General features: G+C 39.2%; 5 protein-coding genes across 7 annotated transcripts in view; 3 read left to right on the top strand and 2 right to left on the bottom strand.

Moving 5' to 3' along the window:
* Nucleotides 1–1,019, bottom strand: part of LOC122672899 (vignain-like) — a 1,443-nt gene extending 424 nt beyond the window's left edge. The window contains exons 1-3 of the mRNA XM_043870406.1: nt 551–1,019; nt 233–457; nt 3–154 (exon numbers count right to left, since the gene is read on the bottom strand). Of these exons, the coding sequence (XP_043726341.1) occupies nt 3–154; nt 233–457; nt 551–1,004 (831 nt within the window). The 5' untranslated portion in view covers nt 1,005–1,019. The remainder of the gene's footprint in view (nt 1–2; nt 155–232; nt 458–550) is intronic.
* Nucleotides 1,020–23,843: 22,824 nt separating this feature from the next.
* Nucleotides 23,844–56,836, top strand: LOC122671399 (alpha/beta hydrolase domain-containing protein 17B-like). Of its 3 annotated transcripts, XM_043868589.1 has the most exons (7): nt 25,753–25,759; nt 29,856–29,865; nt 46,640–46,943; nt 48,432–48,468; nt 48,563–48,799; nt 48,896–48,943; nt 56,200–56,836. In XM_043868589.1, exons 3-7 carry the CDS (start codon nt 46,642–46,644, stop codon nt 56,689–56,691), a joined length of 1,116 nt encoding a protein of 371 aa, XP_043724524.1. In that variant the 5' UTR covers nt 25,753–25,759; nt 29,856–29,865; nt 46,640–46,641; the 3' UTR covers nt 56,692–56,836. The 3 variants fall into 3 exon arrangements, with proteins under 3 accessions (XP_043724525.1, XP_043724524.1, XP_043724526.1); XM_043868590.1 differs by lacking the exons at nt 25,753–25,759; nt 29,856–29,865 and adding an exon at nt 23,844–23,862 and having other exon boundaries at nt 46,625–46,943; XM_043868591.1 differs by lacking the exons at nt 25,753–25,759; nt 29,856–29,865; nt 48,896–48,943 and having other exon boundaries at nt 46,509–46,943.
* On the top strand, nt 24,217–27,043 carry LOC122671401 (glycerol-3-phosphate dehydrogenase [NAD(+)]). The gene is made up of 11 exons (XM_043868592.1): nt 24,217–24,346; nt 24,664–24,740; nt 24,873–24,945; nt 25,084–25,301; nt 25,381–25,488; nt 25,760–25,823; nt 25,913–25,950; nt 26,035–26,155; nt 26,268–26,322; nt 26,420–26,468; nt 26,821–27,043. The coding sequence occupies exons 1-11, from the start codon at nt 24,247–24,249 to the stop codon at nt 26,971–26,973; spliced, it is 1,056 nt and encodes a 351-aa protein (XP_043724527.1). The 5' UTR covers nt 24,217–24,246; the 3' UTR covers nt 26,974–27,043.
* LOC122671402 lies at nt 31,833–39,005 on the bottom strand. Its single transcript, XM_043868593.1, has 2 exons — nt 38,860–39,005; nt 31,833–32,067 (listed from the first exon to the last, which is right to left on the bottom strand). Exons 1-2 carry the CDS (start codon nt 38,962–38,964, stop codon nt 31,981–31,983), a joined length of 192 nt encoding a protein of 63 aa, XP_043724528.1. The 5' UTR covers nt 38,965–39,005; the 3' UTR covers nt 31,833–31,980.
* A 5,628-nt stretch (nt 56,837–62,464) lies between the features above and the next one.
* Nucleotides 62,465–63,814, top strand: LOC122672061 (protein JINGUBANG-like). The gene has a single exon (XM_043869568.1). It carries the CDS (start codon nt 62,465–62,467, stop codon nt 63,812–63,814), a length of 1,350 nt encoding a protein of 449 aa, XP_043725503.1.
* Nucleotides 63,815–71,564: the final 7,750 nt, after the last annotated feature.

Below are 71,564 nucleotides of genomic sequence, written 5' to 3'. Positions count from 1 at the left end.
ACCTCCGAGTAGAACTGGAAAGCAAAACCACTTGCTTCAATGGCAACAGAAACAGGTTGGTTTGCGACGGCTTGCATCAAGGCATTCTCGTTGTTAGCAGGAACATCTTGATGTCCATTAATTGTCACCACAGGAGCACTGCTCTTCTGCAAATTCAGAACAATTCGATATTTTAATTTATATAATTCTGTGAAAAATGTTAGGGGTAGCTAGATTCAGATCAATAATCTTACACAAGTTCCATCTTGGGCTGTGTAGGGATAGCCTTGCTCTGTGGTAAGCCCTCCATTTGTCTTGACGTAATCGTATGCGTAATCCATGAGTCCTCCATTACAACCTTGATTCACAGTTGTGTCACAATCCACCAGTTGCTGTTCAGATAAGGAGACCAATTTCTTGGTTTTGATTTGGTTTATACCCTCAACCCCAACCACAGTCGAAAAAGCCCAACAACTACCTGCAACATACATAACATCAATTAATTGGATTTGCGAAAGCATTGATAACGTAACTTTTAAGGATGAGTTCTACCCAAGTTCCTAACACTTACCACATTGGCCTTGATCCTTGATAGGAGTGACGGCACCTTTAGTCCTCCAATCAATAGAAGTTGGGACGCTTTCGACGTTCTCGTACATGAAGCCACTAGTCCCACGTGAAGCACCTCGCATCATGCTGTGGTGCCTCACTTTAGAGCCTGCATAGGTACTCTTGAACTCATGGTTGGTCATGTCTCCAAACTTGTTAAGCTTCAACTTGTAGGGTTCGTCCTTTTTGTTGAACTCATGAATGTTCTTGACATTCTCTTTGAACACATTGAAACGCCTTTGTTTCTCCGAAAGATCTCGAGAAACCGTGTGATGACTTCTCCACCTTTCGTATAAGTCCCAGAGACTGTCTTCCGATTCCAGATCCTTTTCATGGATATCCAAGCTCTGGGCTACACCCAAAAATAGAGCAAAAGATAGAACAACAACAACAAAAACTTTCTTCTCCATCTCCATTGCTTTGATGCTTAATTTGATGGAATTGTTTTAATCTTGGGTTCTTGAAGCTGGTTTATATAGAAGAACAAGAAGAACGAGCTAGGGAGGGAAATTAAACTCGTCTTATCATCTTCATGTACCAATCACTATCAATAATTGGAGAGGAAAACAAGTAACAATAAATTAAGAAGTTGAAGGTCTCTTGTGGGTAACAAGAATCGATCGATATAATTATTATTAATGAAGAAGATTACCAAACATGGCTACTCTAATCTGGGAATGAATTAAGATACTAATGAAGATGTTTAATTGAAGTTTAAACAATTAATTAATTAATTTAATTGATCCATCCATCGATAGAGACTAGAGAGAGCTTTAATTACCCAGAAAATTAAAGTAAACAAAAAAAAAAAAGGGAAGGTTATGAGTTTGAGATGTTAGCATAAATGCATGCCATTTTGGATATAGACTGAGGTTTTGATCTTAACATGCCGAACACGCTAGACTTTTCAAATCTGTTCAGAAAGCTGACGGGTTTGTCACGTCCATGGAGACTTTAGGGACACGATTTCCTTCAAGTGGCCGGGAAGCAAAAACCTCTTGTAACCGTCCATGTCATCTATAGAACATGAAAGAATGGCTTTTGCCTTTTTTTAAAGGCCATTTATACTTTGATAAAATTTGTTTGGATCTATCCCTTAAGAAAGAACAGCTTAAGGTTAAGAATTACTAATTAGCCATGAAAGATTCTTTATTCTCTAGTCCTACAGGTTTCAGACTACTTCTGTTTTCATTATTCCTAGCTCTGTTCTTCCAAAAGTAGGAACATCTTTAGAATATAAGAGAGAATGTCATCATGGGTTCCATGGCCCATTATGTGGGACTGGGCTCTTGTGCAGCCGTGGCGGGAGCTGCACAGGTACAGCACGAAAACCACCCCAAATACAAGGGGAGGGGGTTGGTCATTTCATATGTGGGGCCCAGGTGGGACCCACCTGTAAAATGACTGCCTTACCCCTATTTTTGTTGTTGTTTAGCGATGCTACACCTATTCAGAATATGAGAGAGAATGTTAATATGAGTCCAATGACCCATTATGTGAGAGGACGTATATTGGAATTTGCACTATGACAAAGTATGCTTCTTTTTCTCTTATTTAATTAATTGTTTCTAGTGTAAAATAATGGCTTCCATGAAGTCTTTGGTGTCCAAGAGGAGCTTATCTAGATTCTAGAATCCATAAGAATTAGCTTATCAATGACATATTTTGATAAGAATCGGTAGTGAACACCCCTCCCGTAATACTTCAAGCTCCCATAGCAATGACATATTTTGGTTCAAGCATTTTGTCATATAATGTCACTAAAGAAGGGGGCCATTTTCATTGTTGTCGGTTGTTAAGATAAGATCTGCTTGTCTAGGATTCGATGTTGGTACCAGTCAATAACGATCAAAGTTGAATCGTGTAAATGAAAATTTTCTTCATGTTTTTAATTTTCACTCAATTTAGGGAGAAAGTTTACCTTCATCCTTCAGCTATGGTGAAGGAAATCAAAAGTCATAATTATCTCCTCCTATTATACAAAGTCATCCTTGCCCTTAGGAGTTACATCCAACAACAAAGAAATTGGGGAATCTCTTCATTGTGGGTGAAGAGAAACTAAATCCCTCATTTTATGTCAAAATAAATAAAACCCTACAGTTCTATGTGTTTCGAAGTAAAATTTTAACTGAAAACTTTTACTTGAAAATTTTCACTTCAAAAAAATTGAAATATAAATTTTACATGTTGAAGAGTGTTCCAATGTTTATTGTTTGTTAGAAAAAAACATTGAAAAAAATTTCAACGTATGAAATTTAACATTTACCAAGAAAATTTTACCAGGTAAAATTTTACACCAAAATAATCAGAGCCAAATGAAATTGAGGTCACGATCCAGTAATTGAGCTACATTTGGTTGCCTATGCACTGAAGCCATTTCATTATAGTATTCCAAAAACTTTAATAGGTGAGGATCCTCACCCAAAATAAAATTATCACTAGGATGTGACTAATTATAGAGTCAATGCCTAATTATACCTAATTTACATTAGTTTTAGTTAATAAACCATCCATTATAGAGCACATCTCATGCCTCGAAAGCAATTCAATTAATAATATTCCACAACATTAAGACCAACTCTTGTATTGGATAATCAATTAGCAATGAGGTATACAGTTTCCTAATTAGCAAGATAACCTTTTGAAGCAATCAAAGAAAAACAATTGAGATTGCAGATTATACTAAATCTACGTATCCATAACGAGTAGGATTTAAGATAATTAATCTTAGAGATTATTGTTTTATGTATGCACTAAGTATCTTTGTAAGAATTGGATAACGTGTTGTATACAATTTTTTTTAAAATATATGGAGAAGAACATGGCTTCCATCATTATCTTTTCCATCTCTTATGCACATTAAATCAAATTGATTAGTCAAAAATATCTAATTATTATATGTAGATATGTATATAAATAAAGAGAACAACTTGTTGTCACTAAAGCGGTGAACTAAGAAGTTAAAATATTTTTTTAATTGTCTTTTGTCTTATTCTTAAAATTTATTTAATATAATTTTTATGTGACATGACAGGATTTACCTTCATTGAAAAAAAAATGTGTTATACTAAAAGGATAGAAGAGTAAAGTTACAATTTTGTTGTAACCAACTTTGGTTACAACAAGATTTTTCCATAAATAAATGTATATATTGAAACAAAAATATGAAATTTTATGCATTTTAAAAAAGAAAGGTTCTTATATACCCCTTGTAGGAACTCATTCTCACATTTTCACTATTTTTATGTCTTTGTTTTTTTTTTTTGGTAAGTTCACTACTTTTATGTCACATGGACAAGATGATATAACATTTACTATTAGTTAGATAGAGAATTCCCTTAATAGGCCACAAGTCAGAATTTAGTGGGCACATGTTATAGCTCCCTCCCCCCCCCCCCCCTCTCTCCTTTTTAAAGATATTCCCTTTATAGCCCCCCCCCCTCTCTTTTTAAAGATATTCCCTTTCTTTTTGAGTAGTGTTACTATTCAAAAAGAATATATATATATTTTTGATCAATTTTGAAACCACCAAAACAAGAGCTATAAATATTAGATTAATTTAAAATGAATAAATTAAGAGGATCAGTCTTTTCTATGGAGTTGTACGCTATCTTTCGGGGTATAGTATGACTCTATGTATTAAAAAATGTTTCTATAAAGTGTTTATTCGGCCAGATTCCAAATTGATTGTGGACATGCTAACTGGAAAGATTAAAGGTCCTTGAGCACTACAGTGGTTGAAGAGCAAAATCTATCATTTGAGTCTCTTTTTTCGGTGGAATATAATCATGTGTGGAGGGAGGTGAATCAACCAGCAGATTACGCTGCCTCTTTAACTACGAGTGATGTGGAGACTATTCTCCAACTGATTGACTTTCCAGAGGAACTTTATAAATTGGTTAAAGGGGATGTTGATTTTGGTTCTACTATCGATTGTAATTTTCTTGTTTTTGGCACTTTTGTTGATGCGGGGATTGCCTCGATTTTGTTAGGGGTCTCCTATTTCCCTTTTTAAACCTGTTTTAAAGGGAGTTCTATGTAGCTACCTATTTTTTGTATATTAATTTTTTTAATTTTTTTTTAATATAATTTACTTATTAAAAATAAATAAATAAGAGGAGATGATGTGGGAAACATGTCCACTGAATTTGATCGTAGTGTGTAAGAACTTGTCCCAAAAAATTAATACTTTTTTTGATAATGCCCAAAATTTAATAAGTAAAACATGTAAGGAATGTTCTTACCTATGGACCATGATTGTTCAAAATGTTGTTAGATAATTTTTACATCCATGGTTCAAAATCATATTCTTAATTGGTCACATGTTTGAATTGAATAGATTTACTGTGATTGATTGCTTGTAAATTTCATTTAATTTTTTTAATTCCCAAAACTCCAATGTTAGAAAATGTGAACAATCTAGTGGCTAAAAAACCAGTTTCTTTGGAGTGGTTAGAATTTACGATAATCTTAGAGATTATTGTCTAAGGTATGCACTAGAACCATTGTAAGAATTGGATACCTTGTTGCATACTATAAAACGGACTTGGGCCTTGGGCCCGGTCCATGCACGCCCATAAGGGCTGACTCTCTCTCCCCCTCTTATGTTTGATTCCTAATGTGAGTTTAATGAAGGGAGGGGGCCTTAGAGTTTTGGTGATATATAGAGGACCTCTAACCCTAAGGGCAGAGACACTGAAAACCAAAATTTTCCTGTTTTTACTCTCCAAGTATTTGTATGTTCTTGGAATTCCATCTCTTCCCAAGGACTTGTGATGTGGGGTTCCTCTTCATGGAGAAACCTTTGAAGATATACGAAGATCGTAAAGAAAATCATTCGAATTCGTGAAACTAGTAACCACACCTATTCGAGATCCTCTTCTGCTACGTTCCCATCTCCGTTCCGGTAACATCCTAAATAGAAAGCATGCAGCTTCCATTTTTATCCTAGTCATCCTATGCACATTCTTGAATCAAATTGACTGGTAAAATATATCTAAATATCCATATATTGGGTTTCTGCCCCCCTTGTTTTTGAAACTGTTGTATTATTCACAAAAAAAATATACTCAACGACTAATCACAAAAGAATTGTGACATAAATATTGTAAAAGCATTACTTATATATATACTCAATGACTTATCACAAAAGAAGTGTGACATAATCGTTTTTCAATCTCTTATCTTAGTTGTGATGATGTGGGAAACATGTCTACTGAATTTGACCTCAAGAAGTTTCCAAGTGTTGGTTATTATCAATAATATTTGATCATGGCATGCATGAAAGGATTCCTAAAATAAATGTGTAAGAAATGGCCTCAAAAAATTAATAATTAAAAAAAATATAAAAGAAGAAGAAGGGGAGTAAATCTGCCACTTCAGCACTCTTTAAGGGTAGTTTAGGCATTACAAAAAATTAACCGATGACATCATCACTAAACTAACGAACATGACCTACTTGAAAGAAATAGTAAAATATAGGGGATATTCAAGTAATTGCTTGAAAAGTTGGGGATAGTAAAAAAATGGGCAATAGTCTAGGGGGTGTCCAAGTAATTTTCTCTTAAAAGAAGTATGAAATGTTTTTACGTATACATAGACTGTGGTTTATCAAATTATTGTTAGATAATATGTACAACCAATTGCTCATTGTAGATTGAGATATCGGTGTCGGAATCTGTAATTTTTTGGCTTGTTACTTCTCCTCTGGCCTGTTGATGGCAATATCGTAGGTGGGGGGCGGGTTTAAGCATTTTGTCTTTGAGTACTATTTGGATTGTAAATTTTTTTTGTTTTTTTTTTAATAAACATAACCTTTTAGTGGGAAAAAAAATGTGTATAACCAAATGACCAATTGCTCAAAAGAATTTTTAGATTCTTAATTCACAAGAACAAATGGGGAAAAAAAAAAAAAAACTGTTATTAGTTACTTATAAATTTCTTTTTATACATCTTTTGATTCCCAAAACTCCAATGTTTCTTTGGAGTGAGTAGAATCATACAATCTTCTCTAATTTATGAAGTATCATCCGAACGTGGAAACCTGTTTCTTTTAATCTATAAACAAATTCATAATCAATTACCAACAACTGCTTGGCTCAGTTGGTGAGCCGTGGTGTGCTTCATGCCCATGCTCATCAAGAGGTGTCAAGTTCGAGTCTCTTGGTATCTTATCCCCTCCCTGGTTCGTTCCCCCCCCTTCTATCAAACTATATATGCAAAGCTCCCAATTAACCAAAAAAAAAAAAAAATCATAATCAATTCTAAATATCTTAGATCTCAACCTATCATACTATCATAGAATCTATAAACAAAATTATAACAACTTTTAAATATCACATATATCTCAACCAAATAGTCTTTTTCATGGAATCAATTTTCTTTTTCAGTTGTTCGCATTCTTGTGTGTGGCCAGGACCTGATCTCACCGAGTGAAGGGTTCACCCACAAATCTTAAGTCACCATTAATTATTCCCTAGTTATATGTTGAAGGTCCAAAATGCCTTTCGCTGTTCCTTGATACTCATCCAATCAAGATGATGGCCGTTGGTGGAAGAATTCCTCCTTTCCGGCTGCCACCTTGTATGTGGGGTAAAGTTGGGCGCACGGAAGTACAGCCCGCCTTGGAAGTAGAGAAGTCTCTTCCTCATCATTACTTAAGGAGAACTCAATACGATCGAGTACCATGCTTCCCAATGAGGTATTTGGTAACAAATACGTATTAGTTTAACGATGCATGAGTAGAGATACATCCATCGTGAGACTTTATGCATATCATAGAACAACGTGATAAGACAATATTTCGCATTGGCTATGGGCCTTGATCTAATTTTGTTTTCTTTTTAGCAAAATGGATTTTTTGAATGGCAATAGTTAGTTCATCAATATTACTCTTCGATCATTACTCTCCCTATTTACAAATGTCTAAAAATACCATCAAACTCTGCGAATTGGAACCAAAATGATCCATAAAAAGAGTCACTAACATGGTCATGTCGACCAACGTACAATCCCTTGTACCCTCATCTTAATTTTATTATATGTTTTTTTTTCTTTCTTATCACTATGCCTGGTGAAGTATAATGTCTCACTATTTGCCATATAGCAGTACATGGGTTAGTCCATGTGATAGAGGACTAGACAAACACTTCATTGGTACAATTTCAACTTAAAATGAGTAGAGGAAGTAATTAAAATTACAAAAAAAAAATGTCATTTTGCATTTTATATTCATCTCGATTTGATGGTATTTTTGTAATTTTATTAAAACTTTAGATAAGAGTTTGAACAACTATCATTTTTTACTAAAATTTGGACATTGAAATGTATATGAGGTCCTTTCTATCATATGGAATAACGTACCCATGTACTACCAAATGACAAATAATAAAACGTTATATTTCACTAGGCATAGTGACACCTAGAAGGACCCTTTATTTTATGTTTTGTTTTACTTGAGAGGGTGGGGGTTGGATTGAGTTAGCTCGAAACATTAATTGCATCAAGGCAATAATCATGGCTAACATGACAAGTGATGAATCGTGAGATTATAATTTGACTTTAAACAATTAGTGAAGCTTTAAGGATCTTCCAATGACCAGTAACTAAAGGTTTACAGAAGTTCATGAGTAATTGCTGTGCTAACCACACCCTTTAAGTCCCTGTAACAATAATTAATTAACTAAATGAACATGGAGAGAAGTCACTTTTAATATTTTTAATAATTGGGTTAAGATTAATTAGTTTGGATTTATCACAAATAGTTGAGTTGATGAATCGTGCTTAGATTAGATCAGACCAGACTTTATTTTATCAAGTCTGATCGCTTTGAGGGCAAGTCAGAGAGTTGAGATTTGATTTAGATTTGTGTTTCTTTTCTTATAAAGGTAAACTCCTTTTAAATAAACATCAAATTATAAAAGACTAAGTTTCCTTCCACCATTGAGGGACGATGGTTTACTCATCATTTTAGGGTTCACAAACCCCTCTTAGGTTTTTGTATGTTTCAAAATACCCTCTCGATACCCTTTCCCGTCCCACGGTGAATGACATCCCATTCACCGTGGGTGGAGGAAACTCAATCTAATTGTAAAAGTGTATCTTATTCATTTTATTTTTATTTTTAAATTTTAATTTCCTTGGTGTTTTTTTAATAACACATCAAGGGGAGAAACTTCATCTCCAATGAAAAAAAATACAAAAGAGGGGGAGGGGTTGCTTATTAGTGTGTTGGAAAGACTATTTAACTGTTTTTTTCTTTTTCTTTTTTATAGAGGGACCGTCTAATTGATACATCTAAATTTTTTTGGTAAATTAAATGACACATTTATATATGTATATAGAACTTGACACTTTCATTTGCCCCTCGTCATATTTTAAAAAATTCTTTATGTTAGGTGTAAGTAAAGTTTTCAAAAGAAAAAATCGAAAGTGACTGTCATTGTCTTGCATTTTTTTTTAATAAACTTGTGAAATGACAGTATTTACCTTCATTGAAAAAAAAATTGTGTTACGTTAAAATGATAAAAAAAACAATATTACATATTATTTGATAATTCTAGAGGAGTCAATATGAAAATCCTTTAACAATTTTATTAAATATATGATTGCCTAATATTGCTGTCATTGTATATGTTTGAGTGGAGCAAATTAACAATACGAGTTTGGTTCTATTTATTACGAAAGGTTTTATGGATAGTCTTGTCCAGGTATCCATGGATGACCCACCTAATTGTGTCATATGGATTCTACCAAAAAAATTGTGTCATATGGATTGATATATGACAATTCTTACCATTGGATATCTAGAGGATGATTTGGATTTTGTCAAATATGCTACTTAAATTCAAGCATGTAACATTCATTTATTGTCATGTACCTTCTTAGTAGTCGAAACATTGTCATGCAACCAATTATTTTCTATTTTTTTTATAGTTAAATAACTTTTATTGCAAAGGACAAAAAATTGTATAAGAACAAGACTGAAATCCCACCAACCTCGATCAATAGGACAATCCCTAGAGGTGCAAGGGAAAATTAGTATCCAACACTATTGCCCCAAAGGCCCAAAAGCTCAACAAACAAAGCTAGACACTAACTCCCCAAAGCACCAACATCCCTACCCAGAGATGGAGTTAAGGACTACACCCTTAATAGTTAGGTGACCAAAAGGGTTGGATACCCCATTTCACAACGATATACAAATTCCTAGGAATATAGAACCCTTAAGAACTCCATGGCAATTGATATCTAGCTCACTGCAAATGTCTCTAATGATCATCGGAGTGGACTTTGTTATGCAACCATTTGATAGTTTTGAAAATATTTTTTTTTTTTGGGGTAGATAACAGGGCTATTCATTCACGCGTGCCCAACGCCAATAGAAAAAACACGATACATAAAAAGAAACGAAAAAAGGATAGGTAACATGACAAACAGGTAGTAAGGGTAGACAAAACCCAGAACCACAGAGCGGAAATCGACCGGTCTCGCATGCCAAAGACTGAGCCATCAAGAGAAGGGGATGGCTGAAAGTCATTTTCCCATGAATAGAGCTGTCGACACAGCAACCGATAAGCGCATGCACTTTCGTGCCAATCGAAAAGACCCCGCAAGTGTCGAAAAGATCAGTGCCATCATGCCCACACGAGCCAACACACTATAGCGCCGAAAGGAGCTTCAGTGAACGGTGACAATGCCACTAGATCTGCACGACGGAAGGGGCAACGGAGTCGGCCATATCCATGGCTACACTAACTCCAGAACCGGCGTGACCTGCAAAACAACAAACAAAAAAAAGAAAAAGAAAAGGGAAAGGGAGATGTGTTATACCCGCACCCCGGATCATAATTAATTTTTATTTTTCCCCGTGACGTGTGGTTATCACTACCACGTATGCTGGTGAGCTGTTCTCACTAGTGGTCAAACCCAGCTACAAAATTATTGACCACAGTGCGGGTTTACCTGTGGAGGAAACTATTCGGGGTCATGGGGGACAAACCATGACAAGGAAATAGTAAGTTCTAGCCCTTAAGTTTATTTATTTACCCTTTCCCTCGATGCCCTCGAAGTGCGGGTCAAGATTTGGACCGCCCGGGCTATTTTAGTTGAGTTGGAAATATTCTATTTGTGGGTCCCACTTGCCCTGTGGAAACGCGTGAAGAGCAATTATACCCATATCATGTGGGCTCATCTTTTAATTAGGTTCTTTCCAAATTATAACTAGTGGGCAGACCCATTAGCTTAAGAGGCCCATTGGGCTTAAGTGACAATTTAACCTGAGGGTCCATCTAACTCTATTTGACCCAAAGATGGGTTAACCCATTCCTTTACCCTAAATAAGACCATGGGTCAACCCATTAAGCCCTCTTGACCCATTTAACTTAAACTATCCATTTGGCCTAATGACCCATTTATCTTGGATCCACCCATTTAGCTATTTGACCCATTTAACTTAAAGACCATTTAGCTATTTGACCCATTTAACTTAAAGGACCCAAGCCCATCTTCTATAAATAAGACAAAGGGGGGGGGGAGAAGCATTCATTTTCATTTATTCTCCCATCTAACCTAAATCGTGGAAGAGAGAAAGAGGAGAGAAAGGAGAAAGAAGAAAGAAGAAAGAAGGAAAGAAGAAAGAAGGAAGGAGAAAAGGAGAAGGAGGAATGGAAAAGCTTGGTTGAAGGCTTGGAACCTCACCTTGTGGAGCCCTCTACGTGGAGTTTTTCTACATTGGGGAAGGTAAGCCATTGAAACCCACATCTCTTCATCTATTTTGAGTTTTGAGGTTTGGAAAATGGGAGAGATTCGACCTAGGGTTCTCTTGGAACCTCTAAACCTAGACTATAGTGGAGTTATTTCACTCCATTACAACCTCTAAGCCTAAGCAATCTCTTTCCATTTGAGAAATTTAAAGTTTCTACCCTATTATGTCATAAATTAGATTATCTTTGTTTTTCCTCTTAAATCCATGGGATTACATGGACCTAATGAGGTCTTAGAACCCTAATGGACCTCGGAGGAAGCTTTCTTGAAGCCTCCCTACCTTTAAACCCCTTGGAAAATGAACCCCTAGCAAGAAACCCTTTAATTTTCGATTCTGCAGGTATGTGGTTTTACATGTGGTTTCAGACCTGAGAAACCACACCTGCAACCACCCTTGGCAGAGACCTTCCTAAGCCCCTGGTTAGCTAGGATTTACATGTGGTTTCAGACCTGAGAAACCACACCTGCCACCACCCTTGGCAGAGACCTTCCTAAGCCCCTAGTTAGCTAGGATTTATATGTGGTTTCAGACCTGCAAGAAACCACCCTGAAATTACCTTCCCGAGAAGGCCCCTGTGAAGCTCGGATTTACACTCGGTTTCAGTTTTCTGAAACCACATCTGCAACCGACCTTGACTAAAACTGTCCTGAACCCCTGGTTTCCTAGGATTTACACTCGGTTTCGTTTTCAAAACCACATCCGCAACCGACCTTGGTAAACCGCCCGAGCCCCTGGTTTCCTAGGATTTACATGTGGTTGCAGAATTTGGGCATGAAACCACTCCTGCAACCACTCTACTTCTGAAACCTTATACTTAAATGATTTATGGGAGACCTTTTGGGGATCCGTCCCTTTACTTAATTAACCCTATTTTCACTCTTTATTTAGGTTTAAAGTTTTCATCTTGTGACGTGTTACTTGATTTCGGCGACAACTCATAACATCGGGGCATAACACATATTGTGAGTGGGTTTGGTTGTTTGGGTTTGATATTATTATTGCATTGTATATTATGCCATCATTATAAATTATTAAGCATGCTTGCGCATATTGCATATTTTTATATATGAATGTTATGAGGTTAATTGGAGATGCTTTACTTTGATGGGTCTCGGTGCCGGTGGGTGCTGGTGCCGAAACCCCGGATACTATATATATTTATGAAGAAATTATGTTGAATGTCATGTTGAACTGTATGCGCCGTGCCGTGCTGTGTAACCGGGCACTAAACCAGATGAAAAGTTGATGCGCCCGGATTACCTCTCGGGACGATAGGACTTGCATGTAGCTATGGCTAGGATTTTACACCCTTATGCTACGACCCTTACCAATAGGGGTTTAGGTGTTGGGTAATCAGTACACCGGATTCTGTGGAGGTGGGAGAGGCCAGTCATGGTAGTATTGGTTATCGTGGTCCGCCACCGAGTGGTCTTGGAGGCTTCGATCGGCGTAGGTCCCAGGTGACAATTGAGGTTTCATTGTGCCGATAAGTTAAGTGACCCACAGTGTCTCCCGAGTTGTCACAGTAGCATATACCTCTGACTTAGTTATGATGTTAGGTGGAAAATTTACTTAACATATGCATGCATCATTGGACTATGTGAATTGTGTGTTTGTGCATCCCCATCCCCTCACATGGCTCAGTGGAGAGCTAACCCCCTCGTGTACACAATTTTTAGATTATGATGCAGGTACGGAGGAGCCGGAAGCTGTGTTAGAGGAACATGGCAACGGGTGTCCTTGTGACGATTGCACCTACGGGCCGTGAGAATTCTAGGGACTTGTTCCCGTTTATTTATTTTAGGGCATAGGCCCATGTAAAAACATTTACTGTTATACCCTTGTTAATCATTATTAGATGGTAATGAAAAATGGATTAACTACAGTATTTATCATCTAGGCTTTGATCATCTTGTAACTATTGATTTTATATGCTTCCGCAAAACTACTGATCATTTGGAATGTAATATTTCCCTTTCCGCACTCTGATATTATATTGTTTTAATATTAGTTATGACTGTGCATTGGGACACTGTGTCAGTGATCCTGGCAGCTTAGTAGGATGACAAGCGTTGTCCTAGTCACCCCTTATAATGTATTTTATCCCTTGTTGGGATGGGGGCGTGACAAGATGGGCCGGAAAAAAGGGGAGGTAGAGTGAACATTGGCCTGAAAAAAGGGGAGGGGGAGGGGTTAGTGGCTATGAGAGAGGAGGGGGTAGTGGCGATGGGAGAGGAGGGGGTCGTGGCGGTGAAAAAGCGTGAAATGGGCATGGGTACATCTAGGGCTAAATCGTGGAGGATGTGAACAGTAATGGCAACGGCATGGAGGAAGGAGGCAGTGAGCAGGGGGCATCGTTGAGGGTGATGGAGGTGGCGATGGAGTGGGTAGGGGTGGTGGTAAGGGGGGTGTGGCAGATCGTCGTCGTCGTCGTCTGTTTCGGCATCGTCGTTGGCGACACCCGAAGTCATGGTTGGAGACACGCCACTAGGGTGGAGAAACTACACGCCACAAGGGCGGAGAGAGCAAACGGCATGGGTAGAGATTGTGCAAGAAAACTTTATTTTATCACTTAGCTAATTCTAATTCATGAATTGAAACTTGACAAATGTGTAGGGGATTTTGGGTCTATCTCTCTACAAAATTTCAGCTAGGTGGTACAAATAGGTGGGCCATCCTCTATGGACAAATCTGTCAAAAAAAAAAACCTGTTTCCTTATTTGTTTATTTTATTTTTCCCTCCTTATTAGAGTAAAGAGCTCCTAGATGAGCTGTAGTGAAAAAATATATAGACGAAAAGTTCTCTCACGGTAATTTCATAAAGAATTGTGTGTTAATAGGCACACCTGGTTTGGATTTTGATCATCTGTTGCCGCCTGCCTGTGTAGCCTCACACAAGTAGGGGCGAAATGATGCCCTACCCATTGCCCAAACACTCTATTTAGGTGGGGTCCACACTCTGCCTGTGAGAGGCTGAACACCCCCGCATGGACAGGCAACAGCTGAGGATCTAAATTCCACCTAGTTTTGCCAAGTCGAATAATAATGTGGCAAATAAAATTTGACCACTAATATTTAGGGAATGGTTAGACCACACTTCAAAATTCAGGTTTAAATTCAATGATGTACCTTTCCATCTAATTTCATAATCTCCCAAATTTTTCCATGCACCCCCACTGTAGGGAGTACACTCTTTTGGTAGTCCCAGATTTTTCAATTCTTTGTTTTGTTGTTTGAAAATTTTGTATTGAGATGAAATTTTTTTACATGTGAAGTGTATCTTCGGATCTATTTATCCATAAAATTTCATTCCATCTGACCTCCCAAGCAAAGATCTAGATGCTTGTTAAAGAGATTCTTTATCTTCCACATGTAATATTTCTTCTTATTTGATTAGGAACTTGTAAATGTCACTAATGCCATCTTGCTTCGACGTGTGCTTAAAAAAAATTTGCAAAGTTTTCCTTCACCAGTGGGGAAAAAAGTTAGAATCCCCAACCCACTGGTGATGATGATCATACGATGGGATTCTTGTTCCATCAACAAACTCCACCATTTATTGACAAATTCGAAAACATTCTTCCCTTTAGTCATTTGAAGGTATCGATGGTCATGAGCAAGAGATTCTTTCTTCACCATGGGTAAAGGAAAATTAGATCATTAAACATGTATTTGCATTGGGTGATTCATAGAAATAATAAGTCCAACATTCCCCACTTGTAAAATGGGGAGCCTCGGAATATTGGCTAAATAATGGCTCTCAAACAAGCGGTATCAAAATTCAATCCGAACTGGTTGAACAGATTGAAAGCGATCAGAAAATTCTAAACCGAATTGAACTGATTCCTTTATTTGTGTTCGGTTTAGGTTTTTTCTTTAGGCTCCGTTCGTTAGGGCATGGAAAATCTTACCTGAAAATTTTCACTTCAAAAAATTTTAGATGTAAAAATTTTAAATATTGAAAAGTGTTCCAATATTTATTTTTTGGGAAAATTTCACGAGCATCCCCTCTAAGTATTCAATATACCACGGATTTACCAAACTTTGGAAAAATATCACAGACTATCCTTACTTTATATTTTTATTTCAACTTAGTCCATTCTGTTAGGTCTATGCAGTTAAGTTGTTGTTAGTTCTTTTATAATGACAAAATTATCCTTATCACAGGGTGAACTTCCCATAATAACCTTAAGAGTAAAACCCAAATGCTCATGTTTTAATGATATTACCTTTGAGATTCCTTATTTTTTGTAAACCCAAATTTACCCCGCCCCATCCTTCCCTTCTCCCTCCCTGCAAACCCACCCTTGCCCAGCTCACCGTGCTCTGTTAGCAATTCCCCTCAAAATTTTAATATTTCCTTGGATTGATTCAAAGACCGCTAATATTTCCAATCAATTCTGCAAACATTTAAGCAACCAAACTGAATTTCGATCAAAATCTATTACTTCACAGAAACTAAGAAACCCTAAAACTGATAATCAAGAAAGTTAAAAGCTTTACTGAAAGAGAAGGTCTGGTTTTACAATTTACAGATCAAACGATACAAACAAGTACAAACCAATCTTCTTCCTCGTTTGACCACTCCTGCTGCACGCCTGCAACCCCACGACCCCACTGTCTCCTCTTCTCGCGCGACCACCCCCACACCCATCCCCCTCTGCAACCAACCCCGACCCCAGACCCTATCGTTGTAACCCTATCTACCCCCGCCGTTGCAAACCCCCTTCTGCAAGCTCTGTACCCAGCACCTTCTGCCCACCCCTAAGTCCCTGTAACCCTATCTACCCCCGTCGTTGCAAACCCCCATGGTTAAGTATGTTTATGTGATCAGGTATCCATTGATCCAAAACTGCATGTTATACGGTTACTAAGCGAAGAGACGAATGCCTCTGCATGTTATACGGTTCTGAACCCCCGAAATATCATCGTTTCTGTTACCGACCTCTTCAATTCCGTCCAGACATATTCATTCTCCTTCTTATTCTTCAGGTCGCCGCCTCTATTTATTTTTTTGATTATTCTCTTTGTTCACATTTCTCTGCTCCTTCCCTTTAACTCTTCACGCATGTAAGCTCTGCTCCTTCTCCCTCTGAAAATTTCTGATATTTGGGTGTCCTTTAATGTCTAAAAATTTCAAAAATGCTGCAAGATCAAATTGTTCACTCGCTTCTGCTTGAGTTTTTAACTTATAAAAATGTGATTCATGTTGCATTAGTGAAGATCTCCAAAGAAAAAAATTGAATATAAATCCATTTTGGGATTTTTCGATTTTTGATTTACCGAGTGCCTTGGCTTATCATTTTGGATCTGTGGTTCATCCTTGAATTAACAGCTTTGTTTAATTTTGGTACATGATGCATTCATTTGAAATCTTGTGAAATCTATGGCTACCCATTTTCTTCTTGAATTAATACTGGAAGATCTTGAATCTCTGAATCTCTGGTGGTCTACTTCTCTCTCTCTCTCTCTTTCTGCATTCGTTTCTGAATCCAAATATTTGCAATGTGCACAGGCATGGATGGGGTTTTAAGTGCTTATAAGAAAAACTATTAGCTCACATCCTCTGTGATACGTTTGCGGAACAGAGGGTATAGCGAGCGAGGGTTGCAGAACTGATGGCATGGATGGGGTGGGGTTGCAAGGGGTGTATGTCTGAGCGGCGATTGCAGCGGTAGATTATTGCGGAGGTTGGGGTTCGCAAAGGGGGCTGGTGGTTGTACAGGGGGTGGTGGTGGTGGTGGTGACGGATGAGAGTCTTGAAAACGAGAAGAAGAAGAAGAAGAAACACTAGGTGGGTCTCACTTATTTGATTAAAAAAACGTTAATAGGAAAGATGATGGAATTATAAGAAATTTTTTATTCAATTACTAAAGGGGTAAAATCGACCATTTTAACTTTTGGTGCTAACCCTGTTTAACGTCAGGGCAAAGGTTGCCATTTTGATCAAGTTTGGTAAGTCCTTGCTATTTTGAATACTTAGAGGGAATATCCGTGAAATTTTCCATTATTTTTTTATGAAAACAAATATTAGAAAAAATTTTTAACATATAAATTTTACATTTACAAAGTAAACGTAAATTTTTCGTTGAAACAAACGATACAAAATCGAAAATGACCATTAAAACTGATTAAAATATATTAAAAGATAAATGAACAACTGAAAAACCAAATAAAAATGTTTGTTTGCATTACTTTCTTTTTATATATATGGACAACTGAATCGATGCAGTAACAAAGCGATAACATTAATGATTCGACTTCTATTTAAACCCGAAACCGAATTGGACCAAAACTTAAAAACCCCAATCTCTCATTAATGATTCGACTTCTATTTAAGCCGGTACATGCATAAAACCGATTATGGTCGATCAAAACCAGTTGGAAACCGATTGTGTGACACCCTTATCCCAGACTCTCAGAATATGCCACTTCTCACACTTTTGAGGGAATTTAGCTCGTCTCCAGGGAGCCCAGCACGCCCAGGGTGCTGCCAACCGTTGGGTTGTGCTGCACACATCCCTAGGTGTGCATCGATATATGTGCGGTACAGCTCAACTATTGGATGCCCTTGGCAGCACCCTGGGCATTGAGCTTCCTGGAGGCGATCCTAATCCCTTTGAGGGAAGATACCACACAAACAAAACCAAAGAGAGGCGTATATCTCTATTATGGAAAAGGAAACCACACGACACCGTTGTGCATCTTCAACTCTTGCATCCCACCAGTAGACCTTACACACTCTTAGTAGACCCCACACACTCTTTCTCCTCATTAAATGCCCACCCCTATTAGACCCCCCCCCCCTTATTATGGATAAAAGAACTTAAACGTGGCTCTGCACCCAAATACAAATGGGTGTTAAATAACCACCTTTATCCTTATGAAAAGCAAAAATTTCACTCTTATTGATACTTCTGCACATGGTCTCATTGGCCGCTGCTGCTGCAAGGCCTATGCTGCCTTTCAGGAAACCCTCTCCCCTCTATTATACCCAAATAGAACTGGTCATCATATGCTTTGGAGAAGGCTATAAATTAACAATTTGAAGCGGAATACCAGTAATTTATTTAATATACCAGTAATGTTCCTTATTATATTAAAAAAGAGTGGCTTCTCGTGCAGCCTTACTTATCTTCAATTTGTTGGAAGTTCTCTCACTGTCATAGAGAAACTAATTCGATGGTAGACTTCTTAACTAAGAAAACTGTGAAAACAACTTTGTCTTCCTCTTCGTTGGACGTACTTTCAACTATTAGTGATGAACTGCGGATATGAATTTTTTTCCTCTCCTGTCTGCTGCCCGGACAGTACCGTGTTGTCCCCTCACATGGGGACGTGAAATGACGACTTAACCTCGCCCGAGCAGTGTGTTCGGGCAGGGGGTTAGGTCGTCATTTTGCACCCCCATGTGAGGGGACAACACGGTTCTTTCCGGGCAGCGGACAGGAGAGGATAACGATTCCTACAGATAGATGCAGAATGTAGACCTCAATTTCGTAAATTTTTTTGGTAATTTTTATCTTAAAAAATTAATATAAAGTGAATATAAAAATAAAATTTGGCATGTGAGGAGATTAAAAATATATTCTTCACAAATGTGTTGTTTGTTCTCAAACATCTGGAAATAGGCACTGGATCTCATTCACCGCGGGCCGGGAGAGTGCGGGAAAAGGTATCGGGAGGATATTTTAGAATATACTAAAACCTTAGGAGGGGTTTGTGAACCCTAGGATAGTGGGTGAACCATCTTCTTTGTGTGGAGGGAAACTTTGTCCTAATTTATATTGGGATCATTTTCAGGTTTGTCGATTTGACATGGAAATGGCCTTTTTTGTGTACCATTTTCATGTTGACCTGAACTTGAATACCACCAAACCTGAACATGGATTTTATAGAGCATATTTATTGTTGGGTTACTGCCATCCCATATCAAACAGAGTTGTATACTAACTGAGCTATCAATGCTTTGTCCTGAACCCCCAATTGTTTTGGCTGGGATTGCTTAGAGCTTAGGCTCAGGGGAACATTCCTGCTATAACGCTAGCAGCCAAGGAAATGTAATAATTCCCTTTGGGTTCATAAATACCCTTTTACGTTTTAGTATTTTCTAAAATACTCCTTAAGATCTCATTTCCTTGGTTGCAAGCCTTGTAGCAGGCGGCAGCAAAATTTCTTATCTTGGCCCTGGGCTGTATTACTGGGCTTCTACATTAAGTAAGCATATGTTTGGGAGTCCATGAAACATCGAACCACAGCCCATGACTTGAGACCACTGTTGAGGTTGAAGGAAATCCTCTAATCTGGCCTTCGGCTAATAGAGATGAGATGGTTTTTTAGCATAGTTATCAAGGTGGTTAGGCAGCCCAAGGCGATGGAGGGGGAAAGAATCAAAGCGACACAATAAGGTGGTGCTCAGGCGACGCCTTGACAACTATATTTTTGAGTTTGCATAGTGCTCTAGACGATAGTGAAACTGTTTTTCAAAGTTGAAGTAGAAATTGATAATCTCGAGCTGGTCAAGTTTATTAACAATGCTCATCTCTCCCTCCCCCCACCCCCTTGCAATTTCTAGCATTCTTTAGGATGTAAGGTTCCTAATCCCTCAAGTTCTTTTCACGGTAGGGTTTAGGAGAAAAAAGAGAGTTCTTGGCTGCCGCTTTGGAGCAGCCTGGCCATATGGCTGGGCTGCTCCCCCCACCTTCTCCTTCTCTCTTCCTCTCTCTCTTCTTCTTCTTATTCCTCCTCCCCCTTTCTCCACTTTTTCTTCCTATGTTCGGTTGTATCTGCGTAGGTTGATGCCTCTCGAACCGTAGTCACTGGTTGCTAGCTCTGTAGGGTCGCTACCTAGCAGGTTGCCTCTTCTGCTAGGCCTGTCGTTCCCTTGGTTGCCGGCCCTTCTTGGTTGACACCCCATCGAATCCCAGGCTCGATTTGGCAGCACTCGTTGGTAGCCGCTTCGCTTGGCAAGCTTCTCTGTCAACTGCTCGTTCGGCTCGGCTTCTCCTTCGTTCGTTAGCACCTCCGCCTTTGTCGTATGCATCGTCGATGCTCGCAACCTACTGCTTCTTAGTTGCCTACCTATTTGGCATACTGCCTTGCGTCCGCTAGCCTCGCTTGGCCTCCCTCTTGCCGGTTCTGCTTGACTCGCTCGGCCTTTTGCCGTTTCACTGCAAGTTGCAAGGCCACAACCCGCAAGTCTGCCTTCTTTGCTCGGCCGGCAGCCCCATCGTCGTTGCCCTCCGCAAGGCCAGCACCCTCCGTCATGGTGGTCTCCTTCACTAGGCCAGCTGCCCATTTGGCCGTGGCCCTTCGCAAGGCCAGCGCCCCTCCACCTTGGTTGCCTTCTTGCCAACTGTTCTCTGACTTCATCTTAGCGGCTAGGAAGTTGTAGTGTTGAAATTTGATGTCTAGGGTTATGGGGAACCCTACCTGGAATTGTCTTTGTTTCCCTTCTTCTTTCTTATGAGCAATAATTATGGGCTTTATTGCTCTTGTTTTAAGCCCATGTGGGCTTTTATCACCTTGTTTCTTGATGGCCTTATAGGCTTCTGTTGTAGTCGTTAATGGACTTTTGTTTCCCTTTTGGGGGCTTTAATACATTGTATAATCACCAAAAATAAAAGGTTCCTAATCCCTTTGTTAGAATCATGTAACTTTTCTCACATTCCCAAGGGAGACTAATAGCGTGGTTGACTCCCTAATTTGGAATGCCTTATCTTGTGCAAGAAAAATTGATTGGCCGATCTCTTCTCTTAGATGTCTGAATTATGTAAGTTAGACACCTTGCACTTAAAAAACACAATTATTTATTTTAATATTATAAAAACTTATGACCCACACATCAAATATTAATACTTAATTAATAAAACATGAATCGATTCCACAATTATGTGTGTACTATCTTTGTTATTATTATTATTATTATTTTACCCTTATTGAACATTTGGCTGAATTTTTTACCATTTCATTCAAATTCTGAACAATTTTAAACATGTTGTACTCAACCCCCAAAAAAGAAAATGTCGAAACGAAGTTTTTTAGTTTTCCATTATAGCTATGCTCCGGACAACTAAAAATCTTAAAATTAAATGAGCTAAAGGTATATTGAACTAAACTAAAGCCAACTTAGGAGACAAAGTTTGGGAATCACAATATTGAATCAGTCAAGCTGTCAAGGAATTTGGTATTGATGGTTGGGTAAATTACACATCACCTCCTCATTTTTTAACGAAACTCAAATCACCCTGTGATTTTTTAAAATACTCATCTGTGCCCCTCTACAGTAACGGTGTTAGTCCGCTGTTAATTATTAGTGTGAAAAAACTATTTTACCCTTGTAATAAAACATTAGAATTAAATTTACAATACTACCCTTCTTTCTTCTTCAACTCAAAATACCCCACCTCCTTTCCAGTAACTCTGCGGGCAGCACCGCCACCTAGAAGAACCAAAATTCACATTTCTCACACGACAAAGAACCAATCGCTGTTGTCAAGAACTCCATCGTCGTCCATGTATGCCGTTCGTTGCAGATGCAGACACTTAACTTCGACCAGTGGAAGCACAGATGTACTGAACCAAAACACCATTCACGGCATGAACAAGTAATACTTAAGTTCTCTTTCTCCACCAAACATTGGTGCCGTGCACTAAATGATCCTTTAGACTTCCACTCTTCTCTATTCTCTCTTTCTCTCTTTGTTTTCAACGGAGAGTGACCGACGGCGACTGCTGCGTCCGGTGGCGTGGTTCGGAAGCGGACACGATTGCTTCCTTGGATTGCACAGAAACCTAAACAGTGTCGCTTCCTGGCGTGTTTGTGTAGCCAAACAAAAATTATTTTGGACGGTTAAGATTTGTCACGGAGAAAGACAGGTGAGATGTCCGTTGAGATTCCGATCTAACAGTCAAAGAGCCAAGACATAGCAACTACTCGATCGTTATCCTTTTAATTATCTCATTAATTGAATAAAACGGTAACTAAATGTGGTTTTTAAAGTCTTTTCAAGTTACTCTTCTTCTCTTCAGGAAGTAAGGATAAAACTGGTCAATGGTAGTTTAGAAATTTAAATTTATTTAACTGATTGACATCATCACTTAACAGCATAAAATTGAGGATAGAAACTAATTTATCATATTAGAATGACGTGTAATTATCCTTGATGGTTTTATGGATTTCATGTTTGTCTTTGGGGTGTCGAGTACGTTATGTCCGAAGACACAGCAAGTTTCAAAATTGAGCGAGAGTTTCCTCTTTCAAACCACTGAAAAAACAGAATTTTTGAGTAAACTATTTAGACCTCCCCTGTATTATGCCTTAATCAGTTTGTATCGATTCTTACCAAAAAATTAGTTTGTATGGATTTTACCCTATTTCCTATCACCTCAACCAGCCGGTCTCTGTTGGGCCTAATCAGGCTTAACCAAGCGTGAAGCCTGCATTGTGACCAGCCATTTAGATAATTGAGTGGGGCTTGGTCAGATGTCAACAATACATGAATAAATACCGATACAAATAGATAACCTTGTCTACTGATCCATTGATACGGGATCGGTCAGGAATCGATATCGATTACCGATATCAATATGAATAGGCCAATGTAGCCGATCGGATACCAATTCCTCAGACCATAGTTGGACGTGTGCGCCTGTGCGGCTCCTTTTCTTCAAAATTTTGTCTTAATTTTAGGGATCGTGATCGCCTATGGCCTGCTGCCCGTAGCAGTCATAGCAGCACACTAATGAGGTGCGGCATAATGATCACCTTACCCCTGCCCGGACAAGACACCCGATCAGGAGTAAGGTGGTCATTGCGCCACGTCTCATTAGTGCGCTGCTATGGCTGGTACGGGCAGGCAGACCGTAGACGATCTGGATTCTAATTTTAGTGGTTTCTTGTCAACTGGAGAACACGCAGCAGAAGAAAATGGAGAAATGAAGAGAAAAATTTTCTTCTGAAGCTTGACAAGCTTACGATCTAATGGTGTATATGAACTTTTTTTTTTTTTGGGTACGAGTGGTCTATATGAACTTGAAAGAAACTAAACTTGGCAATTGATCCGACAGCTAAATGAGCCACTCGTCAATTCTTTATAGATGACAAGTCCAGTGGATGGTCGATCGCCATCCTCAATTCTTGTAACTTGTAAGCCACAAAGAATGGATCTTTGACCTTTTAAAAACCTGAAAAAAGGAGCTTTCAGGTTCTTCACTTGTCCTCCCCCACACACTAACAATATTCCCAATTATGAACATGGCTCACCACCCTGACCCTGCAACCTGTGCCAGAACGTGTTAACTGGCACAGATAATCTTCTTCTTCCTCCGCTCCTAGCCTCCTATAGTTTCGACTCCCGACCTCTTTCAAATTCCTAACGCGTGTTAGGAAGGGGTGTGTTTCATTCTCCACCAAGCAAAGAATGAAACACGCCCCTTTGGTACAGACAAGGAAACAGTGTTGACAAATACGAAGGTAGACAGGGAGAGAGAGAGAGAGAGAGAGAGAGATGATCCAGAAACACATGGTCTCATGATTCCAGGAAACGTGTTTGTCGAATCATCAAATTCTCCGTCTCAACTTTCATTGATTATATAAATAAATCACGTTTATTTTTTTTCTGGGTAAACTAAATAAATCACATTCAGATCTCTTTCGTGGTTTCCACTTCAGTCGCCGCCCAACCTTTCACAGGGAGAGATACCAACGGATCTGCTCTTTCCTTCCCTAAATTTGATAATTAAGACAATCTTCGAACCTCCCTCTCTCTACCCATCTATCTACTCTTATGGCTCCAACTATGGAAATTCCACAAAACAGACAATTAGAAGTGGAGGTCGCCACAACAGAGACAACAGGGGAGGCCATACATTCCAATCTCATCCATGAAGAGATGAAGAAATCCAAAGTCACAGTTGTCGGCAGCGGCAATTGGGGTAGCGTCGCTGCAAAACTCATTGCCTCCAATACAATCAAGATGAGCTCCTTCCATGGTTTGTAAATAAATCCATTACCATTTCCATTTCCTTTTCCCTCCATTAAAATTTCTTGTTATCATCATAATACACCAATTATATATATCACATATGTATCAATGTATAGAGGCCATTGTTCCACCTTCACATTCAGAGCTCATCGGTCCATGCCAGACAAATCAAACCATGAGCATCATAGCGCATAGGGAAATATTTCTCTACGAAATAACCACGAACACATGTCGTGCGTTTTTCTATTTGACCCTTTTTTTATAATCAAATGTCGAGTCTACTTACTGCAATTATGCTTCTTTGAAACAATACCTGTATTTCAGATGAAGTGAGGATGTGGGTATTCGAGGAGACCCTACCTACAGGCGAGAAACTCTCAGACGTCATAAACCGAACAAACGTAAAATCACTGTTCATCCTTCCCTGCTATAATACTTCAACATTAGACTTCATTTCTAGCTTTCTTCTTCTTTCCCTAATCTTTTTCTCTTCCCCAACCCCCCCCCCCCCTCTTTTTTTTTTCTTCTAACAGGAGAATGTAAAGTATCTCCCTGGAATAAAGCTTGGGAGCAATGTAGTAGCAGATCCCGATCTCGATCATGCAGGTATATTTTGTCTTCTAACTCTGGTTCCCTTTCTGCGAAATCGCCAGTGCATGGTGAAACAGTAGAAGGTGACCAAGTCTAATTTGATGATTTCAGTGACGAGCCCTTCATTTTTCTTTTTCTCTCGTTCCATTGCAGTGAAGGGCGCAAACATGTTGGTTTTTGTAACCCCGCATCAATTCATACAAGGAATATGCAATGAGCTTGTTGGGAAGATAAAAGGGGATGTTGAGGTCATATCACTCATCAAGGGAATGGAAGTCACGATGGAAGGCCCACGCATGGTCAGCACCCAAATCTCTCAACACCTTGGGATCAACTGTTGTGTTCTCATGGGCGCAAACATAGCTAACGAGGTAATAAAGCTGACATGATTTGATTACCCGCCACCCATTTCCTCATGTCGATTAACAAAGATGAGTTTTCAATTCACAGATTGCGATGGAGAAATTGAGCGAAGCAACAATAGGATACAAGGAGAATAAAGACATGGCTAACAGATGGGTTCAACTGTTCACCACTCCCTACTTCCTGGTCACAGCTGTGAGTGTGGTGTCTCTCCTCCTTTCTTTCTTTCAATCAAAATTGAAATTCATCAATTCATCAATCCACAACCCTTTACGTCAATAATCACAAAACCCATTCAATCACAAATGAATATCATCTATAGGTGTAACAGGACCAATTGGTAACCCAACAAATTTCAGCCAAAACACTGCAAATGTACCACTGCACTCCATTACTTCAAACACCAGTAACAGGTTTACTGTTTGTGTTTGTAATATATATATATCTATATAAAAAAAAAACACAGGTCCAAGACATAGAAGGAGTAGAACTATGTGGGACACTCAAGAATGTAGTCGCCGTAGCAGCAGGTTCAATGATCAGTTTTTTTCACTCCCTCCCTTGCATTTTTGTTTTGATCTCTCCAATAAAAACAAAAATCTAACTTCTGTTGGCCCAGGTTTTGTGGATGGCTTGGAGATGGGGACCAATACAAAGGTAGTAGATAATTATTTCCTGCTTCATTTACTTATATTTACTTACACAAGTTCTTGATTGAATGCTAAGATACATAATTAACAGGCTGCAATAATGAGAATTGGCCTGAGAGAGATGATGACCATCTCAAATCTGATGTTTTCATCCGTAAGAGATAGCACCTTCTTTGAGAGCTGTGGGGTAGCTGACCTGATCACAACATGCTGTAAGGAGCCAGAAAAAAATCTTTCCTTTCTTTGATTCCTATATTTTTATTTTTCAAATGCACACATACCTCATAGCATCAAGAAGTATTTTAAACCTTCTGTTAATGGCAGTAGGAGGAAGAAACAGGAAAGTTGCAGAGGCCTTTGCAAGGAATGGTGGACAAAGGTTTTTCTTTGGCTAGATCTTTTGGATGCAACCATTAGAAACTTCTTTTCTGATTCAGATCACCATACTAAGTAATTGCTTAAATTTTCATCACCAGGTCTTTCGATGAGCTTGAAGCAGAATTGTTACAAGGGCAGAAGCTACAGGTAAATGACAATAACAAACTGTGATTATCCCTTCTTTTCTCTCTCTAATATCCCTATAATACACTAACACAACTAGCAAAAACAAGAAAAGAAGCACCTGGGTTGGAGAGGGAGAAGGGGGAAGGCAACCATTGCCACACTAGGCCCTTCACTGTGTTCAAAATGTCCGCTGCCGCACTTTTCTCTGCATTTCTCCTCTCTTTTAGTGTTGGAGAATCAATCTCCTTTCTTCAGTCAACCACTGGTGCAAACTGCATTGTTTCTCATGGTGCTAAAGAATAAACAGAATGAGAGGCATTTCTCTTGCATATGACTTTCTCATCTGATCCTGTCTTCCATTTCTTTCATGAAGGGGGTTTCAACAGCAAGAGAGGTCTACGAGGTTTTAAGCAATCGCGGATGGCTAGAGTTAGTCCCGCTTTTCAAAACGGTGCATGAGATCTGCATCGGTCACCTTCCGCCCTCAGCCATACTTCGATATGGTGAAAAAAAAACCAAGCTCTAGCTGGTGGAAAACTCAGAGAAGCATTACCCACGGTTCACATGCCTCTTATACATAATTCAAAGGTCAAATTTCACAAAGCAGAACACAAGTCTGCCAGTTTCTTAGTGTTGGAATCCAAAACTTTGCCAAACCCACCCCATCCCATTTTTCCTGTTCTTAAATAAGAACCTTCCAAGTTATTCTATTCATAATGATATCAAACCCTTCAAATTTTCAAAATGCATTACACATTGATCAACTTACTCATGAGAGAAACCATGGATGATCATCATCAGTATTGAGTAAACTCCTTTCCCTCAACCATAAAACCTAGAAATAGAATAGCTACTACAGCTAAACGCAATCATCTACAGCTGTACTAAGGAAAGATTTAACACATTTCCCCCCTGTTACCATCCCACAGCTTGCTGTTTTAATCAGATAATTTACTATCACAAATATATATTATGGAATAAATTGGTCTCTTCTTAAATTAAAATCAGGTATATTTTAGCTCAAGCAGAGAGTGAAGTTAATGACCCTGATTGTTTGACGGAAAATAGTGGGGTGGGATAATTGTAGACTTTTTTCATAACATTCCAAGAAAGGCAAGTGTTTGGTTGCATGGGTGAAAAACTAAGCATACAACCATCCATGAATTAAGGAAACTTGTATACCTATATGGCAAGTCATTTATATCACATCCTCACATTTCTTTTTCTAAAGTTTCACCATTTTAGTTAAGATTTTAGATGGAAGGAAGGGATTCAGATGGTGAACAGAGGGTATTAGGGAAGAATAAGAGGGTATTATTGACCTCGTACTATAGAGGTAGAGCATTTATGATCTTAGATGGATGTATTTTTTCTACATTCGATTCAAGGTATGCAAAGAGTGTCAATGAACAATGGGAGGGTAAATTCGATCTTGTATTATAAGGGAGCAGAACATTAATGACAATGACCCTTATGGGTATAGTTTTCCTCCACCCACAGTGCTGGAAAACTTTCTCTTAATCAAAATATAAAAGGGAGGGGAGGGGAGGGGAGGGGAGGGGGGAGGGGGGAGGGGGGGGGGGACCTATTAACATGACTTCTTCTCATTACCAACTGGACCACATAAATAGCATCTATTATATTGAAGGACACGGCATGGTAAACAACAGTTTAAAGTTTTGTATAAAAAAAGGGAAAATTTCTGAGCCTAAGGCATTCCTTATACCTTCTCACATGAATTTATTATTATTATTTCTTTCTCCTAAAAAAAATAAATATAAAACTCTTTTGCAAGCAAGCGCAAGAAATGAAATAGGTTCAGCAAACCCTTGGGCTCCATTTGTTTCGATGTAAAATTTTTTACATGTTGAAAATTTGTTCAATGTTTGTTTACATCGAAAAACAAGCATTGGAAAACTTTTCAACATGTACAAATTTTAAGTAATTTTTAATGTCGAAACAAACGGAATCTTTGGAGAAAAAAAGGGAAAGAATTCTTTAAATCTACATCATTTTCTACACCTACTCACGAAGTGAATTTTTATTCATTTTTTCAAAAAAAAAAAATAGATCTTAGGAAAAGGAACGTTAACCGGTGCTACAGCTCAGTGTGTACCTGCGTGGCTACGCCCAGGCACAGTCGCACACAAAATGCCCGATTCACCTCTAGTCCTTTCCGTCTTTTCAAAGGGATGTGCCAGTCATTATACATGTAGGTACATGCCAAGGCAGATCACCGATAGCGTGCTTTCTCCCTAAATTCATTTATGAGGGTTTGTATTTATGTCACTACTTTTTAATGCTTTTTTTTTGGAGGGGGGGGGGGGGGTTGTTGTTAAGGCAATGCTTTATTTTGACACTTCGCTTAAACAGATTAACTCAAAATTCAACACAAAATAGAAGGTGAGGCCTACTTTTAACTACAATTTTGGCCCTACCTGACCTGTCATCTGGCAGATACTGCCCTCGCTCTACCTCAACCCGTTAACCCAAAATATATTGTACTCCATGTTTCTCTGATTTTTATTTCCAGTCACTCAAGCTGCACCTGATGTTAATCAGGGAGAGTGATCTCTGAGCCAGCAGGGTGGGGAGCCAGCCAATGAGACGGGTGTGAGATGATCATCCAAAGGGGTCGGAGAGGACAGAGAGAAAGTGAGTGTTGGCATAGCTTACACTCCCAACTCATAGACCTTTTTCCCTAATAATCATACGTTCCCCTCTTAAAACATACAAACCGTTACCTTCAGGCTAGGTTTTGAAAGGGAAAATGTTGTGGAGATTAGGAATTCCAACTCATTTAATGAAGTAAAACAAGTAACATTCTTCAATTTGCACCCGAGATGGGGAAAATGTGTCTCTGCAACACATGAATTGCCCATGAATTTAATTGGTAAAAAAGAAATTCCTCAATGTTAAATCCTATAGAAGTCTAATAAAGGAGTAACAACTTACAAATACCCCCAAAAAATTCTGAAATTTATCCAAACGGACATTGGAATTCATGTGTGAATATATTCTCTAGAGTGTTATTTCAACACAGTTTCCAACATATTTTTTTTATGGGTATATTCTATTCTAAGAGGGGGAGGGGGAGGGGGAGGCTCAAACCTGAGACCTCCTAGTAGGGAGGGCTTTTACACATGAGTCTATCAACTGCACTAGGCAGTTGTTCTCATCCAATACATTATGAATACCAAGAACATTCAAAAAAGCAAGTTCTACCAAAAACAAAACAAAAAAAAGCAAGTTCCAAATGCAACAATTATCGAAATGTAGTTTTCAGCAGATAATTTGTACAATATAGCCCCATGGACCCAAAGTAGTCTTCTTTTTTATTCCCTAATCTAAACTACAAAGGGAAGGCTAAGACAAGCCAGCAAAAACTTACAACTAACAAGGGGGTAGGAGGGAGGAGGTGTTTTTTTTGGCACAATATGCAAATCAGGAGAGTCAATCCCTTGACCTCCTGAGGGCAAGCACTCCAACCAGCAATCCACCAACCAACCGACCAAGCAGTTGTATGCGACCCACAGTTATCTTGTTTCTTCTATTAATTGCTTCATGTGTATTGCCAAATACAAACGCCACATTCAACCATTGAAACTCCTTGATTCAATCAATCCTTCATTGATAAACAAGAAATAACCTAACCACACAAGCATTCATCATTTACATCAAGAATTACCACCAAATCCTAGCCCTATCGCTAGCTGACAGCACTCTTCCTTTAAAATTCCTTATTCCCCTGCTCCACACCACTGCCTATCAACCCCATATAAAACCCAAGGGCTAAGACTCTAACAAATCAATCCTTTCAAGTTCCATAGCATATTTGCAATCCAACATCTAAACCTAGTCTCTAGCATCTCAACCCATCAATGCCTTTCAACAAACCAATTTTCTAAATGATAATTTGATCATCCCCCTCTAAAACCTTTTTTTTCCCCTTAAGAAAGATCCCTCCAAAACATTTTCTTTCTACCCAACCTGTTTCATGAGGTTGGAATCAATAATATACATAGATCCCTAATTGAGTTTGTAGGGTCCCAATCCTACTTCAGCATCCAGCAGACAAACAAAATGGCTAAGCCACAATGTACGCAGCCTTCGGCGAAGCTGTTTACAGACTCAAACCCACAACCACTAGGTCGCAATGTAACAACCTTACCGTTGCACTGATGTCCATCCTCTATACAGCAGACACCAGATCTCAAAAGATTGCAAGTGACAAAAATGGTCGGTGGCACTCAAAAATCCATTTCCATTTTAACTGCACAAGAAACCTTTCTATAAGACACAGTTTATAGAGACAAAAAAATAAAGATAACTAACACCAGAACTGCATGAAGCACCATGGGCCTATTGTTCTTTCTACAACAAAATCTCTAAAATGACTACACAACCCACTCTAAGTTTGTTGAGGTTTTCCACATGCATACAGTTGACTGAGAAGAACAGGCTTGGTTAAGAATCCAGAAAGGTTTAACATTATTTATTGGGTCCTTCTAGGCGTCACTATGCCTAGTGAAGTATAGCATTTCAAGTGAAGTATAGCATTTCACTATAACCACTTGGCAGTACTTGAGTTAGTCCATATGATAGCAGACCCCGGATACATCTCAATTGCCATATTTTAGTCCAAAGTAAGCAAGGGAAGTTGCTCAAACTCTGATTTAAAGTTTTAGTAAAATTGTCAGAATGCCATCAAATGGAGATGAACATAAAATACAAAATGGCATCTTTTGTAATTTTGGCTACTTCATCTACTCATTTTAAGCTGAAAATGTACCAATGAGATGTTTGCCCAGTCCTCAATCATATGGACTAATCCATATACTGCCATGGGGCAAATAGTGAAGTGTTATACTTCATTAGGCATAGGGACAGGAAGAAAACCCTTATTTTAATCTTTTACTTTTTATAAGAGAGCTGGTCCATGGTTTGCAGTTGTTCACAGTTAGGTTGAAGATAGGTTTTGAAACCAGGCCGATGGAACAAAGAGAAAGATCCCTGTTCTATCATTTCGTCAAACAGACTATAGTAGTTTTTCGACAACAGATTTGACAATCACACAAAACTGAAATCAGAAACACAAACTAATCAATTAATAATCTCAACAAATAAACTTGTCTCTCATCAGAGTCCAAAATGAACTGTTATAAGCACAAAACAATGCCAGATGATATTTGGCTTCCTCTATTACTGAAGGGTCAATGGATCCTGTGAAATAGATGACCATTTTTTATGTAGTGCCAAGGCACACAAAGCATGTTATTTGAATCCATGCATGATGCAGTCACCACATAAGACTGATTTCAATCCCTAGATACTCCAACAATTGACGATAAACAAAACATACCTAAGAGAAGAGAACAAGGTAACTTTCCACTGAGAATATACCATTCAGTTTGAAATTTTACTACGTTTTATGGGTGGAATCTGTTATTAAGAGAATAAGGAAAAAATAACATAACATAACAATACAAAATAGGAAGTTCACAGGTAGGGCCCCTGCTAACAACTGAGAAGCTTATGCCAGAGAATCCTTTTGCCTGGCTTGTTGCAGTAGCTCTTGTCGGACCCTCTTGATCTCCATTTCCTTTTCAATTCTCTCTTGCTAATGTAATGAGTAAACAAATACAACTAATAATCAAATGAAAGGACCTACTAGATTTTAGAATTTCAAAGAAAAAGATAATTGAAGAACAGCCTAGTATGAAATAGATACACTATATATTAGTTTGAAGAGCTACAAAGTCCAACCAATTCTATCCTGTGAATTAAATTAAGCCAATCACAGATGAAATCCCAAGATTAGCACTACTTCGATAAATCCCAATACAACTTGGATAAGTGGTGCTCCAAGAAATCCCTAGCCTAGTAAAGTTAGCCTGCCTAAACTAAGCACAAACTGAACTTTCTTTACATGTCCCCATACAAATCAAGAATCCTTCCCATGCTAAAACGTAAATACAAAATTAAAGTATTATAAGTGATGTAGATCAAGAGAGGTTCCAGCACAAGTATTCGGCCAGAACAAGCCCAAATCCAAGTCTATTCGGTTCATAGTTGTCAAGGCGGCAAGGCGAACCAAGGCGGTGAAAGGGTGCCTAAGCGCTTAGGTGACAAGATGCCCGCCTAGGCAACCAAGGAGCCCAAGTGTTATTTTATATTTTCCCTCTTTTCTAACATTATTTAGTATGCTACAATATATACCTTATATCATCAAAAAACAACATTAAGCCACATCAAGTCATCAAAAGTCAACATTAAGCCACATCCAGTCATAAAAAATCAATATTAAGCCACATCAAGTCATCAAAAATCAACATAGAACTAGAAGACAGTAGAACTGAAGAAGCAAACTATTGGAAGTTTAAAACAATCAAAACATATATCTGGTTCACCTAGTCTCACATTTGGTTTATACTGTTCTTAGTAAATATGATCTTATTCATAAATAATTAAACTACTCTCGATTTAGAGAAATGTTTGTATTCTCTAAGAAGTTTGACTGGCCATATGATTTTATTTTTACATGAGACTTTTTGTATTAAGTAAAACACAAAACCAGCTTTCCAACAAATCCAAGATTGCTTAAATCTGATTTATATTGAAGGAGTTATGTTCCGGTCAAACCTTATTTGATGTGCATGAATGCTGTCAAAATTGCTCTGAATGAAAATATTTTTTTATATATCAAAACAAATGAATATTTTACCGCACTTTTGGTTTTTAGCAATGTTTTACCATATTAAGATTTATGGAACTTTTAGATTAGAGAAAAAAGTCCAACATTAGAAAGTTGAAAATTTCACCTACCGCCAAAAATCCAGTTTTTGTTCTTGAACTAGTGGGTTGACTTTTTATCCTTTTGGATGATTTTTTTACTATTTTTATTGGGTTCAAATAGGGGGGTATTTGCTTAATTATGAATAATATCTTAAGTAAATAAAAACATTTACTTATATGATATTTGGCATAACTAAGGGTCGATAACACTAAAGCGGCAGTCACCTAGGCCATCAAAATTCTGCCTGGACGCCTAGGCGGCGCCTAGTCAACGCCTTGACAACTATGATTCGGTTAAATAAGTAGAGCATAATAGGTTATATGGATCATGGGCTGGGAATTTTTATCTTTTCTATTGTAACAGATCTATTTTGACAGCCCATATAAGAGGGATGACTGTCCCATACAAATTTAACTAATTAATTGTATCTAGTCCTCTAAAGTTGTGAGTCTTGGGGATGTCAATAGATTAGTTTCATTCTTATTGTGAAAGACCTTGAAAATGTAAAGTCATTAAATATTTAGAAAAAAAGCCCCAATGTAAGTCCTTGGAAATGTACAGGCAATTGAGTCTAGGGGAAAGTTCAGATGAGGATCCAAAACCCTTCTAATCTCTCTATAAAAAGAATTGTTTTACGCATTTGTAATCAGAGGACAGAGCTGCAGTGAGACGTTGTTCCTAATGAGATGCTAGGGTGGTTAGTGAGATTCTAGCCTAGGCTTGGGGTGAAACTCTTCAAGTCATATCTTCTTATCTATCTTATTTTTTACTTCGTTATTAAAATTGCTAAATTATGGTTGTGTTCTCACCTCCCTATGATCTTGTCTATTGAGGATTCTGATTTTATTGCAACGATTGAACGAGGATCCCACCATTTTGGTATCAGAGCCATGGTTGAAGGTAGTTTTAATAGTCCAATCAGACTTTCAAGTCCATTACACAAGTGATCAACATGCTGAAACAGTTGACTGATTGTATGAACATAATGGAACAACGCATTGATTCCATATCTCCACAAACTAATGGACAGCCAGTCCAATCCACAGCCAACAGCACCCATCAGACAATGAACCGACCAGCTTTTAGAAACACTCAAACTGATGGACAGCCAGTCCAATCCACAGCCAACAGCACCCATCAGACCATGAACCGACCAGCTTGTAGAAACACTCCTCCGCAGCCCACTTTTGAGGAGCAAGTGCCATCATATTTTGATCACGGCACACCGCAGCGACACCACAATGACAATCACAAAGTAAAATTAGAGTTGAAGGAACACAATGGTAAACATGACCCCCAGTTATTCTATGATTGGTTGTGTTGTCCAGATGATATTGGCCTGTTCCAAGCTTGTAGGAACAGCACAAGAATGGTGGCGAAACTTTGAGGTGAAACTGGAACGTCAAGGAAGGGAACCCACTATGTGGGAGGAGATGCATGAAGAACTAAAAAATATATATATCTTCCTCAAACCTTTCAATAGCGTCTACATGACAAGTTCAACACTCTATGTCAAGGCTCACTTTCAGTGGAGGAATACATGGACCAGTTCGACACTTTTGTTTCTCACACCGGCTTGGACGAAGAGGATGACCAGCTTGTCTCACGTTTCAGGTTAGGGCTGAAACCTGAATACGTGATAAGATAGGATTTACAAGCATTCGTGACTCGAAAGATTGTTTAGAGAAAGCCCTCCATGCAGAAGATTTAGTCAAGATTACTGTTTGGGTAATGTAGTCCTAGATTGGTAGGAATCCAATTAGAAGCCAATAACCAGGATCTGCTATGAACAGGGTAGTTCGAATAGGTCAAAATAGGTGTTTTTGGTTAAATTAGGGTTAGTTTAATGGCATCTAGGGTTTGATGGTAGGGCTAGGTCAAGTTGATGTTGGGAAATCTACCAGTGAAGGTTACATTACGTTTTAATGGATGGAAGTAGGTTAGAGTGATTCGGCAACAACATAGAGGTTAGGGTTTGGGGTTTCTCAAAGAGGAAAAGATGGATTTCTAGGGTTTAGGATGGTCAATTTGGGATGGGGCTTGAATCGAGTATTCCTTAGAATGAGAGGAGAACTCAATCAGGTTATGATGTGATTTGGATGGCTGGTTTGGTATGGGTAGAATTTAGATCTAGGAAAAATCGAAAACAAAAGGGGGAAGTTTAGGGTTTGGGCTGTGACAGAATTAGAAGAAGAATGGTAGGGGTTGGGGATGATTCAAACTTACTATGGTTGCAGAATTTCCTTGGCAGGAGCTTGTTTAATTGTAAAACTTGAATAAGAATCAAAACTTGAACTAAAACTTGAATGAGAGCTTCAAAGAACCATTCGGGCTTCACATCACAAGGTGTCGATTGGATCAAACACCAATCCCACCAGCCTTGATCAAACACAAGACAAAAATCTTCAGTAGAGAAGAAGAGCAGCAAAAAGTTTTTCATTAATCAAAATTCGTGTTCAATACTTGCCCCCTTACAGCCTTATATAAAAGACTCAAAAATAGACTCCTACACTAAAAAGGAAAAGCCTAATCCAATCCTTGACCTATTAGGTAACCTAAACTGACTAGGAAACTGAAATACTGAAAGACATGAACTCAAAACATGGTTGGACTTATAGAGTCCTAATCCAACCCAACTTGCATAACAATTAAATAGTCACATGACCACTTAACCAAATCACATGATCACTTAAGTGATCACATGACCACTAATTACATAAAAATAAAACTAGGTAAGGAATTACAACAACTAATCCCTTATGCAACCCTATTACCTATACTTTAGATCCATAAAAGTGACCTATTACATTTTTTTTTTTTGATAGTTAGGCCCCAAGGAGAGTTGAACTCATGACCTCTTATTTGTGAAGTGTTGGTCCTTGCCAACTGAGCAACCCCTTGGAGTTATTATTCAATTAGAAAAGGATACTTAAATCCTCATGCATTGGCAAGGTTCTACGGGAAAATTCGGCTTTAATTGCTTTCATCAAGAATAGATTGTTAGACCTATTCATAAGAATAGTCAAAGTAACAACCAATGGGCTATTACACTGGAAACCAATGGGATCAAAGGCCCAACATGTATATAACCCAACCCTAGACTTATTCCAATTAAAATAAGCCTTTGTCGGTGATGTATTTGCATCACCGGGGTTTAATCCTCAATCCAAAGATGGTAGCCGAAGCTCTCCAACCACCAAACCTGCTGGTTCTGCTGATCGAGCAACACCTCCAACCTTAGACAAAGGCAAGGCCCCTATGACCTGTAGAGGAGAGACAAAGTGCTATAATTGCAACGCCTACAGACATTGTGCCAAATTCTGTCTGCAGCTTCGCAAAGGTAACTCCATCATAGCTGTTATAGAGGCCAATGAGAAGGTTCAGTTTTGTGAACCTTAAGATGACAGGACCGCCAACAATGCAGCCATTGCAGAAGATGAGGAGACATTGCACTTTTCACACCTGCATGACTATGAACCATGTTTGGCACAAGTCATTGTGGAAAGTGGCAGCTGCGTAAAAGTTGTATCTCAAGCCTTTGTCATGGAGGCTAAGGTAAAAGACGGAAAAACCACCCTCAACCCTACAAGGTTTCCTTCTAGAATGGAAACATTCTTGAGGTAAACCAGTGGTGCTCCGTTCCATTGAAGATACCTGGTTACGAGAAAAATGTTTGGTGCGATGTCATACCTATGACATTGACTAATGTGTTGCTTGGAAAACCATGGATGCATGACAATGATGTGCTAATAGAAGGCATGAAGAATAAATGCTTCTTTGATTTCAATGGAAAACCCATGGTACTAAATCCCATCAATGTACCAGCAGAGAAAGCAAAGCTGCAATCTACCCAGGCGAAGAAAAAAAAATTCTACAATCTTTAAACAAGGACCAGCAATCAAAGAAGAGTGCCACCGGCAGCCTATTCGTGATTTAATTTCTGAATTTGCAGACCTAGTAACGGAGTACCATGCGGATGAGCTCTCACCTATGAGATACATTCAACATGCTATTGGCCTAATGCTAAGGTCAGTGTTGCCAAATCTGCCCACTGATCGTCTTAACCCTATCAAGCATGCCAAGCTCAAGAGACAAGTGGATGAGCTGTTGAAGAAAGGGTTCATCCAATAGAGCATGAGTCCATGCATTGTACCAGCCCTGCTCACACAAAAGGACGGACCATGTTGTACTAAATATATCACATGCAGTACAACACCAATGTTTGCAGTATGGATCAGACGTTCCATATATGATTTGAAACTGGGACTGATCCGTGGACTTATCAATGTGTTTTGTGCCAATAAGTTTGCCAATAAAAAGTAGAACGAATAGTGCCAAGGGAAAACACATGGATGTTGGCTATCACTATATACAAGATATAGTTAAAAGAAGGGAAGTGAAAGTCGACTACATACACTCAAGAGAGATGGTAGATCCTATGACCAAGGGATTAACTCTTGAAAAATTCAGAGAACATGTCGCAAGGATGGGACTAAGGGCTTAAAGGCCTAACAGAGTGCATTCAATTTTTTAAAGGATATCCAAGGTTTGCCATATGTTTTTTTTTTTTTTTTTTTCATATTCATGGAGTTTATTAGGGAAATTTGGGGATGCCTGAATTCTAATATAAATGAGTATGGCATCAAAAATCCACATAAACAAAACTTATGGATAAACGGCTAGTAAGCTTGGTAGGTTGGTCAATAAATGATGGAAGCAACTTTTCAAAGTTTTTATACTTGATTCAAGTGGGAGATATTGGAACCTGCAATAGAATAATACTGAATCAAATATTAAAAAAAAAAACAGAGTTTAAGAAGAACTCAAACACACACAAAGAACTTTTCTCAACGGATTACTATGTTTCAAAACCAATAGGTGTGTCTATATTGGCCACTGCTTAGAAGAGAGAGATAAAAAGAAGAAGGAGAGCCGTAGAGTGTAACCGACACATCTCTATTAGAAGGTTCTATACATTGGATACATTCTCAAAAGAAGAATCTTTTACAAGCACTTGTTCATAGAAGGAGGTGACTGCTCGCTTCCTATAAAATCATGGCAAGTAAATCACTCTACTTACTTCTAAATTTTGCTGTTTTTTTTTTGTTTTTTTTTTTTTTAATGTTGCAATCCTTTGGTGATTATATGGAGTATCACGACCACAAATCTTCCCTTTATTAGTTCAGTTTTGTTGAAACCTTTTTGTTCATCACTTATATTAGAAGAGAAACCACAAAAAAGAATGCAGAATACAATCACCTACGAATTTGGATCGATAAAATTTGTTGACCAGTCACACAACATGATGGATTTGGTTTTAATTATATATATATAACACGAAGAAGTTACGAATCTAGCTTTACTTGAAAGAAAGCAGAAATATCTTATCATCTAGGGTTATCAATTTAATCCCTCCCAACCTTATTCTGATCGGCGAGTCCTAAGATCGAGTGAAACAACAACAATTGTCAAATATGGAGAAATAGGACTGCAGCTGCTGATACTATGCATTGAATCTAAATTCTTTTTTGGGTAAAGCAATTGAAGAGGAAAGCGTTTTGCTGTAGAACTATTCAAAGAGGGAAAGAGAGAGAGATAGAGAAAGAGATAGAGAACCTTCTCGTCCTGATGGAGCGCAATCCAGACGTGGAGTTTGTCCATGGACTTCCAGAAAATGAAGGCACCGAATGACAAGGCGAAGTATGTAGTGACTTTCACCATCTTTCTCGTCTTCTGCTCTTCCAATGTCCTTCCCGTAGAGTCCTTAAGCGTTAGTGCCTGTGGGACGAAATTTTGCTACAAGAATGTTATCTGCTACAAGGCTGGCGGCCAGGGAAATGGATATTAAAGGGTATTTTGGAAAATATAAAAATCTAGGAGGGTATTTATGAATCCAAAGGGGGAAGTGAATTATTTCGTTTCCTTGGCTGCTGCTAGGGGTGTTAATACCCAACCCAAACCGATGAAATCAGCCCGAACCAGCCTGAACGAGCCCGGATCACATCGGACCGAACTCTTAATGGTTCGGTTTCGGTTTGTGGATCCAGAGAGGCAAACGGTTTGGTTTGGTTTGGGCTAGCCCGATGGTGCACCGTTAGCCCGAACCCAAACCGAACCGACCTAACCCGATAAATGAATAAATCAGTAAATGCCTAATGCCCCATTGCCCCCTAAATGTGTTGTGATAGTTTCTCACTTTATCTCATATCCTTTGTTAGTGATTACCCAACCAATTGTATCCATAGGTCATAGGACATAGGATACAAAGATGCATTGTATTTAAAATATTTTATGTACTTAAAAGAGAAAGAGAAGAAAAATTAACACTAACTGGACCTTACTAGTTATATAAAACTGGTAACAAACCGAATCCAAACCGATATCAACCCGTTATCATAAACCGAAACCGACACGAAACCAAACCGCACCGAAACCGAACATTTCTTAATGGTTTGGTTTCGGTTTCTATAAAAGTCACACCGAAATCGAAAAGCCCAAACCGAAACCAGCCTGTTGACACCCCTAGCTGTTGCTAGCCTTGTAACAGGAAGTGTAGCTAGGGGTGTCAATGGGTCGGGTTGGGCCAGGCCGGCCTTAACCTAAACCCTAACCCTAACCCAACCCTGGCAGGGCCAAAAAACCCTCAACCCTGACCCAATCCTGTCAAGGTTTTCACTAACCCGACCCGACCCGACCCTAATAGGGTCGGGCAGGGTCGGGTTGGCCCTGATTGACCCTGTTTTAGCAAGTGAAAGCAATAGGGAGTTGAGTTAAACGGCACAAACCCAATATTCAGAAAATGATTAAAATATTGTGATTATCATAGAAGTGGTTTCACTATGAATATGCCTAAGTCTGGACCAAAAGTCCAAGGGAATTTGTCAATAAAATTCTTGTCAATACGGGAGGCAATAGAATAGAATAAAGATATTTGAGAAAAAATTAATGGGTAATCACAGTACAAATTAAGGCTGGTTTCACAATTATCCATTAATAAGCACAAATTTGGTCCAGAATAGCAGCTTCCCAAAATAAAAAAAGAAAAATCAACAATGTTGCGACGAGAAAAATCAACAATGTTGATAAAAGAGACAGAAGACAATGAACTATGGCCTGTTCTAATTTAGTTCCTCTTATAACAACGAAGAACCAGGATCACTCAAAACAAACAAAACAAAAAAAAATTAATGTGATGAAAGATTATTTAAAAAAAAAACAATCAAAAGAGAGGAATCAGGCAGACGACTTCTCCGGCAACAAGGTCGTAAAAGATCTGAGAATTTGAGATGTGATTATGTGAAGTGCAGGAGTTACCTAGTAGTAGGGAAGGCAGACGACTTCTCCGGCAACGAATCGAGGTTAAGGCGAGTTTTGCAGGACATTTAATGGTGGAGACAGCGAAAGGTTACAGAGATTTCGCCAATTAAGGAAACTGGAAATAGCTTAAATTAGGGTTTTTGTTCTCTCTTTGCTTCTTCTACTACTATTCAGGAATTTGAAGAATGAAACGCGACTCAGAGATCTCGTTCTTTCTCTATTGTGGATCCAATGCTCTCTTGTGAGATGTTGGCCTGCATTTTGAGTGGGTGTACCTGATATAGGGGTTTATCCAGTAAGCGGGAGAAGAGCAGGTGAAGATCTTAACTTTGGAAAGTCGTAATCCTGTGAGAGCAAAAAAGATGAAGAGCTTAGAAAAAGAGAGTAGGGAGACGTCCTTAGATTTTAGAGCAGTTGTGGTTTCTAGGGTTGCCCTACTAGAACTTGGGCACAGAGCGTGGGTACACCTCCTTATCCTCTAGATTTTAGAGAGGTGGTCTTGCTTCTGGGTCCATCCAAAAACAGTGACTTGATGATTCTGTGAATCATTAAGGCATTAAGCCGATTACTCAGGGAAGGAGGAAGAGGAAAGCAAACGAGCGGCGCCCTAAGTCCCTTAAGCCATTAAGCGTTAGGATGCTTCAATAGAAAGTGAAATTGTAAAGAGATTTAGCCATTTAGGGTTTGCCCTTAGGATTTTTTCGTCTTTTCCTATTTAATTTGTCTCAGATATATATACTATTATATACTTATATTAATATAGGGTTGGGTCGGGCCGGGCCAGGCTACGCCCGAGGCCTTATCCCAGACCCGACCCGACCCTGCCAGGGTCAAGCTATTTCTAAACCCTAACCCGCCCTAAGGGCTGAAAAATCAGGATCGGGTCAGGGCCAGGCTTAGGGCGGGTTCGGGTCGAGCGGGCTTTTTAGTAGCAAAAATTTTTCCATGCCTGTGATTATTTAAGCAGTACGATAGGACCTTATGAACATTGAAGTGCATCTTAAATGAACGAATATCTACGGAATATCTATCACTTCCTGCAATCGGTCCTGCTCATCATCACCATCCATGTGGCCAACTTTTACTTCTTTTTTTTTTTTGAGGGGGGGGGGGGCGGGGAATTGCCTAGATCTACTAGATTATAAAAAGATTTACAAAAAAAAATGGGTATAAATTATGTTTTACCATCACATGTTATAACGTTGAAAAGATTTACTGAATCAGCCTATGAGTAAAAATGGCTAAAGGATATCTAAAATACCCCCAACTTCCTTCTCTCTCTCTCCTTTTTCTACATTCTTCTCCTTTTCTTCCTCCTCCGATTAAGGAACACCTCCGCACTCCCTCTTCGTCTTCCCTCCCCCTCCTTGCAGATCTGCCCAACACCACCACCTCCATTGCTACCGCCATCCACCCCCTCGCACCCCCTCTCTCCCTTTCCCGCTCTCCTCCCCATACCTCCTGAAGAATCACAGTGTTGTGATTAAGTTGTCGAAACTGATGGATTTCACAATCACAGCTTCAAAGTAATCATTCAAATCATCAGCAATAGATAACCCCCCTCCCCCAATTACAGAAAAAAAGAGGAATATCTTATCGAAATCCTTTCCAACAGAGGATGAGATCTTCCCTGTTTAGGCAAGAATATATAAGCACATCTTTAACAACTCTCTAATGCCTTAGAGCAATTAAGAGGAAGACCTATAAACACTAATCATCAAAATTTCATTATCATGGGCGAAATGTACGGAGGAAATGATTAATTTGAAGCATGGTGGGGCGGGTTTGCAGGGGAGGGAGGGGGTGGCAGTGGTGGTGGAGGTGGTGGTGCAGGGCAGATTTCAGAGAGGAAGGTGCGGTGGTGTTTCAAGGAGGAGGGAGTGCGGTGGTGTTCCTTTATTGGAGGGGGAAGAGGGGGAGAAGAAGAATGAAGGAGAGAGAAAGAAGAAGTTGGGGGTATTTTAGATTATTCTTTTAGCAATTTTTACTCATATGGGAATTTGGTAAATCTTTTCAAAATTGTAACTTGTGTTTGTGGAACATAATTTATAGCTACCATTTTTGTAAATCTTTTTTAAATTTAGTAGATCTAAGAAATTCCCCCTCCCCCCACCCCTTTTTTTTGGTAGAAGTGGCCAACTATTTTATATGCCACATTACATCTCTCTCTCTCTCTCTCTCTCTCTCTCTCTCTCTCTCTCTCTCTCTCTCTCTCTCTACACGCGCAGGTGAGTGCTACATAAAATCGGCTAGAGAATAGGGAAAATGAAGATATTTTTTTTTGGGTAAAAAAAAAATCATTTATTGTAGAAATGTGGGAGCTCATTGATGTGAATTACATAACTTAAGTAGCCATGGATTGGAACTAGGCCACATCGGATTTTAATCCTCTCCAATTCCTAAAAGTGTGCAGTGTGGCAGTGTTAGGTGGAGATGGCGACACCTGGCAGCTCAGACATCCAACGGTCCATATCAATGAGCTCGGACTGTTGGATGTCCGAGATGCCAGATGTCGACAACTCCACCTAGCACTGTCGCATTGCACACTTTTAGGAATTGGAGAGGATTACAATGCATGCCACATCATCATATACATTATCGATAGGGCCTTCCTTGTCAGGGATCAGCCACACAGTTGTACTCCCTTAAAATTAAAGTGAAATTACAATCTTCAAAAAAAGAAGAGATGAACAATATCATCCATGATAGATCTCAAAAGAATACAAAAGTACTAGTGTACATTGTCCCACTGGTTTAAATAACCTTTTCCCAAATAATATATTTTACTGAGTATTGACTCATATATATAGTCCATGTTTTTTTTTATGAAAAAATATATATGTATAGTCCATGTTAAAAATCTCCTAATTTACATTGATGTACTATAAAGAGGACATTATTTTGGCAGCTAGCTTTTTAAATATTGATTTATTACAAGTCATAACAAGGGAGGGAGGAGGGACTCATTAAGATCATTGAGATAATATGGGAAGGTGAAGGGACCACAGATTGAGCTCCTCTCCAGGGATCCTAGGGCCCAACACCTAGGGGTGCATTCAGCCATTGGGTTGTGCCACACATCCTGATGGTTGATTGGATGCGCCAAGATGTATGCGGTATAGTCCAGTCCTTGGATACCCCCTGAGCACTCCTTAGACGTTGGACTCCTTGCAAAGCAGCCGGATCCAAGGACCACAACCAGTGAAAAGCGTTAAGAATGAAGGAGACAATTTTCCTACACCTAAGGTACATCCATCAATGACCTAAACTATAAAAGACTCCATTTGTTGCTTGGACTTTGGAAGTTAAAAGGAAGTGGTGAAACAGTCATTTTATGTGAGGAAAATATAACATTATCGAATACATGAACCTCCCACCACTGTAGGGTCTAGAAAGTGTCATACCCGCGACCATAAGATCTTTCTGTTTAATTTTCTCCTCCCTCGTCCTTATGAATAAATGAATGGTCAAAAAAATGCTCTTTACCAAAAAAAAAAGGGGCAAAATGGGTCCCTAGCTTGGGGCTAGGGGGTAGAGGGGGGGGGGGGGGGAGGGACAAATGCCTTGGTACTCTGCCAGCATCCTTGTTCCTTCGCTTGTACGTTTGCTCGCATGTCTTCACTCTTACCCTCCAAAACACAGACACTCCTTGTGGGATTCGGTGACTTTGTTCTCCCTCTTTTGTTCTCTCTGAAATCTCAATGTCAATGGGATCCGATCCAGGTTTTAGGAACCAGCGCCTTTGAGCCGGCCCGGCTACTGCTAGCTGGAACAGGAGTAGCTAACCCGGTCTGGTTTTCTGGTCGAGGTCACGGGGGAAAGTATTGTTTTGGATGAGGTTGTCGTTGTTGTGGTGGTCGCCGTCTAGCTTCTATTGGTGCTTGTAGTAGGAGGACTAGCCTACATCATCCATAGTAAAATCTGAATCTTCCTTCAATTGTTAGCAGATTTTGATTACTTTTTGAATCAGCAAAGAAACAAAATTCAACATACGACGCGAAGAAAAGGCCAAAACATTCCCCAGTCCCACTAACTTTGACTTTTTCATTTGGATTTTACATCTCTCTCTATCTCTCATTCATATTAGGCTGTAACTTCAACAATACAGATATGCTGGTGTGAAATGGGACGGGAACTCTTGGGAGTTGGGAAGACTGTATTGGATTTCGAAGTTACCACGAATCACAAGCGTTTGATTACTTTGGTCTTCGTACACGAGATCCAATCGGTGCCTCTCTTTTGATTCAATTTAAGGGGGGCAAGCAGGTCATTTTATAAGAAGGAAAAAAGAGACAGACAATGCGGATGCAGATGTGGGTGTAGGAGCCACTCTCTCGGACATGAATCTTTCTTTCATTATCTTTAATTGAGATTCTAGGCAGGGTCATAATGTACGCAACCTTACTCTTGTTTTCACAAATAGGTTGTTTCCAAACTTGAACCCGTGACCTCTTGGTCACAATGGAGCAACCTTAATCGTTGCATCAAAACTGATGCTCACAAATATATCCTAGTTTAAAGTTGCACCATGGCTTGCGCTCACAAATATATCGTAGTACTGTTCCATTTAATAACCGATCTAAATCAGCTCTCGATCAGAATCATACCATTTAGTAACAAGATGGGTCAATTCTAGGACGGTTCCCAATTTCTATCCAAATTGACACCCTTAAATTAGCATATGAGGAAAACGGTATACGAGAGTGGCGACCAGTACTTTGTTTTGCTGTTTACATTGCTTTCAAAAGTGTGGGACTGCGATCAAATCTCTGTAGAACAATGGCTTCACTACTCCACCCCTAATTGGAATCATTGATCATGCTCCTCAACATTCCTTTTATATTCTGTCAAAAACTGCCACACTTTACATTTTAGGGAAAAAGAACACTATCCAAGGACGTGGGATTCTTTCTCATGCTCTCACATAATAAGACATGAGCTCGCACTGATGTTTTCTCTCCTCAGATACTATGTGAGTCCTGTACCGAATATAGTCATTTTTCATTTTATGATAGGTGTGGCATAAGAGAATTCCCATATCGACAACATTGGAAACCCATTACTATTAATTTATTAAATGCAAACACAAATATGAGAAAGGTTTTGCTCAGTGTAACCATGGTTGATTAAAATTCAATTTGGAGCTTGAAACTTTAAAGAAAGTCTATATACCATGCATGGAAGTAGTTTCAAACATCTACCATGTGGATGTGGTTGATTAATTAGAAAGAGCTGAAATTTTTGAATAGGTAAACCCCAAGTTTTCTCTGGTCACAAGTGAGTTTCAGCAATAAAGGGTTCTTTCTTGACAAAGTGGGAATATGAAACTTTGAATATCCAATTAAAAATATATATATTTTTTTAGAATAAAGAGAGCTGAAAATACAAACGAATCCTCCAATATTTTTTGGTATATAATTAAGAGAAAAAGAATACTACTTGATTATATGCGGTATGCAGCCTCTATGCTAAAATATATGAATCAGAGATACCTTCAAATCTTGTGAAGCTAAACTACGAAAACTTTTGCCACACAAAATTAAAAAAAAAAAAGAAAAGAAAAAAAAAGAAGGAAGGTGAGAATTATGAGAAGAGATTGAGAGGAGCAATCATGTGGCGCACCGTGTACCCGGTAAATATAATGAGCGGAGAGCACTCTGATGAGTCTCTTTCCGTAAAAGACAAAAGCATCCTTGCGGAAAGCACGAAAGATGGATTTCACATGTTTTTAATACGTCAATGAATAGGGTTACCTTTTGTCTTTTCACAAGTTGCTCTCTCTAGCTAAAGACATTCCAAGCGTCCAGCAGAAAGGATTACTGTCAGGCCTATCTTCGCTCCAGCAAAGAGAAACGGAAAAATGAAAAATGAAAAAGGAAAGAGGAGAGTAAAGAAAGAACGGAGTGGGAACTAGATTTGAACAAATCTCTCTAAGAATTCTTCCATGAACTTAAAAAAAGGCGAAGAAGGAGAAGGAATGTCGATCTGGTTCTGATTCGTTCAGAAATAAAAGAGCGTCTTCTCCAATTGATAAAGAGTGATTTTAACTGTGGGAGTGAGAGACTGTGTGAGAAGAAAGTGATGGGTGGAGTGACTTCATCCATGGCAGCCAAGTTTGCGTTCTTCCCACCCAACCCTCCTTCTTACAAGATGATTACTGACGAAGTCACTGGTCTCTTACTCCTCAGTCCTTTCCCTCACCGTGAGAACGTCGATGTCCTCAAATTGCCCACTCGTCGCGGCACAGAGATTGTAGCCATCTACATCCGGCACCCCATGGCAACCTCAACTGTTCTCTACTCGCATGGTAATGCCGCTGATCTGGGTCAGATGTACGAGCTCTTTATCGAATTGAGCATCCACTTACGCGTCAATCTTCTGGGGTACTCTCTCTCTCTCTCTCTGGAATCTTCTCCATCTATGTTGCGTTCTGCTTGCTTCCTCTGGGGTTTGATCTTTCAAGCCATGGGTTTGTAGAAAAAAGTGGGAGATAGTGAATTCTGGTGGTTTTAGCTATGCTCACTTTGGACTCGTTTAGTTTTTTCTTTCATCTTCAATAATGTCGTAGTTATATGAGTGTCCTCTTGGGATCTTCGGGTATCAGCTGGAGAAAGAAGCGATTTTTTTTTATCAACCACCCAGCTTGGTAAATTGAGCTTTTCTTCTACTGGAATTTGTAGTCGACTAGTTCCACAATTGGAGTGTTTGATTCTTTATAGTTGTTTTGAACTTTAGCTGTGGAGCAGTCCTCAACATATCAGGTATGCCAATTACGATTACTTTGCATGGTTTAGCGCCTTGGCCTGATATGAGAATTTTTCCTGCGGGAAGGGAGTACGAAGTTAGTTAATTTAGATTTACTCACCTGTCTTTATATCTAAATCTATTGATCTGCACCAAATAGAGGAGGGGAAATAGAATCTATCCCTGCCATTCGAAGGATTGATCCATGTTAGGATATATTTTTGCTTTTGTAGCTTGCAGGTTCTTGGATCTGGGCTTCATTGCAAAAAGTGACTTTGCAGTGGGGTACCCAAGAAATGAAGATAGATACTTCTAGATGGCTTGGATTTTTTTTTTTCCGAGTTAAAGGTCAGCAAAAGTTATATTTATATAGAAGGAATGTACAAGATTTATGTCCAGGCATACCTAGATGGCTACAAAAGAGATAACAAAACTGTGAGATTATTCTACCCTCCACCTTCAGCAATGCCATCAGCAGAGGGGAAGAACCATCACCAAAGAGAAAGAAAAATGCCTATAACAATGATTGAAATATAATCTTGGCTGATCCTGTGCATCCCACATGATATCGTCTAATTTAAAAGAAGGGGGCACATTCCAAATGTAAAAAAGCTTTGTTACTGAGGCTTATTTGAATAAAGCATCAGAACTGTGATAATTTCCTTATTAGCAGTGAGTAATAATCCATGAGATACTCTCTAAATAAGACTTCACTACATTATACTTTTGTCTGATACACCAAGGAATGGATTGGCCTACTATACAGTTCACCACCGATGATGAATCACATTCTATCCATACATAACCTTTCTCCTTGGCAAGCAGCACTGCTTCCAGAAAAGCCTCAAATTCCACATTAAAATTCAAAGAATCCCCAATATATTTAGAGAAACATACCAAGCATTGACCTGCAGCACATCCAAATCTATGAGGTTACATTCTGTCTCCCACAAGACACTGATCAATACAGGAAGTTTGGTGGGTGAAACTGCAAGAAAGATGGCTTGGATTGATAACCTTCTTGTTCTTCTAAAATTTCATCTAATGATATTGCTTTGGATGGTCTTAATATTCTACGTATTAAAGGAAACAATGGGGGTTCCCTCACACATTTAAATTTCATCCAGGTATGACTATTCTGGCTATGGACAGTCTTCTGGAAAGGTTAGTTAGAGTTTTAAGTTTTCCTGATCATAATTGCCGCAAAATGGCATTATTTATATCATAATCTCAAGTTCAGGTTTTTCTTGTTCTGTAGCCAAGTGAGCAGAACACTTACGCAGATATTGAAGCAGCCTATAGGTGTATTGAAAATAATTATGGGGCTAAGCAGGAGGACATCATCCTTTATGGTCAATCTGTTGGAAGTGGCCCCACATTGGATCTAGCGGCTCGCTTGCCCCAATTACGAGCTGTTATTCTGCATAGTCCTATACTATCGGGTTTAAGGGTCATGTATCCTGTGAAACGCACATATTGGTTTGACATCTATAAGGTACATTCCTCTTCTCCAGTTAATCTAGAGTTGCTCTGTTTGATCTTTCATGCATGGTTCTTTGTTTTGAACATTGCGTTGTGTTGTATTGTGCAGAACATTGACAAAATCCCATTGGTTAATTGTCCTGTTCTAATTATTCATGTAAGTATTCTTATTCTGTTCTTTTGCCCTTGATTATTGCATGAGTGATTATGAACCCATATACAAAAGGCCTTTTCAGGCTATTCAGATCTTGTTTGAACTAATATGAAGTAATTCTGTGGATACCAATCCTCCGTCAATCATAACATGATTCGATGTGATTGAGATACATTGACTGCGTTATATACTTAATTGGTCCCCTTTTCTTCACTTTTGGGAAGGGGTGTCCAACTTTGCTTGAAGACTGAGTTATGAAAACAGAATCAGATTATGCTAATAAAATGGTTATATAAAAAAAAGAACATTAGAACGCCTTGGGGCCGCCCTATCGCCAAGGCGCTTAGGAAGGCCCTCAAACGCCATGGTCGCCTTGCCGCCTTGATAACTATGGTCTTGACAGCTATCACCCTATTTTCAAAGCCCAGAACTGAACATGCATATTATATAGAGAGGATGGTTAACAAGAATACTAATACAACTCATAGGGTTTCTTGTAATGGATCTTCAAAAGTTAAATGTCCTTGGAAATTTTGAGCTGTAAATTAGTTGCAGTTATGAGTTTTCTATTACCTTGCCCTTGCTAGGCTAGACAGAGAAAAATCAATAGTCTAATTTCCAGGAAAAAAAATGGAAGATAACATGACAAAGTTAGTAAACAGAAAAGGCTCTGATAACCTTCTATTTAAGAATTTAAGGAAATGAGGCTACGTAACAATTTGACAGTTGTAATGCTCACGAGGTTGGGATTGTTGTTGAAATTAAAGTTTACTATCTTATGTGGTATTCTTATTAAAATGAAATCTTGATATTCTTTTATGGTGCACTGCTCTTAGTTAATGCAAGGGAATGTTCATGGAACGCAATATGGGTACTTTTGGGTTTTGATTTTGCTTCTTATTTTTTTTTGTCTTTCTCTTTATCCCTTTTGGCTTAAAGTTATTACTGGTTGCTGCAGTCTTTGATATGTATAACCCTCTATATAGAGATTACTGGTGTTCTATCAACTAACTTCTTGATTTCTAATTTTCTTATCCCAAAACATGTCACTCTATCTAGAGATGGGTTGCCTATTATTCTTAAGTGTTCCATATCAGTTTCAAGTTTTCTTCTTCCAAAATTGCCCCTCTATTTATATGACAAGCCCGTCACACAAATTCTGACGGTGCTGACAGAAGCTTTCGAAACCCCTCCATTTTACTTTGTGAAATGAAAATCACAATAAATCGTACATTGACTTCTTTTTAAATTTTTTCAGCGTGCTGACTGGTCTCATGAAAAACCAATGTTTGAAATTTCGAGTGAAATCTGTCTAAACTGGCGAAATATTTCTGTTTCTCCAAGGGTCGAAATCTGATAAAATTGGCAACATTGCTGAAATTTTGAGTGAGACCTGTTGAAATTAGTGAAATGTTTCTGTTTCCCTAGTGGTTGAAATCACCCAATTGCAAACCTTGTCAAACACAGTCTACTAACACCCCTATCCTACGTGCAATTCACGTGCCCTTAACTAGTTTGTCTATTAATTTTCACATAGTTTTGTTTAGTCATTTTTGTACCTTTCAAATTGAAGTGTTCATCAAGAAAAAGAAAGTGAATGAGAAGTTTATTTGTATCCTTCCATCCATCCAACCTTTGTGCTTAATAGTATCATGTTGCACAGTCGAAACCTTTCTCTGACCTCTGATCAGCCCTCTAAGAATTGCCAGCTTTCATTTGGGTGAGTCTTAATGGAAGAACTGCAGGCCTGCAAAAAGGCAGTAAGATCATGCATGAAGAGGGATTTTGTGAACGTTAAACATTTTATAATAAATGCCTGGATTATTTATTAGAACAAAACCATGGGTTTCTATAAACCTAGCAGAAGTTTGAGGCAATTATTCTCATGCTTCCCCATCTTAAGGCTGCCAACTTCTCTGTTTCAGATGAAGAAGTAGAGAAAAAGCCCCACGTACTCTTTCTAACCGTTGATTCAACCTGAGATCCCACTGACTGAAAACCTGAATCAACATCATAGGGAGATAAATTGTTTCAGACAAAATGACCGAGAAGGCATTGTCCTGAGATTTCATATTCTTTTAACAACCTCATTTCACACTTAGACGAGTGTTTTTACCAGACTCTTTGACTACCTCAATGTCCTCATTATGTTGAAAATTCCCTTGCTGTTGCTCATCTAAATCTCTCTCTACAACAACGTCGAAGTCATACATGATAGGAGGCCTAAGCTAAGTATGTCTTTCCTCACCACTTCTCGTATGGTTAATTTTAGGCCTTCCCCTGGTTCTTTTAGTTCCTTCAATCTGAATCAAATCACTCCTCCGTATTGGAGCATCCCGAGGCCTCCGTTGAACATGGTCATGCCACCTCAAACGACTCTCTTGAAGCTTATCATGAATCGGAGCTACTCCTAACCCAACTCTAATCTGGTCATCCTTACTTTATCCTTCCCAGTTTTGCCACACATCCATCTCAACATCCTCATCTCCGCTGCACTTACTTTATCTATATGGCGCTTCTTTACTGCCCAACATTCCGCCTCATACATCATAGCTGGTCGTATGACAGTCGTATCAAGTTTTCCTTTAAGCTTTAAGGAATACGCTGATCACCCCATCTAACTCCCATGCTCGGTGCAAGTAGAGCCCTGGATCCATCCTATTTTAGTTCTTTGGGCAACATCATCCTCTATTTCACATTCTTTATTTACGATTGAGCCCATGTATTCCGGAATCTCCCTCTCACCAATAATCACTTTGTGGAATCTCCCTCTTATCAATATTCACCACCTCATTAACCGTCCTAGTGTGGCTAAAGTTTTCACACCATATATCCTGTCCTAGTACTACTTGTCTTAAGACCTTTGATTCCACGGTTGATCTCCATAACTCCAACTTGGCCCTGCTATTGTCTCATCTACCAGCTTTTTGTCTCATCAGCAAAAAGCATACGCCAAGGAACCTCATCTGGTATGCCTCTAGTTAAATCATCCATGATAAGCGCAAACAAATAAGGGCTTAAGATTGATCATTGATGTAACCCAATTGTAATTGAGAATTCACTACCTTGACCCCCTACAGTTCTTATGCTACTCACCACACCATCATCCATATCTTTAGTTATGCCCACATATTTACATGACACCCTTCTCTTCTCTAGTATATGCCAGATTAAATCTCTAGGGACTTCGCGTTGGCTTTTTCTAGGCCAATAAAGACCATATGGAGATCCTTTTTGCCCTCTCTATATTTTTCCATGATGTCTCATATGTAAGAGAATAACTTCCATTGTGGATCTTTCAGGTATAAAACCAAATTGGTTCTCCGAAATAGTAGTTTCCTTTCTTAGGTGGTTTTCAATAACTCTCTACTATAACTTTTCGTATGATTCATTATTTTTATGCCTCTATAGTTACTGCAGTTCTGAATATCACCTTTTTTTTGTAAATCGGGACCACAATGCTTCTCCATTCATCTGACATTTTCTTTATGGTCATAATCTTGTTAAACAGCTTAGTTAGCCAGGATAAACCACAGATTCCTAACCTCTTCCACACTTCTACGGGGACCTTGTTTGTGCCTGATGTCTTGCCTACTTTCTTCTTTCTTAAAGCTTCTTTCACTTCAGACACCCCAACTTTGTGTATATATCTATGCTATGTGGTGTTAAGATGAGTAATGCAGCCTTCTAGGGCCCTATTTCTCGAAAAGTCTTCATTAAGTAGGGCTATTGAAATACTCTTTCCATCTCTCCTTAATGTTCTCATCCCTTATTAGTACTCTACGATCATCACTTTTAATACATCTAATATGGTAGAAATCTTTACTCTTCCTTTCTCTCATTTTAGCCATCTTATAGATAGCTTTTTCCTATTCCTTTGTGTTCAGATTTTTATAAAGATCCTCATAATTCTTTGCCCTTGCTTTCCACACAATCGTCTTAGCTTCGTTTCTGGAAAATTTATACCTTTTTAGATCCTCCAAATTTGTACCTTTTTGGCAAATTTACCTAAATCTCTCTCTACTTGAACAATTAACTCCTTTTATGTATAATTTAATTTTTTTTATATTTTTAAGGTTGTGTTCCATTTCTTGCATTTTGCGAAATCTCTCCAGCCTCACCATCCTCTTGTAGATTATTAGGGAATTATAATGGAGAAATTGTAGTCATCTTTGATGCTTGATAGTGATGAGTTCTATGAAATTTTTGACCGACTATTTTAGGTAAATTTAGTCATTGTAGATTCTTCTTGAATTTGAATACTTTTATGCATGGAAACTGAATATTTATACAGTTTAGATTGTGTATGAGAAGTACTTTCATCTATTAACTTGTTTTCTCCTTGTTTGAAATGATAGTTTACTGTGGAATATAAGTTTTGAAGGTGTCACCATGCATATTGTCTCTTGAAACATTAATTATGCATATTTGGGCTTCATAATGCTTATAGTAAAAAACTAATGTAAGAAACCAGTGTTTCCATATATTTCATCACGTTCCCATTTTTTTGTAATGGGTCAACATTCAGTCTGAGACTCGCACTTTTAAAGTTGAGATGACTTTGATTGGCTTCTTGTAATGGATAAGATTGTGATTTTTTTTTCTTTGGATGGGCTATGATTGTGAAGATTTTTTTTTTTTCTATTCTTCGAGTTTTGAAATTGATTTACTCAGATTATCGGCATTGGCATCTGTAAGACACAGGGTTTCTAAGTATAGGGATCAGATGGGGCGTATCAGATCATACTGACTCCGATCCATCTGATACTTGTCAACTCCTTTGCAGAAGTGGCCAAAGATCAGGACATCAGGCTAGATTGGTGCAGCCCAACACCATCTCCAATACTGAGTTTTAAATCCTTGATAAGTCACGCTTGAGTGTCTAGAATATCAAAATCTATTAAGTATGTGAGAGGGATCACAAAAGGCAGTAAGGCATCATGGTATTTAGAGATACTTAATTGACTGTGATGCTTATTGATTGCAGTGGCTACAATATTTGTTTAGTAGGGTAACTCAATATTTGGGGGGGGGGGGGGTGGGGGGTTGGGGGTGGGGTGTGGTGTTCATTGTTATAGGATGTACTGGTCAAAGGGCTGGGTGAGAAAGTTTATCTCTAGTGGCTACTCTTCTACTCCCTTCACTATGAGTAAAATAAATCAACTATATTGTTTGGTGATCATCATTACATCAACATAGAACAACAACATAAATATATCCCTCACAAGATGCAGAGGAAAATGTTCACTTGGAAAAGATAGGTCTATTGAGTAATTCCCATGCCAAGATTACAGGGACTACCCGAGTTTTAAAATTGAGAGAGTTCGGACTTTGGGTTGATATAGGAATAGAATCTAGGAATGTGCTTGAGTTAAAGAAAGAAGGTAAAGGGAATGTTCTCCAAATTGCATGGACATGGCCTCTCTTGTATGCACATTCCCGCAATTTTAGCTACAAGTCTGGAAGTCCCCTCACAGCTTGGTAGCTCTGTTCTCTTGTGAATAGCCGGGGCAGTCATATGAGCATTTCATCAGTCCGGTGTGATAGCCAGAAGGAATTTAAGAGACTGTTGAATGCCCAACCTAAAAGTAGTGCTCTTTTTTATGTCTAAAAGTTTATCCGAATAACAATCAATTCATCCAAGTACTACAACAAAATAGGACATTCATGATATATCTCACACCAGAGTACCATATTTTTTGCCATCTGCTCTGTTGGGTTCTAACAGCGTTCCATCCTTATGCCTTGTCAGTACTACATTAATTATGTAATTTTATATCTCCATGGGTGCCCTGTCACTCCATTACTGGATAACTCTCATTAGTATATTTTGGGGTCCTATCAATTATGAGGCTCTGCTTCCTTGCATTCTAACCTCATCAGGAACAAAATCTAATTTGGGTCTATTGAGTGGTTGGTAAAGTATGGTGTAAACGAAAATCATGAAATTTCATGGGTAAATGGAACATTTCTTCTTGTTAGTTTGTTACTTTTCATATACTGTTCTTTGTTTTTCCGGGAAATGTAAGTTTTTAATAAAGCAAATGGTTCAGTGGACGGCAACCCAGTAAGAGAATCAGCAGATGGCCGCACCTTACTTTGCCTCGTGGAAGAGTGATATGGCAAATCTGACCACAGGATATCTTGGGTATGGTCTAGATTGGCTGATGTCAAATTTCAGCCTCAAAATCAATTATTTATCCTCTCATGTAATGGCATACCCTCCCTTGTATTTCCATGCACCCCCGGTAGTCCCATGCACCCTTTTTGATTGTCTGGGTTTTTTTCGATACTTTGTTTTGCCACTTGATGACCGACTCTAATTAGGCTGAAACTTGACATGTGAGCAATGACCTTGGGGTCTACCTGTTCACAAAATTTCTGCCCCATCTGAGCTGCCATGGGGCATAATTGAGCGCCCATCCATGGATTCTATGTTTAGGCCACCCTCCAGAGAACCACTCCTGTTTAATGTTTGTTATGTTAAAGTAAATACCATATATTTAGCCAGATGGATCTGGATTCACCTTTATCATATGGCCCTGACAAGACACAAACCCAGCAGAAATAATGGTCATTCTGTCCATGATCCTGACTAAAATGCCTAGAGGTTGCCTAGGTGCTGGATAACTTAGAAACATGGAAGCAGGTAGTCTAGGAAAACTGAGTACATGATTGGATCCCTTGACCACGGGATCAATTCTCAAGGTGCTTATGTATCTGCATTTGGGTAGAATGGTAAACAAGTCAATAGCGAAAACAGCCTTTCTTTTGTAAGCCTACGCTCTCTTTGAAATCCTCTTTTCTGTAAGCAGAAGGCTGGTAGTCACGGTCACAGTAACATTCTGACTTCCTATTAACATTCTAGACATTTTACTTTTCTACCTCAGTCTTGATAAAAAGAAATCTTCTTAATCTGTCTTTGCAGAAAAATTGGTATAGAAAAGAAAGACTGAAAGAGGGGAAACAAATATTTTGATTTTTTTTATTTGCTTTCATTAAGCCTTGGAGCATTTTAAGTTTTGCAACATTTAGGGAAGGGGATAGTAGAGAAAGAGAAAAGGGGGGGGGGGGGGTGAGAGAGAGATGCATGTTGCTTAAAATGTTTTCTTATTTGTCATTTTTTTTAAAAGTTGGAGCTCTTCATTGTGTTTGTGCACTGGTGCGGGTGGTGCATTTCTGTTTATCGACAGTCATCTTCAGTACTCCAAAATAGGCATATACCTGCCCCTCTGAATTTCTTCCATATTGTTTTGCAGGGTACCTCTGATGAAGTTGTTGACTGTTCTCATGGTAAACAGCTTTGGGAGCTATGTAAGGAGAAGTATGAACCATTATGGCTTAAAGGTGGAAATCATTGTGACCTGGAGCTTTATCCAGAGTATATTAGACACCTCAAGAAATTCATATCCACGGTTGAGAATTCTCCTTCTGAACGGATTAGTTCAAGGAGAAGCACCGACAGGTTTGAACAGTCACGGCGAAGCACTGATTGTTTTGAGGCTTCAAGGAAGAGCACTGACCGGAGAGAAAAACCAAGGAAGAGCACTGATAGAGCTGAAAAATTGAAAAGCCATGAGTACAAATCTAATAATATTGACAGGCTAGAAAAGTTTAGAATCTCTTTTGACCAAACGGAGAGGTCAAGGAGAAGTGTAGACTGCCTTGAGAAGTCTCGAAAGAGTGTTGACCTACAACTGGAGAGAGCACGAAAGAGTGTTGATCGATTGGATAGAATACGAACTGGGTAAATTTTCTTACACAATGTAAAGTTCATGCATGAGTTATTGTGGAAAAATCATTGGGGCATTTTTATTTATAGGTTTCCGGCTGTGTCGTTTGCTTGTGGAAGTTCCATATTGACTAGCATGAAATGAGAAGTGATTGTTGTTATGTTATGTTATTCTTTATCTTTGATCCTAACTCCATCAGGTGTTATGACTTTACCAGTTTTCCTCACTGAAAGAAAGAAACATCTAGTGATTATAATTGTCATATAGAGGAATGTGAAAACATAAAAATAGCTTAATCATCATGGATGCCAGTCTTTATCAAATTGAAGCATTTTTCGTCCTCTATTTAAGCAGTTCTGAAGACTATATTTCTATGAGGATATTTTTCCCACTCACTCTGGGCATAGGTGTTCTGTAAATGGAGTTTCTTGCTTGTGTAGAGTTAGGGTATTTGTCATGCTATGGCTGGCTAGTAGATCTAAAGGTGACCCTTTCTCTTGAGTCTTGCTGTCACTGCTACACCGCCCACTTTTTGTACTGTGGATTGTCAATTTTGATTTGATCACACTTGTTCCAACCATCATTTTATCCAGTAACTCTTGAATTAGGATCTCTGGTATGTTAATGAGGGCACTTTTGGCCTCATCCACCTCCAATAACAGGATCATTGAATTCTTTAGTATTGCAAAAGCAAGTTTTATCATCTGAATCCGACCTCCCGAGAGCTGGATCCTTCCTCCAGGGTAGGTTTTGTAACTACTCTTCAAGAAAGTGCAGAAAAGTAGATGTTCTGTTCCTCGTGAAACTTTAAAAATTTCTAATACTGCAGGTTTCCTTAATTCAGATTCTGTAGCATCTTCTCCCCCACATACTATGTTCTCATGGATCTCGAATTGTACTTATGCCCCCATTTATTCATTTTTACTGAATTTTTGGTTTCGCAAGTTAGAACCTCTCTATCAACCCAATAATAATGGATTTGCCCAAGCCTCTCTGTCGCATTAAGTTCACTGCTTTCTGACTATAAGAGTCTTGGGATTGAGATTAACAACTCCTAAAGAGCACTTGATTGGTCCCATTTGATAAGAAAAAAACTCTTCTTTAGATATATATCTGACCCTTAATCATCATCTTCTTAGTCTGGATTCCTTCAGGATTTATCAAGTGAAGTAATTTTTCATAAGATGCATAAAGTGATGGCATCGCTACCATCGGCTAAATTCCATTGTTTGAAGGGTAGCCACTTATCTAGCATTATTTTCCCCTAAAGTTCCCTCCCATGATTGAAAACTTGTAGGCTGATGGCTTTAAGGATTAAGAAAATCAGTATTAAAACAAAGGATTAAGAAATCAAGCAATGGAATTTGCTGATCTGATTAGCTCATTGTCTTAAGAGCAAGTAAAACACAGAAAATGAAACCCAAACAACAGCATGGAGTGCCCAGAATGTTACTGGCCCACGCTGAATGGATCCGAGTAGCTGACACCATTAGCCTACTGCTTCTCCCTGTAAATCCTAAATTCCAAGTAGTCTAAATATTGCGGATGATGAACGGAAGTGGCTAGTGACAGTGGGACTGTGAGAGTGAGAGGGCTGCCAAGGCCAGTCTTCAATCACAGCATGAAAGCAGCAGCTAATTCTAGTCTCCAATCTGCTACTGCAACCACCATGAAAGTGGAGCATGCAGACTTGAAGGGATATTTTTGTTACCGTAACACTCTGAGGATGATTTTTTTTGTTTTTTTTTTTTTTGCTTTCAGTTTTGGTATTGGTTGGCCTCTGCAATTGTAATCACTTATGTGTCACAGAGATCAGCTCTTGGCCCGTGAGCAAACCAGAAATGATCCAAAGCCCAGATGATCTCTATGCATGTCTATCATGCTGAGGTTCAACACGAAAGCAATGATACCACATAGAATGTGAGTAGGCCAATGTGAAGGCTTATAAGGACTTAGAGACCTCCTTAATGCCTAGTTTTTAAGGACTAAGACCTAAAGAGGCGCTGCCGATTGCCAGCTAACAAGTGATACTAAGTCAGATTTAGCTTCTTCACAAGGTGAAATGCCACCCAAAATCTACTAAAAATGGCTTTGCTTGAGACCCCACACGACATGGTGTGCTCTAATCCCCCTAATGCAATCTTGCATCTCTGGAACCGTGTTGTGGAGTGTTTTTGAGTTCAGGAACTTGTACCAACTCCACCCAGGAGATCCCCTGAAAGATATTCTTGACAAATTCCATTTACTTTTTAATGTTCTTCAAGCAACAACAGAGTTTACCTGTTCTTCTCACAAAAAAAAAAAAAAAGAATCCACCTGATCAGATCTTCTGGGCTCAGGATCCTTTATTTCGGACCCCTCACTACCAGAGCGTGCTGGCGACCCACAAAAGGGCCAAGAGAGTGCATCTAATAGGGGTATGGTATTTAAATTCCAGCCAGGCAGGGATCTGCGGATCTGGTTCCTCTCCAATGAGTTCCCAATGAGCATCCAACGGTTGGGCTGGATGACACACATCCTTTAGTGTGTGCCAAGATATGTGTTTAGGCAATCCAGCCGTCAAATGCCTCAAAGAAGAGGAGGTTGACACAGGATCTACACACCACTTGTATGTAATGACATCTCTAACGTAAAGCCAAACAAAATGAACCCATATGGTTATAGAGGAGAGAATGTTGGATCATGATCCGCTACTGCTGAGCTGCCCGGTAGGATTGTGCTGCGCAGATACAATAAGGCGGGAAATGACAGCCTTAACGCCACTCGGGCAAGGCGCTCGGGCAGGGGTAAGGCGGTCATTTCTCACCTTGCTGTGTCTGAGCAACACGATCCTGTCAGGCAGCTCATTAGTAGAGGATCCAAATTGGAGAATGTTAGACCGTATGTATACAAGCCGCAGTGTGTACATCATTTTTTTATTATTACAAACATGATGTGATTAGTTTTTTTTAGTCGTCGCCATATGCGTTGGAGGAATCAAAAGCTATGATACCATGTTGGAGGGTTCAATCTAAAACTCAAAACATTAGGTGAAGAGAATTCCTCAAGCAAATGAAGGTACCAAGCTCCAGTACAAAACAATGTAGGACTATAATTTAGGGAAAATGTTCTTTGAGCTGCCGAGACAGGGTACACTAGCAACTGTGTCTTTCTCTTTGCTCTTCACATTCAATAACCTTATTGCCTTCCAATATATAGTACCATTTTACTGCACTTCATTGGTGCTTCTGTATGCCACTTGTTCAAAGATCCCTCTCCCATAACTCTATAATTCCCAACAAAGGGGTCCTTCAAAGCTCTCTTTATTCTAATATGATAAGTTGTGCTTGAATCTACTCTGGCATCCAACCTTAGTTATCATCTTGTTAGATTGATTCCAAGAGCTCTAAACGCAATCTAAGGATGAACCGGTCAAAAGAAATGTTTATTAGGGAAGAACCAAGAAGATGTTGATGAGGCATAAAACACCCCACCTATCAGAGGCTGCCACATGGCCGACCCGACCTCAGTCCGAGAACCGAGTTGGGCTGAGCAGGAAATCGGGCCGACCCCATCTCCGATAAGTCACCTGACAGAACCAGACTAGCGCAAGCTAGCCGGTGGCTGAGGCCAAGCTCATACAGGTCAGCCATAGACTCCTGACTGAGCTTACGGCCGAGACCAGCCTCTCGGGCCAACCTCCTTTACCGACCTCCCTTGCCGACCTCCTGGGCCGACCTCCGAGGCCGAGCCCTCCTCCACTGAAGCTGCCATAGCGCCCCACCGGGGATCTCCGGGCCACGTCAACGCATCCCGAGAATCACAGGATAAGGATCGAGCCACGATCCCCGCGCAACACGGAATCACACTCTACATGGACTCTTACCTTAATAAGAGCCCGACCCCGAAAATAGCTCTCCACTCCGCTCTACGTGAGAGAACCTTCCGAAAGAAGGACTCCTACCATACTAGGACTCTCCCAACCGCCTCATCTCATCCTCACTCTATAAATACCCAGGTATGGAGCACCATTCCTCATCTCGCTTTTTACTAGCTGTTACGCTGTTGCACTGGTGATCTAACTTGAGCATCGGAGAGTCCTAGGCCGAAGCCACACCGGCCTTCTTGTGCTCATCACTTGGTCCTTGCAGGCTCATCCATGGGCGAACCAAGAATCGGAGATTTTCACACGCAACAAATGTATTTTTGATGCCATCTATCTTTCTTTCATTATTCTAAATTTTTTTTGGGAGCGGCAGTGTTGATCACACAAATATCTTATAAGCACTATATCTTGTGGGATAAACTATATTGGAATGCCATGATCCGAGGGATTTCTGTCCCTAGGCAAGGGTCAAATTATGATAATGTATTATTTGCAAAAATCATGTCTATGATTTCCAATATTAAACAATCCAATCCAATCCAATCCCATCCATCAACAGATTTCTTTTCAAAAAGAAAAAGTCCAAAAAGTGTTGCAGATGATTCCCCATTTCAACCAATCTGATTCTCTTTTGCCTCCTCAATGATTACTGATAAAGTTCCCCACATCGGTAGCAGTCATGTGGCTCTTCTGTTCGGAGACACAAGAGCGTGTAAAAGTACAATCTTAACCCTTATAAAATAAAAAATTACATTTACATTGATGTTCCTATGTAATTATGTATGCTCTTACTGACCCTCCCCACGCTAGTATAGACACTACACGACCAGGCAATGATCTCTTGACTGACTATTTTCTCTTATCCATAACATCCTCTATCCAGCCTACATTGGCATTTGAAAAGAGACTTTATTCTCTCATTTCCAATGAAGCAACAACACCATTTAATTTCTATGGTATACTAGATGAGCTGGACCACTGATGAGCCTTTCATTCTCTATGTTGGGCCTTTTCTTCATAGAAGTTTTGATTGTCCATTAGTAATTGGGTTGATGTTTTGTTTTTTTTTTTTAGGTGTAATTCAATATATAGGAAAATGTTTTTTGCACAGGGTGCAGGATGTGCACAGACACATATTTTGCCCACCACCCGCCCCTGAATGATTGAAATTATGCACCCATCCTGCCCCATGTGTCGGGGCGTAACTTGCACTCCTAGGCAAAGAAAAAAAAAAATCTCAGTTCGAGAGTGTGGCCTATGGTAGCGTTCTCATACGTCTATCTCTCCTCTGCTCCTATGAAAAGACACTTCTACCACAGGGAGTATTGGTATAGGCTGCACTCTCGAATAGGAAACTATTTCCTTGTATTTGTTTATAGGAGAGGGATAGACACAGCTCCGATATGCGATAAGCTAGCAAACGGTACCAAAGCGGGGCATCATATCATAGGGATAGGAGAGTCATTTCAAATGGGGATAGAGAGATAAAACACATTGGCACTAGCTTGTGGTATACTTTTTAGTGTAGAGTTTTGTTTCACTAAAATTTAAAACAGAATTAAAATTCAAAGAGAAAAAAGAAGAAAAAAAATGAAAGATACCCATTAAGAAGTAACGAATGGTTACAACAACCCGTTTCCCGACAAGAACTACCACTACCAAGCCCACGTGGGTCCAATTAGAAAAGAGTATTAAGCCACCCAATGCAATGCATCATCCCTCTCGTCCTCAACCTTGGACAACCCGAATCTACCACTTTGGAAATTCCTTCCCTCTCTCTCTCTTGTTCTTCCTTTCTTGCATGGACACGTGGCTCCATTCCCTGCCTTCTTCAACACTCTTTATATATGTAAATCATGCTCAGACGTCCTCCCCACCTCCCCTTCTCCCTCTCTCTCTCTCTCTCTCTCTCTCTCGGCAACGTCAATGACCGTCCGATCCTGGTTGACGACCTGCTCGTCAACCTCCTTTCCCTCCACCGCATTCCCCCCTAACCAGTTGCAGTTGCCATCTCCCAACCTCTTTGCTTCCGACACCAGCAGCTGTTCCGAAATCCAAACCAGTTCATCCGCTTCCCAAGAAACCAGTTGCAGCAGTCCTCGATCCAATCACTCCCTCCAATCACTACCCTCCATCCCTTCTCTCCAAACAACTTGTCCAGAAACAACTCAAAATAACGTCTCTGTTTACGTCTCCTCCCTTAAGCCCCAAACCAACCAAGTCATTAGTTGTCTCGCCGTCTCCGGTGATCTTCTCTACGCCGCCTCCGGCAACGAAATCAACGTCTTTACGCTATCAAACTACCAACATATCGACACATTCAATGACAAAGATTCCTCTTCCGGCTCCATCAAGTCCGTGGCCTTTGGGGAGGGAAAGGTCTTCACGGCTCACCAAGATTGCAAGATCCGAGTCTGGTTGATAACGCCAACGAAATGTCACCAACTCATGGCGACGATTCCCACCGTCAAGGATCGGTTACGCCGTCTAGTCCTACCCAAGAATTACGTCCAGGTCAGGCGTCACAAGAAACGGCTCTGGATTGAACACGTGGACGCCATCTCCGACCTAGCTATGACGGACGGTTTACTATACTCCGTTTCCTGGGATAAGAGTTTGAAGATCTGGCGCACCTCGAACCTACGGTGTTTGGAGTCCGTTAAAGCTCATGAAGATGCCGTCAACGCCATGGCCGTATCTGCTGACGGAACCGTTTACACGGCGTCAGCTGATAAACGGATTAGAGTGTGGGGGAGAGGAAGAACGACGCAGGAGATGAAGAGTAGTAGTCGAAAGCAGAGGCACGGGTTGATTGCGACGTTGGAGAAGCATCACTCGGGGGTGAACGCGTTGGCTCTGAGTAGTGACGGGTCCACACTGTTCTCGGGCGCTTGTGACCGTTCGATCTTGGTCTGGGAGAGGGAAGATAATGGAAACCATATGGGCGTCACTGGAGCAATGAGAGGGCATAAGGGTGCAATACTGTGTTTGATCAACGTATCAGATATTCTGGTGAGTGGGTCAGAGGATCGAACGGTCAGGGTATGGAGACGAGGAGGGGATCAACGGTACAGCTGTATGATGGTGTTGGAGGGACACGAGAGGCCGGTAAAGTCGTTGGTGGCCGTTATGGAAGGGACGACCACGCTGTTGGTTTGTAGTGGAAGTCTGGATGGAGAGATAAGGGTTTGGCAGGTCACAGTTTCCAATTTCAAGACTACCTCACCCTCCTGCACATCCGATTCCGATCTAACAAACACAGTTTTTGGTTCTTGAAATGAGAAAATTTTAAGTAGTCCCTCCCTCTGACGGAGACAGAATCTCTTCATCCAATTTATGATTGAAATATTGAATAATCGAAACTATCCTTTTCTGTTCAATCCAAAGGTCTGATGGAGTAGCTGACAAGGTTCTCTCCTCACCATGGGTGAAGGACAACTCATTCTAAAGTGAAAATACCCTTTTTTTTTTCTTGAGGACGATTATCATGTGGGGAGTTAGGAATTTGGATTTAAGGGCTTTGGAATATTGATGGTTTTTGGGCTTTGGATTTTTTGAACTTTTTTTTTTTTTGAATATGAATTTGAAAAAATGATATACACACTATTGATGTGTAGTAGTTATCCAAAAAAAAAATAAAAAAATTGTATGTCTATGTCTTCTCTTTCATACATTATCTTTATTTGCTCACATTCTTTGAGATCACTCTCCTTGACTCCTTGAGGCAGATCTCACCTAGGGTGGATTCCATCTTGTGAACACGGGATCAAACTAAGAGGGGGGGGGGGGGGTGAATCAGCTTCTCTTTTTGACGTTTTCTGTAAACAACACAGTCGCTTACAGTCCCACCTCGCACCACCAGAATGTGACCAGGTCTACCAAGATTATAAATCCACTCTACAAAATAGGGATTAGTCTCCAACAAAAACAACAGGTAATGAGACAAGATATACGTGGTTCACTTCACAGTATGTGAAGGCTACGTCCACGGAGCAATATCCCTCGGGGTTTCGTATATGCCCAATACTCAACTCAAATACAATAAGCCGCCCCTACGGCCAGGATACCCTTTATCCTGCTTCAACCTCTCACCTCAGTGAGGGCAAGGACCTCAATCCCAATACAATAATGGCATCAGCCTTACAATCAATCAACCCAATAAACAGATTCAATCACAAACTCAACCCAAAACAGATCACACTCTAGGTTCTACCCAATACATTCAAAAATAAGAATTAAACCTAGAACAGAGAAGTAATGGTTTGTGATCACGTTTACCTCCTCAAAGGCAAACCTTCAACTCCAACCGAATGTTGTGAGTTCTTCAATAGAACGAATCAAGTACTCGAATCCATCGCCAACACCAAATCGAGGTTTTCAGATGATTTCCTTCGCATCTCTGCTCTCGAACCATGCCAGAATGGTAGAAGACGACTTCTCCTCGATTTCCTTCTTCTCTAGGGCTCCAAAAGTGCATTTTCGGTCATGCTAAGTGAATATATATACTTTCCAATAAATACCCTTAGGACCGATAAGAAAGAAGTAAGAAAACGCAAGATACACCCCACTGACCAACAGAATACTGTACCCACAACCATATGCTGATGACCACCGCTGCCAAACCTTGTTGCCAACAATGACAATACTGCCACGAGCACTAACACATCTGTACCATGGTTTGTAATCTTGGTTTGGATCAGTTGATATCGGTCGAAGCGGATCAGTATTGGTCAAGTCGATCCCGAGATGCAACTAATCCTTGACCGATCTGATGGAGTGGTTATAAGTTTGAAAATACGGTCGGATCAGATCTGCTGATCCTTGATCGATCTGATTGAAGTTTTTTGATTTTTTTTAAAAAGTTGTTAAGTTGTTTTTTATTATTTTGACCGATATTGATTGATCCGATCTGTAGAATATCAGCCAATCCAAGATCACGACACCCACCATCTCTGGCCGATACATGACCCAATCTATAAAAAAACGATTTTGGGGATTTTTTGGCAGATCCTAACCGATTTGTACCGATCCCGATCTGAAAAGGTATCAGCCATGATCGAAGTCCAATACCTGGATTTTGAACCTTGATTTGTACGTCTGTCAAGCGTTCTCGTATGAGAACGGGATCCCAACTCCTTCTCCTTGACCATCAGGTTTACCTTTTATATTTATGGTGAAGCACTCCCTCTTATGCACCCATTGACTTGTTGTGACTTGTGAGCAACCATTGACTTGTTGTGAGAGATGCCAATACATGCAGACCAGCGGGTATGGACTCCTCTCCCTATTTTTTTAGTAAGCTTTAGTGTGACTTAAAATAATGTGAATTAAAAATTAATTGTATGCTAATTAACTAAGGCATTTAATAAGATAAAAATTAAAATTTTATCGTCTATTAATTAATTAAGTAATTAAATACCCCAAGGAGTCAGCTCAGTTGGCAAAAGACCAACTCCTCAAATAAGAGGTCATCAGTTCACACCTTGGGGCCTATCCCCATCCCCTATTTAGCTATTCCAACCCCCCCTCCCCCTACTATCAAAGCTCTCCAACTCCAAAAAAGTAAAAAAAAAATTAAGTAATTAAGTAGAAAAGATGGAATACATTTGTCAAAATGTGTCTGGGTTAAAAGCAGCTAGCCAGTTCTCAAGTCTCCCTTTACCAAAACAAAAAAAAAATGGTTCTTAGGTCTGCGACAAAGGCTTCTGATCCTCTGATGCCGCGTATCCACTGCCCAAGCACCCTACTGGGTAGGGTCCATGCCCTACCTGTGTGAAGCTGCACGTCGGCCAATGTAACCGACGGCAGCATAGGATCCAAATTGCTCGGGCAAATGCCAAAGCCGATCGACCAATGCGGAAGCAATTAGGAAGGATGGATAAATATTTATAGATTAGGTGTACACTTTTGTTTATTGTTAATTGGGTATAGCTAGTTGGAGGTTTCCTCTCTTAGGTTTATTAATTATCCCTTGCAAAAGTGTAATCTGGAGAAGGGAGAGATACTTGGTTTGGGCTCCAAGCATTGTTTCCTTTTTCTTCTAAACTTATATATTGAAAGAAATAACTTTCAGAAATGTGATTTGATTATAAGGTTTGGGCAAACCCAACAATTTAATAGGCGAATTAGTCAATGAAACAAAAACTCCTACCCAAAAATAAATAATGATAAATAGATAAAAATAAAACAAAAATCATGACCCAACCTTGGTCATGGACTCATTGTTAAAAGGGAGGAGAGTGCAATTCACGTCATGGATGAGATCATTTCCAGCATTAATTCTGATACCCAAGACTCAGGAGCTCCACTTATACTTACTCGATCCATTAAACTAAGCCAAAACACTTCCTCACTTCAAAATCAACACTAACCACATGTTGTCTTCATCTTTCTAAATATTCTTCTTCATGACATGAGTTTGAAATGGGATTTAAAAAAATTATATTTGTTTGGTTGCATGAGGAACCCATTACCTAATTTGGCTCTTCTACAGCCGTAGCTGGAACTAGGGGGTCCAACCTAGCAAAACAACAGGGGTTTTGATCATTTCACTAGTGGGATCCAAGTGGATTCAATTTAGCTCGTCTCCAAGGAGTCCAGCTAGCACACTTAGGGTGCTGCTAGCCATTGGTCTGTGCCGCATACATCCCTAAGCATGCGTGGAGATGTGTGCAACACAGCTCAACCGCTAGATACCCCCTGGCAGCACCTTGGGCATTGGGCTCCCTTGAGACGATCCCCTGTTTTTGCTGGGCTGGACCCTCCAGCTCCCAGCACAGTTGTCCCCTCCAATTTGCTGCCCCCTTCAATTCTTTCAATTCCTCACATGGGGCGAAAATGACTATCCTATCCCCTGCCGGAAAACACTGCCTAAGGTGGGATCCACTCCCCCCCCCCCTATTAGAGGAATTGGAAGTGCCCGCAAATTGGAGGTAATAATTATCTAGAGAGCCAGATCCCCCATTACCAGCTTTTCTTTCCAACATAATTCATACCTTATAAACTCATCCAATATATATATATATATAATATTCACTGCCCCTTCCATTGCATTGTAATTGGTTGAGGTCTGATTGGATCTATTAATCTTAATTAAATAGATGAAATCTTTAATCCTTCGACGGCTACATGTGACGATGCAGTTAAGCAGATTAAAAATCCCTCATTATTGTCCCTTAAGATAAATTAAAAGATTCCAAATTTAACCATAAACTGCCATCTTGGGGCTCTCTAATATCCTGTGGTTGATTGGTTTGAGACATCTTGGACATGAATCAACCAATCACACATGTTAGTCATTATTCTAAATGATCAAGTTAATATGATTAATTAAAATTAGATAACTTTACCTTGATTCTTTAATTTGTCTTACAACCGATTAATATGTAGCCCTTAAACTTTTCTTTTCTTTGCTTTTTCTTGTTTAATAACTTGCATTGCAGTTAGTTTCTTGTCCTAATTTTCTAATAAACTGTGTATTGAGGGAGTGAGAGCATGTGTAAAGTACTATTAAATAATTAATTGAGGTTCACTATAAAACTAAAATAGTTGTAATTAACTGAAGCATGTGTAAAGTACTATTAGTTAATGTCATTAGATCATTAGTTAAGCTTGGTGTGAAACATCCATTTGGCAAGACCACAAGTTCATCTTTCTACGGCATGAAAAGTTGTTAGAAATAATTCATATCAGATCAACCTCCCTGACCCAGTCACATCATACATAAAAGAGGCCCTTTTTAATTTTTTTTTTTTAATCCCCAACCACTTACCATTACAAGCTTAAATTAGGACATAATATATGGTTTGAGAAGCCAAAGGACATTTTTCTTTTATTGCCTTCATGCACTGAGTTAATTACAGTAATTAAGACCTAAGCATTTTGGTTAATATGGGTTCCTTCGGCCAAATTATATTGGACTACAAATCTATCTATAAGTAATACTCTTCCATAACAGGCCATGAGCCATCAAATTAAGAATGTAGATGGCCTTCCCTATTCCCTAGTCAATTTTTACTTTACTGTATGGACTAAATCTGAGGGTGGACCTTGGTGCAACAGTAAAGATTACTCAATTGTGATTCAGTGGTCACGGGTTCGAGTCTGGAAACAACTTTTTTGCAAAAACAAGGGTAAGACTGTGTACATTATGATCCTCCCCAGACCCCATAGTGGCGGGAGCCTCGTGCATTGGATACGCTCTTTTTTGTTTTTTTTTTATGGACTAAACCTGAGTGATTTGAGTATTATTTTTATTTTTCGGTTGAAGATTTGAGTATTATTTTACTACAAGGTCAGCAGGTAAATTGGGAGGGATAACCTTCATCTCAATTGGCTGAGCTTAATCTTATCCAAAATGAGTTTACCCAAGAAACTGGATTAAGTGATTCATTTTACTTTAACTACTATTGTCATAAGCATCGACATAATTGATTGCTAGCTAATTGGGTTTTTGGTACCGAGTATCCACTTCTCTAGATTTAATCCTCCTAATCATCTCATCCTAATGACTGATTATTCCTAACTTCCAGTGCATTTGCCCAATTTAAATATGCAGCAAAAGATTTATGAAGACCACCGACCAAATCATTATAAGTAACCCTTTTACTAAATTAATCAATTGGTGCAGAGTTATATATTCAGCTTTGTCTTCATCATGACAAGAGTTAAAATGCATTTAAGCTACGTAATGGGTGATGTCTGCACTCAATCTTGAGAAAGCTAAAATTTTTTAGTCCAAATAAGAGTGGGGGATGCATAAAATAAGTGTTGTTTTAGTTAATGATCTTGAACCACAACGCAATAGTGAATATATATACAATAATTTGGTGTATGACCTTCGTTTTGTTATCGGTGGGGGATGTATTTATTTTGTCAACCCCATTTAGCTGAGATTTTCCTTATATTCTGGGTTATGCCTCTTTCCTCTTACTTTCATTGCTCATTTTGTCCTTTTCATCTCTCATTTCTTTATTGTTATTATTTTTTTTCTTTCAGTCAATTTTATGACTTTGTTTTACAAGGATCCATATAGTGACCCCATTTAATTTGGATTTTTTTGGTAAACATTCTTATATGTTGATTGGATGACACCAAAACTGGCGAAAACGTAAGAATTAACAGGTCGTCTATTCTTTTAAGTTTCACTATCAACTTGAAAGTGCCATTTAACGCACAAAAGATATTCTAATAAGAGAATCAGAGGCAAACTAATACAGCAATGTAGGAAGGAAGCATCTGATAATTTTAGTTTCTTCTTTGCTTTACATTAAAAGGCAAGTTGTTGCCTTGTTGAAGCCTACAGTGAAGCTGATTCAACTCATCTCGTAAGTATCCCACAAAAAAAGAAAAAAAGAAAACCCTGCTAATTCACAGGGATCCAAAAAAGGAATGCCACTATCATCAAGTACAGATATGCTACTCAAGCATCCAAGCGAATACATTAAATGATTCAAGCATAGGCATCAGCAAAATCCTAAAACCAAACTGTAAAAGATTTCGAAGAAAACATCAGGACAAAGGAAAAGGCAGAGGAAATACCTGATAACCTTCCTTCTTCATCAAAGGTGATTTGATGATATCATTGGAGGTGGAGGTTAAAGGAAGGGAACCTCCTTCGTGGGTTCTTTCGGGTAAGAGAATGACCCGAAATTACAATGGGTTAAATGGATAAAGAAACCCGTTTTTTCTTTTTTTAACCGTTGGATCTGTTCGGGTCCACAGGGCAGCATTTAGAGGGGGTGCTGGAGGCTTCAGCCCCCACCACAGCTGGAGGTGAGCCAAATCCAAGAGAAGCCTTCTGGTTGTCAATGCCATTACAGAATTGTATAATTCGTTGCTTGCATTAACCAGTGAACAGCTAATTATGTAAATATTACTATTTTTTTTTCGATTTCATTTTGTAATAATAATTAGGTTGCGAGTGGGCAAATCTTGTTCACGATTGTTAAATGTTAAGAGAACCTCTTAATCCATGGGATCTCTCTCTAAGAAAAGTATTTTAACCTTTGTGTAAACAGAGGGCAAGAGTTAATTATGACCTTCATTATTCCAATAGTCCAATGATATCATCAAATCACCTTTGATGAAGTAGGAAGGTTATCAGGCATTCCCGCACTGTTCATCCCAACTAACCAATTCTCCTCCATCCAAAAAGAGGCTGTATATAATTGCACAAAATACCTTCACTGCTTTTCTAAAGACAACTACACGAACAGCTACAAGAGACAACCAAGGATTATCGTTGCACATGATGTTAACATGCGAGGATTTCTTGGACGATGATTACAAGCAAATGCTCGATCTTACGCGCATGTTTAACAAATGATTCCATCATCAAATCCAACTCTATACATAAGGTGAAACAATGTACCATAGCAAATTCTAATGTCTAACTTTTGTTATTCCATATAATTGATTATCAATTGGATTGGGGGAAGTGAGAAATTTGAAAGATACTTAATTGTGGAAATTTAATGAACACTTATCCAAGTTACCTTCAAATTCTAATGACTGCTGATATCTACCTGAAACTGGAGTCATACATAACAATCAATCCCTACCAGTTTCCCAATTTTTTACAAACTGCTTGAGATGCACCGAGGACCATCCCTCAAGGTTATCTTATCCATGCACAGCTATGCAAATGATCTCTTCTACTGCTGCATCAATTTGCCAAAAGAGAATTCAATGTGTTTCATCCATTAATAACCACCTGTGTGAGGTTGAAACTAGACACACTTCTCTTCACCTGTGGGTGACCACATGTTAATCTACAACAACAACAACAACAACATCAAAGCCTTGTCCTAACTTAATGGGGTCGGCATATGTTAATCTACATGGGACTGAAACATCACAACCAAGATCTAACATAATATTCACATTCATGTTGGCGCCACCAGTCCTGCACCTCACTAATTTAGCATTTCCAACATCCATTAGGAAGTGCAATAACCACCAAAGATTGTTTAACAGGAAGGGGAGAAAAAACATCACCAACAAGGAATAGCAAACAGTTGCAGAC

This window comes from Telopea speciosissima, chromosome 8 (genome assembly GCF_018873765.1).
Source record: "Telopea speciosissima isolate NSW1024214 ecotype Mountain lineage chromosome 8, Tspe_v1, whole genome shotgun sequence".
Lineage (NCBI taxonomy): Eukaryota > Viridiplantae > Streptophyta > Magnoliopsida > Proteales > Proteaceae > Telopea > Telopea speciosissima.
The sequence above is the reverse complement of the archived record's forward strand: the minus strand, read 5'-3'. Positions and strand labels throughout refer to the sequence as shown.

Excerpts from the sequence above, each read along its gene's own strand:
- LOC122672061 (XM_043869568.1), top strand. The coding sequence starts at position 62,465 with ATGACCGTCCGATCCTGGTTGACGACCTGCTCGTCAACCTCCTTTCCC.
- LOC122671401 (XM_043868592.1), top strand. The coding sequence starts at position 24,247 with ATGAAGAAATCCAAAGTCACAGTTGTCGGCAGCGGCAATTGGGGTAGC. Across the intron at positions 24,347-24,663 it reads CAAGATGAGCTCCTTCCATG|ATGAAGTGAGGATGTGGGTA; the intron begins GTTTGTAAATAA and ends CCTGTATTTCAG. Across the intron at positions 26,323-26,419 it reads GCAAGGAATGGTGGACAAAG|GTCTTTCGATGAGCTTGAAG; the intron begins GTTTTTCTTTGG and ends TTTCATCACCAG.
- LOC122671402 (XM_043868593.1), bottom strand. The coding sequence starts at position 38,964 with ATGGTGAAAGTCACTACATACTTCGCCTTGTCATTCGGTGCCTTCATT. Across the intron at positions 32,068-38,859 it reads CGCTCCATCAGGACGAGAAG|CAAGAGAGAATTGAAAAGGA; the intron begins GTTCTCTATCTC and ends TCATTACATTAG.
- LOC122671399 (XM_043868590.1), top strand. The coding sequence starts at position 46,642 with ATGGGTGGAGTGACTTCATCCATGGCAGCCAAGTTTGCGTTCTTCCCA. Across the intron at positions 46,944-48,431 it reads TTACGCGTCAATCTTCTGGG|GTATGACTATTCTGGCTATG; the intron begins GTACTCTCTCTC and ends AATTTCATCCAG. Across the intron at positions 48,469-48,562 it reads ATGGACAGTCTTCTGGAAAG|CCAAGTGAGCAGAACACTTA; the intron begins GTTAGTTAGAGT and ends CTTGTTCTGTAG.